Source organism: Cajanus cajan, chromosome 2, assembly GCF_000230855.2.
Source record: "Cajanus cajan strain Asha chromosome 2, NIPB_CcT2T_4, whole genome shotgun sequence".
Taxonomy (NCBI): Eukaryota; Viridiplantae; Streptophyta; class Magnoliopsida; order Fabales; family Fabaceae; genus Cajanus; species Cajanus cajan.
In genome coordinates this window covers 81,586,828-81,649,568 of record NC_138518.1, presented here as the reverse complement: position 1 = coordinate 81,649,568, position 62,741 = coordinate 81,586,828, and the positions used below count along the sequence as shown (strand labels likewise).

Genomic DNA, 62,741 nt, shown 5'->3' with positions numbered 1-62,741 from the left:
CCCTCCCTCAACCTCCCACTTCACATTCTCAACTCTCAAATCACATTTCCCTCTCTCAACTCAGTCTCACAACCCTTTTCTCCGTACTCCACCTCAAGGGCACGCAGCTTCTTTTCTTCTCAAGTGCACGCGGCTTTCCTTCTCCCTCCACGCACTCCACCTCCAGTAGGTTCACACTCAACATTTTCTTGTCTGGTTTTGCAGTTTTCCTTCTTCTTTTTGGGATTTTGGGGTGTTGTTATGGGTGCAATCACGCCAGGCGCGGTACCCTCGGCTGAAGCTGCGAAACGGCCCGTTCAAATTCCAGAACGGCCCGTTTTGGACTTTGGAACGCCCTGTTCCATGTCCAGAACGGCCCGTTTCGGTATTTGGAACCGACTGTTCCAATTCCAGAACGGCCCGTTTCGAATTTAAGAACGGCCGTTCTGATCTTGGAACAGCCCGTTCTGGCCAATTTTTTTTTCTGAAAACGCTTACTCGCGCCCGGCTTAATTTATTTTTTGCGCCCAGCGCAGTTGATTCCAGAGAGTCCTCCCTACTCTCTGCGCCCGGCGCAATTATGTTTTGCGCCCAGCGCACGCGCTTCCAGAGAATTTTCTGCACTCTCTGCGCCAGGCGCATGAACTCCTAAGCCCGGCGCAATTCCCCTCTGAAACCCATATTTTGGTTGTTTTCAGTTCCGTTTTAAATTCCATTTCCAGTCTAGGGCTAGTTTCCTTTTCGGTAAATTGCACTGGTCATCCTTATATATTTTTATGCTCATGTCTGTCTGCCTGGGATTTCTATTGTTTATTTTCTGCAGATGGCTTCTTCTAGCAAACGCCCGCGCCAAAGCAAATCTGGGCAAACTCCGCGCAAACCGACTCGGCCTTATTCTGATCTCTTCCTCACCGAGCGCAACGAGAAGCACTTTGAGTCAGTTAGTGCGAAGAAGTTCATTCTTGAGAGGAGAGTCGAGTTAGAGCCAGGTGAGGCCCCTGAGTTTCAGGCCGAGCTACGCCGACGCCGATGGGGAACGCTCGGTTCTTACCCACTCCCGGCCAACATAGCAGTAGTCAAGGAGTTCTACGCCAATGCCCTGCGATTGGAGGAGGGCATTGCGCCATTTGTTAGCTATGTTAGGGGTGTGCGAGTCCCCTATGACGCCCAGACGATTAATCAATTTTTGGGGACTGCGCTGAGGGATGATGAGGAGTCAGAGTATAGCAACTACACCATGGAGACGATGGACCCCGCTCTAGTAGAGGCTACTATCTGCGTACCTGGACGTGGGTTCCACAGGAACCGATCTCAGTTGCCTCTCCACGTGAAGCGCCGGGACCTTCTTCCAGTGGTCAGGATCTGGTCAGCCTTGGTGCATGCCAACATTCTCCCGTGCTCCCATGTATCTGACCTGCACTGGTCTCGGTCCATGCTCATGTATTGCATTATGACTCAGAGGACCGTGGACCTGGGCGGCATTATCTGTATGGAGATCGCCGGCTGCGCCAACTCCGCACCTGGCTCAGTGTTGAGATTTCCGTTGAAGTACTTTTTATTATAATTATAGATTAGGTTACTTCCCTCAACGGACTCAAACACGGCAAGTGTACCGGCCGTACAAGTAGTAAAAATATCGTATCCACAGGGATTAGAAGGTAAACTAAGCATTCATTGGCTACTTGTGACTTGAGAACAATCCCAATAAATATGAATATGAATTTAAGAACAAAACTACTGGAATTGTTAAAACACAAATGAATGAATTAGAAATGAAATGGGGTGAGAAATGGTAAAATGGACACTTGAAGTTGTGGGGGTTTGATTTCACCAAACAAACACTAGTGAATCCTATGTCTCTTGTTACAACCATTGTTCAGTCAACCATAAATTTACTCAGACCTAATTCCTTAGAGAAAGAGCCTAGGTGCAAAATATTGAATATCAATCCCTTGAGTACTCAATACCTCCACCCGCATTACCGGTTAGGGTTTTAAGACTACTAATGGGTCAAGCCCTATCCCTAGGTACAATTCCCACTAGGCATATGTTCATAACTAGTTTCAAGGATATTTCCCAATACTCAATGAAACCTTAAATCATGCAAAGGGTGATCAAGCCAAAGCAAGCATTAAGCATAGAATCATACACAACAAGGAATGAAACAAAACATATATATCATTAAACACAAAGGGATTACAATAGAGTCTGTTGGTTACATCAAAACCCCAATACAATGGATAGAACCTCTCAAAACAAAGAGGGGAAAACTAAAATAGAGATGGAAGAGGAAAGGAAGAACCGAAGGAATGATCCACCGTGGGAGGCTTCCGAAGCCTGAGAATCCCTCCTGCAGCGCTCCTGGAAGCGCCCCTGGGCGAATGAGGGAGAAAACCCTCGAAATTTTCCTTTTATGCAGCCTGAGGAGACAAATTAGGGTTATTGCGCCCGGCGCGTTACACTTCGCGCCCGGCGCGGGCTTCCCCTGATGCTCAATGTGCTCTCGGCCTTGAATTGCGCCCGGCGCAATTCTAAATTGCGCCCGGCGCGAGGTTTCCAAAGGCTGAGAGTACTCTATTTTATGCCCGCCCGGCGCGATTAACACGGCGCCTGGCGCGGTTGCCTGCTCTGCTCCTTAATTCTTTTGATTTCCACTCCTTTAGCCTTGTTATCCTCAATTCTCTACTTGAATACCTGCATATACAAAAGAAACCAAAATGAGAACAATTATATGCAATGATACAAAGAATGGAAGAATTTGATCATTAAATCTTGTATAAGTCTCATCCAAAAAGAGGTAAAATTGAGACTTAACAACTCCCCCAAACTTAGAACCTTGCTTGTCCTCAAGCAAAAGGTAATTAATCAAGCAGATAACAAGCAATGCATGTGTGTCAAATTCCTTATTCTTGGTTCACTTACAATTTCATTTCACAAGCATGAACCTTAAACGAATTTTCAGCCACAACTATTGCAATGGAACATGACAATGTGCAAACAAAAGTTTCAAAAGAGATCAAAGAACTGAGAAAAGCTAATGACTATCTATGAATGCATCCTCACTAGGAAAGTGTTTCTCTCATATGCACACTAGTGTATAGGGGTGAGTGTTTCTCTCATATCTACTACTCACGCCACAGGATTCAACTTTGCTCTTCGTTTCCAAATGAAACCAATGGTAATACACATGCAGGCACTTATCACAAGGGCTTTATTAGGGCAATTTAGGGTCAAGCATAGCGGTTTCATGGTTTTTCAAGGAATAAGGGTGCTATAGCTTAAGAGAGTACTTGAAATTTCTTCAATAATTTCTTTCTCCATACCCCAATGTATCATTTTAGCACATGCCCTCAACCAATTCCAGCCATTAGCCTTTATATGATGCATCTGTACACTTTTGCATCTTATTTCATTTTTTTTTTTTTTTTTTTTTTTTTTTTTTTCTGACCACATACTTCTTCTTTCTAAAATTTCTTCATTCTTCAACTCCCCCAAACTTATTTGATGTCATCAATATACTCTCTTAACCAAAACAAAGGTTTATGGTTAATTTTTCAAAGTTGGGATAAGTGGAAGGTTGAGTGTTTAAGCTTAGGAAGATATGGGTCAAAAGAAAAATAAATATGGCTTTTTGACTTAGATGGTTATCAAAATATAGAAATGCCTTGATCATGTAATTGCACTACACTAGCAAACCACCCGGGAAACTCAAGCAAAGTCTATCATGCAACATAAGTGTAGTTTCTCTCATCAGTATTTAGGCTCAGACCTCACTCGGTTGGCATCCACAGATTATCACACTCAACTCAGTCTATGATCAACATTGAAACCCGTATGCAACTAATCATGAACTAAAGCTCTAATATGACTTGAAAATGTCTAAAGTACACACACCATCAACATTAAGCAAACCTCAATCCAAAATTGATCACATACAAAACAAGTATTCAACAAGATTAAAAACCATGCTCTAGCAGGATATTCAAAAAGATGTACCAACCAGAGTAATCCAAAAACAATTAAAATACTGAAAATAACAACAGAAGAATAAATTGCAAACAGAGGTGAACTAAGGTGAGCTTCATCTATTTCCATCAAATTTGGTCATCTTCCTCAGTAAGTGCTCAACCGCATCTGCATCAGCAGCTCCACTTCCCACATTTAGAAGCCTGGTCCCCAGGCCAACCAGTATATGCCTGCAAGTCCTAGTAACCAGAAGTTGTGAAAGAGTATAATCATGAAGAACATGGTGAGCATTGTATACAATGATGACCATACAATTATATCAAAAATGAAGAACAACCTTAGACCAAAATTAACCACAAAGAAACATGCTTGAAAACAGAGAAATATAGGTTCAGGAGAGTGCTCGCGCCGGGCGCAGCACAAACTCGCGCCGGGCGCAATATCAGTAAAAGGCCAACGAGGTTCAAATTCTGATACCGAGCCGGGCGCAGCACAAACTCGCGCCGGGCGTGGTACTCTGAAATGGTCACATTTTGCCTAAATTTGCTTTGAAAGGAGCCTTGTAACCAACCAGAACCAGAATTACCTCATTTCTCACACTCCAAACAAAGTATAACCTATATTTACTCATTTCAAACATGATTCACACACTTAACAAATAACACAAACAATACATAACACAAACAACATATAACACAAAACATATTTACATATAAACAAACAAATCACAAATAGCTATAAATACTCAATTTGCCATTCTAATCCCCGGCAACGGCGCCAAAAACTTGTTGAGATTTCCGTTGAAGTACTTTTTATTATAATTATAGATTAGGTTACTTCCCTCAACGGACTCAAACACGGCAAGTGTACCGGCCGTACAAGTAGTAAAAATATCGTATCCACAGGGATTAGAAGGTAAACTAAGCATTCATTGGCTACTTGTGACTTGAGAACAATCCCAATAAATATGAATATGAATTTAAGAACAAAACTACTGGAATTGTTAAAACACAAATGAATGAATTAGAAATGAAATGGGGTGAGAAATGGTAAAATGGACACTTGAAGTTGTGGGGGTTTGATTTCACCAAACAAACACTAGTGAATCCTATGTCTCTTGTTACAACCATTGTTCAGTCAACCATAAATTTACTCAGACCTAATTCCTTAGAGAAAGAGCCTAGGTGCAAAATATTGAATATCAATCCCTTGAGTACTCAATACCTCCACCCGCATTACCGGTTAGGGTTTTAAGACTACTAATGGGTCAAGCCCTATCCCTAGGTACAATTCCCACTAGGCATATGTTCATAACTAGTTTCAAGGATATTTCCCAATACTCAATGAAACCTTAAATCATGCAAAGGGTGATCAAGTCAAAGCAAGCATTAAGCATAGAATCATACACAACAAGGAATGAAACAAAACATATATATCATTAAACACAAAGGGATTACAATAGAGTCTGTTGGTTACATCAAAACCCCAATACAATGGATAGAACCTCTCAAAACAAAGAGGGGAAAACTAAAATAGAGATGGAAGAGGAAAGGAAGAACCGAAGGAATGATCCACCGTGGGAGGCTTCCGAAGCCTGAGAATCCCTCCTGCAGCGCTCCTGGAAGCGCCCCTGGGCGAATGAGGGAGAAAACCCTCGAAATTTTCCTTTTATGCAGCCTGAGGAGACAAATTAGGGTTATTGCGCCCGGCGCGTTACACTTCGCGCCCGGCGCGGGCTTCCCCTGATGCTCAATGTGCTCTCGGCCTTGAATTGCGCCCGGCGCAATTCTAAATTGCGCCCGGCGCGAGGTTTCCAAAGGCTGAGAGTACTCTATTTTATGCCCGCCCGGCGCGATTAACACGGCGCTTGGCGCGGTTGCCTGCTCTGCTCCTTAATTCTTTTGATTTCCACTCCTTTAGCCTTGTTATCCTCAATTCTCTACTTGAATACCTGCATATACAAAAGAAACCAAAATGAGAACAATTATATGCAATGATACAAAGAATGGAAGAATTTGATCATTAAATCTTGTATAAGTCTCATCCAAAAAGAGGTAAAATTGAGACTTAACACTCAGCACTAGGACACCCATCCCTCATCACCCAGTTATGCCAGTTGGCAGGGGTGGATGTCCACTCGCCACCATTTGAGGGTCCTGGCAGGGCCATTGACAGCAGATACATCTCTGCCTACTGCCAGGACCGCGCGCCACCAGCAGCCCCTGCCCCCGAGCCTATTCATATTGCTGAACCCCAGGAGGACGTACCCATGGATGATGCTGCTGCCTCAGACCCTCCACTCACTATCCATCAGCGTTTTGACGCCTTGGAGGGTCGCATGGCCACATTCATGCAGCGCCAGGAGGACCGCCTGGATACTTTCATGCAGAGGCACGAGGGCCAGATGGCATCACTCCACCGTGGACAGACTTTCATGTTTGATGCCTTCAGGAGCTTCACACTCCACTCTGCCCCTGATTACCAGTTCCCCACCACCGCTGACTATCATGCTTACACGGGGTGGCCTGGGGACCAGGCTCCTTTCTTTGGGGGGGGGTGGAGCTTCCGAGGATGCTGGAGGTGCTGCTGAGGAGGGTGGAGCTGACCCCGGAGCTGCGGATGATGACCAGGCCCATGATGATGCAGATGGAGCTGGCCTTGGACCATTTTAGTTTTATTATTTGTTGTCATTTGATTTTTCTGTTTTTCAGTTGTAGTTATTTAACTGTCTTAGTCCCAGAACCTTATTTTATATATCCATTTCTTTTTGGTGATTACTTTGTTGGTTCTTTTTGTGAATATTCTGCTTTAGCATGGTTTTTGATCTTGTTGATACTTGCTTTGCTTGTGGTTGATTCTGGATTGTAGTTTGCTTGATGTTTATAGTGTTTGTACCCTGGACATTTTCAAGTCACATTAGATCTTTAGTTCATGACTAGTTGCATACGGGTTTCAATGTTGATCATAGAACTGAGCTGAGCTTGATAGTTTGTGGATGCATAGCCGGGTGAGGTTTGAGCCTAAACACTGATGAGTGAACTACGCTTAGGTTGCATGATAGACTTTGCTTGAGTTTCCCTGGTGGTTTGCTTATGTTATGCACTTATATGATCAAGGCATTCACACTTCCATATTTTGTCAACCATCTAAGCCAAAAAGCCATATCCATTTTCCACTTGACCCATACCTTCCTAAGCTTAAACACCATACCTTCCACTTGTCCCAAACCATGAAAAATTAACCATAACCCTTGCTTTGGTTAAGAGAGCAAACTGAAGACATCAAATAAGTTGGGGGAGTTGAAGAATGGGGAATTTTGGGAAGAAGAAGTATATGGTCAGCCATTACAAAAAAAAAAAAAAAAAAAAAAAAAAAAAAAAGAGAAAAACAAAGCAAAACAAAAACAAAAATATTAAGATGCAAAAATGTAAATATGCATCTCATAAAGGCTAATGGCTTGGATCAGGTAAAGGGCATGTGCCAAATTGTTATAATGGGGTATGGAGAGGGACATCATTGAAAAATCTTATTTGCTCTCTTAAGCTATAGCACCTTCAATCCTTGAAAAAACCATAAAACTGCTACCGCTTGACCCTGCTTGACCCAGATTGCCCTAATAAAGACCTTGTGATAAGTGTCTGCATTTGTTTTACCACTGGTTTCATTTGGAAACGAAGAGCAAAGTTGAATTATGTGGCGTGAGTAGTAGACTAGAGAGAAACACTCACCCTGATACACTAGTGTGCATAGAGAGAAACATTTTCCTAGTGAGGATGCATACACAGATAGTCATTACTCCTCTCAGCTCTTTGATCTCTTTTGAAACCTTTGTTTGCACCTTGTCACGTTCTATTGCAATAATTGTGATTGGAAATTCATCTGAGGTTCATGCTTGCGAAAAGAAGATACAAGTGAACTAGGATGTAGAAATTGACTCACTTGCATTACTTGTTATCTGCTAGATTAATTACCTTTTGCTTGAGGACAAGCAAGGTTCTAAGTTTGGGGGAGTTGTTAAGTCTCAATTTTACCTCTTTTTGATGAGACTTATTGAACAAATTCCACTCATCCTTTGAACCATTGCAATATAATTGTTCTCTTTTTGGTTCATTTTGTATGCAGATATAACTAACCCAAATTCATCTAACAATACCTTAATCCACCTCATTTTTTGTACAGGTATTGAGCTAGAGATTTGAGGATTGAAGATCTTTTGGATTGGAAACACAAGGAGCCAAGGAGCAGAGCAGAGTGTCTGCGCCGGGCGTAAGATGACGCTGCGCCGGGCTTGAGAAGAACAGAGCAGTGGACTTTTGGAAGTTGTACATGCGCCGGGCGCGAGACTCCACCACGCCGGGCGTGATCGAGGCAGAGAGTACCTCAATACTCTCTGGAACGAATTGCGCCGGGCTTAATAGAGAATTGCGCCGGGCTCGCTCTAAGGCAGAGAATGCTTAAAAGTCTCTGGAAGACTCTGCGCCGGGCGTAAAAAGTAATTGCGCCGGGCTTATAACGAGGCAGAAAGTGCTCAGAAGACTATGCGCCGGGCGCGACAACTTATGCGCCGGGCTCAGAACCCTAATCTGACCTCCCAGGCTCGTATTTGAAGCCATTTTCGAGGGTTTCTCCCTCATTCTCACATTGGGCGCCTCCAGGAGCTGCGGAAGGGATTCCCAGGGCTTGGGATCGTCCGTGTGCGGATCTTTCCTTCGGTTCTTCACTTCCTCTTCCATCTCTATTTTGTATTTGCCCTCTTTGTTGAGTGGTTTCACCCATTTTGTGGGGTTAGATGTAACCAACGTACTCTATTGTAATCTTTACGGTTTTAATGATATATATACATGTTGTTTTATTCTTTGTTGTGTTTGTTTCTATTCTTAATGCTTGCTTTGGATTGATCACCCTTTGCATGATTTAAGGTTCCATGGGTATTGGAAAATAACCTTTGAAACTAGTTCTGAAACATATGCCTAGTGGTGATTGTATCTAGGGATAGAGCTTGACCCATTAGTAGTCTTAAACCCTAGCCCGTAATGCGGGTGTAGGTATTGGGTACTCAAGGGATTGATATTCAATATCCGCACCTAGGCTCTTTCTCTAAGGGATTAGGTTTGAGTAAACTTATGGGTTGACTAAGCAATGAATTCAACAAGAGATTAAGGATACATTAGTGTTACGTTCGGTGAAATCTGACCCCCACAACCTCACAATATCACAATACCATTCCTTACCTTTTCCATTCACAAAACAATATTTATTTACAGCTTTCATTCCAATAGTCACAACTTTGCATTCACTGCACAAACTATGAAATTGGAATTATTCTTTAGTCACGAATAGTCAATAAATGCTTATATTACCTTCTAATCCCTGTGGATACGATATTTTTACTACTTGAACGGCCGGTATACTTGCCGTGTTTGAGACCGTTGATAGAATTAAACGAAATTTCAATTATAACAAAAGTACTTCAACGGAAATCTCAACAAGTTTTTGGCGCCGTTGCTGGGGATTAGAATGGCAATTTAGTATTTATAGCTATTTGTGATTTAATCCTTTACTGTTTTTGTTATTCTTTGTTAGCAATGAATTGTTGGAGCTAAATCCTTTACTTTTACTTTTATTTTCATTTTATGGTAGCAATGAATTGTTGAAGCTGACCTGGGCGCTCTAGTCCTCTACTTTCTCTTGTATGCTAGGTACTATGAACAAGATTGACCAATCCCTCTGAGCAATTGTTGAGCAATCATGAGATTGAGCACAAAGCAAGGAGGAACAAGAGCAACAGGAGGAGAAGGAGAGTAGAGCACTTCAAGTTGGTCACCGTCAGGCTCGAGACAGTAAACAAGCGCTTCCTGGGAGGCAACCCAGAGATCTGAACTGTGTTTTAGATTTTTGTTGCATGTTGTTCTGTGTTATAAGTGTTGTTTTGTATTATGTGTTGTGTTTTGTGTTATATGTTTTGTTGTATTATGTTGTTTGTGTTTGATATTATGTGTTAAGTGTGTGAATCATGCTTGAGTGGATAGATTTAAGTTGAATTTGTGAGGAGTGTGAGGAGTGAAAAATCTAGGTGAAAGCTTCAGAGTTAATCACGCCGGGCCTGTCTTATCCACGCCCAGCGCACCTACAGTAATGTGGTCTCTGTCAAGACACACGCCGGGCTCAATTTATTTTGCGCCCGGCCTAGACTTCATTGTAACACTGGAACGACCACGCCCGGCGCATTTATTGGCGTGCCGGGCGCATTAATAGTTAGGTGCTCCAGGGGTTAGCCAAGCCCGGCGCGCGTAGCGCATTAAATTCTGGCACGTTGTAACCCTAATTGCGCCGGGCGCAGAACGGCACCGCCCGGCATCATACCAGAAAGGGCAAACTTTGGGTTTTTACTGATTTGGCGCCCGGCGTGGGTAATTTCAAGCCCGGCGCGACCGCGCAGATGCCACCCACGTTTCACTTCCGTTTCCCCAACAACAACTCCCTTCCTAACAAATCCTCTCAACTCCCCCAACAACAACTCACTTCCCTCAACTCATCTTCCCTCTCCAGCCTCCCTCCCTCAACCTCCCACTTCACATTCTCAACTCTCAAATCACATTTCCCTCTCTCAACTCAGTCTCACAACCCTTTTCTCCGTACTCCACCTCAAGGGCACGCAGCTTCTTTTCTTCTCAAGTGCACGCGGCTTTCCTTCTCCCTCCACGCACTCCACCTCCAGTAGGTTCACACTCAACATTTTCTTGTCTGGTTTTGCAGTTTTCCTTCTTCTTTTTGGGATTTTGGGGTGTTGTTATGGGTGCAATCACGCCAGGCGCGGTACCCTCGGCTGAAGCTGCGAAACGGCCCGTTCAAATTCCAGAACGGCCCGTTTTGGACTTTGGAACGCCCTGTTCCATGTCCAGAACGGCCCGTTTCGGTATTTGGAACCGACTGTTCCAATTCCAGAACGGCCCGTTTCGAATTTAAGAACGGCCGTTCTGATCTTGGAACAGCCCGTTCTGGCCAATTTTTTTTCTGAAAACGCTTACTCGCGCCCGGCTTAATTTATTTTTTGCGCCCAGCGCAGTTGATTCCAGAGAGTCCTCCCTACTCTCTGCGCCCGGCGCAATTATGTTTTGCGCCCAGCGCACGCGCTTCCAGAGAATTTTCTGCACTCTCTGCGCCAGGCGCATGAACTCCTAAGCCCGGCGCAATTCCCCTCTGAAACCCATATTTTGGTTGTTTTCAGTTCCGTTTTAAATTCCATTTCCAGTCTAGGGCTAGTTTCCTTTTCGGTAAATTGCACTGGTCATCCTTATATATTTTTATGCTCATGTCTGTCTGCCTGGGATTTCTATTGTTTATTTTCTGCAGATGGCTTCTTCTAGCAAACGCCCGCGCCAAAGCAAATCTGGGCAAACTCCGCGCAAACCGACTCGGCCTTATTCTGATCTCTTCCTCACCGAGCGCAACGAGAAGCACTTTGAGTCAGTTAGTGCGAAGAAGTTCATTCTTGAGAGGAGAGTCGAGTTAGAGCCAGGTGAGGCCCCTGAGTTTCAGGCCGAGCTACGCCGACGCCGATGGGGAACGCTCGGTTCTTACCCACTCCCGGCCAACATAGCAGTAGTCAAGGAGTTCTACGCCAATGCCCTGCGATTGGAGGAGGGCATTGCGCCATTTGTTAGCTATGTTAGGGGTGTGCGAGTCCCCTATGACGCCCAGACGATTAATCAATTTTTGGGGACTGCGCTGAGGGATGATGAGGAGTCAGAGTATAGCAACTACACCATGGAGACGATGGACCCCGCTCTAGTAGAGGCTGCTATCTGCGTACCTGGACGTGGGTTCCACAGGAACCGATCTCAGTTGCCTCTCCACGTGAAGCGCCGGGACCTTCTTCCAGTGGTCAGGATCTGGTCAGCCTTGGTGCATGCCAACATTCTCCCGTGCTCCCATGTATCTGACCTGCACTGGTCTCGGTCCATGCTCATGTATTGCATTATGACTCAGAGGACCGTGGACCTGGGCGGCATTATCTGTATGGAGATCGCCGGCTGCGCCAACTCCGCACCTGGCTCAGCACTAGGACACCCATCCCTCATCACCCAGTTATGCCAGTTGGCAGGGGTGGATGTCCACTCGCCACCATTTGAGGGTCCTGGCAGGGCCATTGACAGCAGATACATCTCTGCCTACTGCCAGGACCGCGCGCCACCAGCAGCCCCTGCCCCCGAGCCTATTCATATTGCTGAACCCCAGGAGGACGTACCCATGGATGATGCTGCTGCCTCAGACCCTCCACTCACTATCCATCAGCGTTTTGACGCCTTGGAGGGTCGCATGGCCACATTCATGCAGCGCCAGGAGGACCGCCTGGATACTTTCATGCAGAGGCACGAGGGCCAGATGGCATCACTCCACCGTGGACAGACTTTCATGTTTGATGCCTTCAGGAGCTTCACACTCCACTCTGCCCCTGATTACCAGTTCCCCACCACCGCTGACTATCATGCTTACACGGGGTGGCCTGGGGACCAGGCTCCTTTCTTTGGGGGGGTGGAGCTTCCGAGGATGCTGGAGGTGCTGCTGAGGAGGGTGGAGCTGACCCCGGAGCTGCGGATGATGACCAGGCCCATGATGATGCAGATGGAGCTGGCCTTGGACCATTTTAGTTTTATTATTTGTTGTAATAAAGGAGGAAGAGAAAACTTCCTTATACATTATTTGTTGTGAGTAATCTGTTTAACAAAGAGATAAGATTATTAGTTACATGAGGATCAACCAGAGCATTCCGAGCAAAAGTTGAAGATCCAAATGAGAAACACATATTAGAGTTATGACCAACAAGGACAGGGTCTTGTAACAAAGGCAGAGTTGACAGTGTAATGAAAGAGGGTGTAGAAGATTTAGGTGAAGAAAAATTTGTGTTGGTTGGTGAGGAGGTTTTGAGATTGTTTGGAATTTGTGGGATGTTATGTGATTGGGAGGAACACCTAACCCGTTCACAAACACCAGTCGTGGTCCCTGAAGGAATTGATAGCATTGGAAACATTGCAAAACCTATGAGAACGAACGAACCTTCTGCAGGTAAAGAGTTATACACAAATCCGCAAAAAGACACATGCACTTGATCACAAAGCAATTTCTTGATAGAAAACATGTTAAGATTTGTTTATTTCATTTAGGTTTAATACATAGTAGCTTTTTGGAAAATTCAATCAGTTGCCTAAACTAAAATATAAAATAGAATTGTAACTAGGTTTTTTTGTCTTCTACAAATTTTTATAATTAGATTTTAGAGTTAATAACATTGTCATAGATAGTTATTTTTAGCAGTTTCAAATTGTTATAAACTAATGATCTAATTACAAAAATTATAGAAGATCAAAAACTCAATAGGGGCTCAGTTAAAATTTCTCATAAACTTAATAGAGCTATGATGTATTACACATTTTATTTATAATTTTTCCACAATTTTTCAGGACATTAATTTTATGTATTTTTTCAAATATAAAATAAATTAATCCAAGCATGCGATTGGAGAAAGACAAAGGTGTAGTTGCTTGAAGAGGTGGTTTAACGAGCTCCACATAGAATAAGGTGCACCATTTCACTCTATTTTTTTTAATCCCTTAACTCTCTTACTTTATAACATTCTTTTTAACTCTCAACTCTTGTCTTTTTTCCCCATCTGTATCCTAAAATCTTTTTCCGTAAATATTACTGTGTACAAATCCATCCTCACATTCATTTTATTGCCTACATTCTCAACCCCGTTAGTTGGAACAGAGAAGTTGCTTAAAATCATTTAGTATACCATCTTAACGCTTTAAAATGAAATTGATGTATCACCTAAGGTATTCGACAGAACCCAATGTTCCCATGAAGGTGAAAATGTTTTAGGTATCTTCATGATACCTGACAAGTTTGTAACATTCTCAGAAATAACGATTCCAAGAAACACGATTCTTAACAATGAAATTTTTTTTCTTCTAATTATCAAACACTCCCTTGAAAACAAATAATGAGACAGAAAGAGTACAATTTTACTTGAAAGAATTGATGTTACCTTAATCTATAAGAACAAGTTGGGAGACACTACACAAGTAAAGCTAGAGCTTATCATACCATGGCTTCCATAAGATTGCATTATATGACGTGTACTAGCAGCACTTTCATATAGATAAAAATATAAAAATCATATTGATACTCATTAGTGGCACACAAGTAACCACTATGCTGGTTTCGATCTTTAATGTATTTTAATTCTTTCACTCTTCTCTCCAATTCCCTTATCAGGTTTGGCAGTCAAGTAAAAGAAAACTGGAGTGTTCTGCAAACAGAACTTTCACAGCCGCAATAGAGGTCTGTAGCAACACAATTAAACCACCCAGCTTCGTACTGCCTGTCCATGGTACTTAAACATCCCAAACTTGGACAAAAATTATTTCATTATCCATCATGAGGCAAGCAAATATATGTTTTTCATACGGTCCATTTTTACCAAGAGGAAAAAAAAATGTTTGACACAGTTAGCTGAATATGTAGCCCCATCCCCCGGCAAAATAGAAAAAGACAAAAAGAGAAATCTGAATATGTTGAAAAGGCAAACTTCAATAAAATGGGATACCAATGAAACATTAATTCCAATAACATGTAAATGTTCAAATTACATGAGTAGGCTATATAGACGAAAGATCTTCATATATAGTCTTGATACCTGGCCTCTCAGAAACAGATCTTATGCATCCAATGGCTATTTCAAGGACCTCATTCATTCCCTTTTCAACGACTGAATTGCCCATTTCATGCACTAATGCAGCATCAAAACATTCTGAGCCTCTACCTTCTGAAACACACAACCTTACCCAATTTGTCAGATCAACACTTTCCTTCTCACCAGATATAACATCAGCAGCACACCTTCCTGTTAAAATTTCCAAAAGTATAACCCCAAAAGCATAAACATCTGATTTGAAGGAGGGCATTGGCTTCTTGGAAGCAGCAAGCTCTGGTGCACGATAACCCAAGATCCCAGCATCAAGAATTTGTTCAAATGTACCAGCCTGAGTCATAAGTTTGTGGAGGCAGTAATCAGCTACACGTGCATTCAAGTCACCTGTATCTAACAACACATTTGTTGCTTTGAGGTTCCCGTGAGGAACAGCACGATCAAAGTGGAGATAGTTCAGCCCACGTGCCACATCAACTGCTATTTTCAGCCTCAGAGCCCAGGTCAATGGTGGACCTTCTCGCTCTGGTCGATCTGAAATTTTTTATTTATAAGTTCAAAGTTCAAGAAATGCAGGATGACAAGCGTGATTCATAAACATTTAATAGTTGCACTAGCACCAGTGAATATTGCCATGCATTGGGATTAAGGCGCATGCAAGCTAACACAAGATGCAAATAATGTATTTATACTTGAATGGCAATGTTTTTAACGTGAAATTGGCGACCATTACATTTTAACAACCAATGCATAATTGAAATAATGCAACTCTACAATCATGGCGCGTGGAGTCCTGGGCAAGTAACTAGGTGTTATATTTAAGAAAAAAATTTAGTTTAGAATGACTGAGATTCTGCATTTTCGGCGGAGTTTGGTGCACATTCCGGAGAAACATGACCTATCGTAATTTTGTTATTGCTGGTCTCTTTTGTGTTTTTCATATCTCAAATGGTGGAATCAGACCAATTAGGTTATAAAATTTAAACCTCGTATAGAAATAAAGAAATTTATGTTTGGTGCTGTAGCATATGTATGGTACGGAGAAGCTGCTGTATCATATCATGCGCTTTTAGGCATTTCAATTTTTAAAAATCAATATATTTTTAAAATCAATTTTATCATAATAGAATCAAATTACCATATTCAAACTAACAATTTAAAATTTAAGAAATTTGAATTGATTTATCCAAATAAAATATTTTAAGTATGATAAAAATTGAGATCAAAATAATTCAAAATTTAAAATTTAAAATTCTTTAAATTTGTAAAATTTTTCATCCAAACACACCATTAGATTGATTAACTGTTGTAAATTAAACTTCTTGTTCCTGGCTAATTGTGTCAGATATTAACTGGTTTGGATTTATTTTATTATCCCCCTCTTTCCAACCCTATATTACTTCTTCATTGTTTCTGTCTCATTCTAAACCAAAAGAAAAAAAATGTTTGTCTTATTCTAATTATCATTTGAGTGGTTAACAGTCACATGTAATGAGACAGTTTAGTAGCAATGAAAGAAAGGAACATCAACATCTTACCATATAGAAAACTTGCAAGACTTCCCGGAGAGATGTAATCTGAAAGAATAAGCTTCTCATGCTGTGTAGGACCCCAGTAGTACCCTCTCAATCCGACAACATTGGGATGCCTGATGTTAGCAAATTTTTTAGCCTCTATGGAAAATTCTTTTCTCTGTTTTGCCACTCCTTCTCTTAGCCACTTCACTCTCAAAAAATAACCATTCTCCAGAGTTGCCTTGTAAGATGTACCATGACAGCTTCTCCCCAAAACTTCAGCTGGGGCTCTAGACAGCTCCTCAGGTGTCAATGTTATTGCATCATCAAGAAAATAGAGCTCTCCCTTCAATTTATCTGGTGATCTTGCATATAGTCTTGCATGATTTCCTACAGAAACTGAATCACTAGACCCTGGTGATGAAAAGTGGCTATTTTTTGATGGGGAGAACCCTATTACAGCTGCCCTGTTTTCATCAAGGCTGATAATCTCTGTTGATGATCCTTTCTGTGAGGTCACAGGATCCTCAGCCGACACAACCAAAGCACCACCCAAGTATTTTGCATAACCAGGGCCAGAGATCTGTGGTTGAGCGTGCTCACTCATATCCTTAGCAGTAGCATATTCCGATGGAGATCTTGATATTCGAATGTAGTATATGAAAAAGACAGCAAGCAGGACTAACATGAAGAGAACAGCAACCACGCATGACACTATGATTATCGCTTTACCAATAGGCTTCCTTTTGGAATTTTCATCTGGTTTATTGGTTGATCTAAAAGGACCATTTGGAAAATGCAACCTATCATTCCCAGGATAGAAAGAAGAACTAGGGAACTTCCTAAGATTTTCTGGGACAACTCCAGACAGATAATTGTTTGAAGCATTAAATTTTTTGAGCTCCTTTGGCATGTTAATTGGTAAAGGGCCTGTAAAATGATTTTCTGATATATCCAAGGAATCTAGGGAACTCATGTTAGCAATGGTAGTTGGAAGGGAACCTGAAAAATTATTTCCTGCAACGTTGAGCACTTTCAGGCCAGTTAGTGATCCAAACTCAGCAGGAAAATAACCATTAAACTGGTTATTAGAAAGATCAAGAATCTGAATATCAGAGGGACGAGGAGAGAATGATGATAAATTAATGTTGCCAGAAATCATATTATTTTCAAGATGGAGCTCTTGCAAAGTGAGCATTATCAGCAAATCATCTAGAAATTTTCCATCTAACTGGTTGGAACTAACATCGAGCATTTTAAGCTGTGGATATTGTGTTAAGACTCTTGGGAGGGATCTACTAAGAAAGTTATGGGAAAGATTCAGATAATTTAATCGCAAAAACTGAGGAGTTACCTCAGGGATGGATCCTGTCAAGTGATTCCTACTGAGATCAAGAAATTCAATATTCCCCCATTTCATCACCCTGGTTAAATTTCCTTCTAATTTGTTATTTGACAAATCAAGAACAGCACAACTTCCGGTCAGCAATGGCAGCTCACCAGTGAACTCATTGGATGAGAGATTAAGTGTGTGCAATGTTGTTGATGTAATTATACTTATTGGCCCTGAAAAACAATTTGAATATTTGATGAATAGCAATTCAAGCAAATGACTGATAAAAAGATATCAGATAGCACCAACTATTCCCCAAGAAAAATAATATATGATCTTTATTTAAAGAAGAAACAAAACTTGGAAGTTCCATTCCTACCTGATAGATTGTTGCCACTCAAATCCAGTTCAATCAAAACCAAAGAGTCTCCTTTAAGAGGACCAGAGGGTACAAATCCTGAAAATCTGTTGTTGCTGAGCTTAAGGACCATTAGTTCATAAACAAAATCAAATTCAGGCAATTCTCCAGATAATTGATTGTAACTGAGGTCCAACACCTTCAAGTATTCAAAACCTGGTTGATCACCTCCACTAACCAATGATCCAGTTAGCCGGTTGTAGCTTAGATTCAGATACTTAATACTTTCAGAAATTTGTGGCAGAAACGTATGCTGCTGAGAACTAGAACTCACTAGCATATTCTCACTAAAATCAACGTAGCTGGCACTTGAAAAAAGTATAAATTCATCATCTAAAGGACCATCAAACATATTCCCATGCAAGTCAAGCTTCTCCAGAGAAAAGATCAGCTCAAAACCTTTGGGAATTTTACCAGTGAAGCCATTATGAGATAAATTAAGTAATACAAGGTTAGTCAGCTTAGTCAATGATGCTGGCAGTTGTCCAGAAAATGAATTACGGCTCAAGTCCAAAGATTGGATTGAAGCCATTCCTGAAATAGAGTCAGGAATTGGGCCAGAGAAGTTATTTCCAGCCAATGACAGATTCTGCAAGCTAGTTAGTTTACCAATTGCCATTGGTAAGGATGAAAAAAAGAAATTATTGGATACATCCAGAAACTCGAGGCTTTTGAATTCAGCAATGTTGTCAGGAAGTTTTCCCGAGATAGAATTGTTGGATATAGAGAGTTTTACAAGCTTTGTGAGGCTTGAGAAAACACCCAAATTGGCATCAGCAGAAAGACAAAGGTTATCAAGGACAACACCAGCAACATTACCACCATTACAGAGTACTCCATTCCATGTAGATGGGCATCCATCAAAGTCAATGGATTCCTCGTTCCAGGAACTAAGGACATAACCTGTAGGGTCATGCTTGATGCCTTTCTTGAATTCCAGCAATGCTAAAGTGTCCTGTGAAGGAAGCTGACCCATAACGGAGAAGAAGGATAATAACACCACTAAAAGGCTAAATAGCTTCATATTTATGTATATAGTTCAACCTGAAGTGAATACTGAAAAGGAGCTTTGAAAGGGATAGCAACTAGCTCTCACCTTGCTAGAATATTAAAAGAGAGCACCAATCTAGAGTAGAAGCAAGCTCAAGCTCATAAAAGAAGAGTTAGGCACTCCTCAAACCATGCAATGTTAAGGACCTATTTATAGTATATAGTCAACACTAAAGAACCACACAGCCATTATTCAAAAGCCAAAACCGTGAATGACCCACCATTTCGGAAGTGAAGAAAGGTACAGTAATAATGGCAAATCCATAACCATATAGGAAAAACAAACTCCAAATGCTTCACATGATCAGCAACGTCTCTAGCTAAAAACAGTATAAACAAAATCACCAAATAAAGGAAAACCAGAAACTCCAAGAGATTGCTTGTCCTTCAAAAGGATCCAAAAATACCGTGAACCTTCATCAGAACCAACCATTAACTGCAGCAAGAAAGTAGGATAAACATTAATTAATTGAAACCAGCTAGTCATAATGAGTCACTTTCCAGAGATCAGACCAAGCAAAAAGAAAATTTTGTTACCAAAATCACTTCATTTAGCACAATGTAGCTCAGGAAGAAACGAGCACCGTCAAGTATCAAAACTTTGAAACAGATTTAAGAGCTTAGTAAAGTAGAACTATGGAAGTGGAGTACAGAACAACAACATTGTAGCTACAGCAAATGAAATGAGTATCCTAGTTGACGTCCACACAGCTATAAAGAGAAAGGACCCAAAAGTTTTTGGTCCTATAGAAGCCTTAATTGAAAATATTGATATCATTTTTAAGCGGAAAATAAAGCTTTAAATCTCTGAGAACAGTAAGTGACACTGAATTCACTATACTAATAAAAGAGAACAACGTTGTCCCTCTGAGTTATGGCTTTTAGTAGCATGTGCTAGGGAGGACTTTAAACAAAACCCGACATTGCATGATAGTTTGTGAAAGTTTACTTTTAAAACAAAGTTGACATTGATTTCATCCTTTTGAGGGTTTTTTAGTAAGATCAAATGCCAAAGAGAAAATAAAGAGGGAAAATAGGTTTTTACTTTTTAGTTTTAACCTTTTCCCTTTACTTTGGCGAGGATAACCTTTTCGGACGGATCACAGGATAGAGTGTTCATCATATGAACTGCACTTGAATATCTTTATATATTCATCATATATAACCAATATTTTCATAATTCCTATTTCATGTTTATCGGTTTTTTAGTTTGTTTTTAAGCTTGATTTAATTGTCATGCGTGAACAACATAATTGAAAGAGTATCATAAATCCAATGTTTCTCCTCTCCGCATCCACGCGGTATAAATATAACTAATTTTATTCATAAGTAATTAAGAATAAACAAACGTAATTGTATAAAATTATCGATAAATGATAATAATTTTAAGAGATTGTTGAAATGTCTAAAAGTTACAAGTGGTTAATAGTGAAAAGAGGTTATTGATAACAACACATGCTCGACTTTACATTACAAGTGATAAATATTATCATGAGATTATTAAAATGTTTAATAGTAGTTAACTTATCTTATAAGTAGATAATATTAGAAAAATTATATACAATGATATTCATTTATTTTTAATCACTTGTGAAGTAAAATTATTTACCACATTCAAAGTTTTGTAGGATAAAAATATGAAAGTGAGTAGAATAATTGAATAGGATGAGAGTTAAATATGATAAGAACATGATAAATTTTAATTATATGCAATGTTTGGTGCATATAAAAAAGTAAATAAGATAATATTATTATATCTACTTTTATATAATAAACACGGATCTTTATCTAATGTGAGAGGATTTTTCTCCAATTAAAGAGTTTTTAGAAATTTTTTTAACTTCTTATCTAATTCGTATTTTATTTATCATAATTATTTTATGAATTAAATTTTAATATGTTAAAATAAATTAATAAATAAAAATAATATTGTGTTACAATATAATTCATTTATCATAAATCTAAAATATAATTTATATGCTTACAAATATCTATTTATACAAATGTTAAATATAATTTATATATTCAAACATAATATTTATTTCTATAGATAATTTATTATAAATTTTAGTTACGTATAATAAATATTTAGCTTGTGCATTGTATAGACTAAGATATTAGTTACCAATAAAATAGGATATCAATTATATTCAAGTAACAAAATTTATATTTCATTAAATTACATATAATTTTTTTATAAAAAAAATTAATTGTTCAAAAATTTCAAATTAAAAAGATATAATTTTAACTATATTATTAAAAAAAATTATTCATGTTTTTTTTATATAAAAAAAATTATAAAAATAATTGTAATGAAGATTAAACCTAATGGTTGGGTAGAGAGAGAATGAAGTAATATAATTATATATAAGATAAAATGTTGAATGCAAAATTTATAATATATATATTATTACGATATAAAATAATATTATATTTATTATATATTTTTTGTTTATATAATAAAATATATATTATATAACATATATAGTGAAAGGAGGAAAAAGAAAAAGAAAAAGAAAAAAAATAGCATAATATATCATAGCTGTTACAAGAGTTTAATTTATAACTGCTATAACAATAAGTTCATCTTCTTTTCATATATATATTTTTAACCTATTATAGCCGGTTTTATTTGTCAGCACTATATATATATAATAAGTCCAAGTTAAAAATAAAAATAAAAATAATAAATAAATAAAAAAAAAAAACAGAATATTTGGTGTGCAGTCTTCAATGTATTATTCTACTTCATCAAATTTTCCTTCTAAATTTACATTCGCACTCTTTCTCACGCTTTCTTTCATTCTCAAGCTTAGTCTCATTCTCATTCCTCAGCCCAAATCAACGACCTCTTACTCTAACCATAATGTGGAATGGACATGACAAGAAGAAGATACGTGACTATGTTCACTCACACTATCATGAGAATCAAAGAAAAGGAAGTGGATTCTTGTAAAATCAATAAAGGAAGATCATGAAAATCAATGAAGAGGAAGAGAGTGGTTGTATAATCAAGAAAGAAAGATTGAGAGAAAATAATTGTGAATTTAGTTAATGAGTCTCTGACACCATTTGTGGCCAATTGTGATAATATTGTTAGCCATGTGCCTTCTTCTCATCAAACCATTTGAAATTTTAAAAATGAATAGAAGAAGGCTAGGAAGAAATTCAAGAAGGAAAGATTTTGTCAATGGTCAAGATGAGAGAAGGAAATAGGTAAAAATAAAATCCTTCAAATGCTCACACGTTTATTTCAAGACATTAATTATTAGTATATAATAAACAGAAGTTAATAGATCTCCACAGGGGAGATTTTTTTTTTTTAATTTAATTTTGATTCTTTGTTAATGTAATTCTTTTATGCTAATCATTTTAGATATGATTTTTATAATAATTATTGCAAAGCCTAATAATTTTTATTAGATAATAATTTAAATTAACTCTCTTTACAGTTACACTGCATAAATTACTATTTTTTTTTCATATTTCATTAATACCATCTCATTTTAAGTCATTAATGCCATCGTTTCATACTAATATACTCCGTATCCAGACAAGGAATAGTTAAAAGGTATTGTGATTAAGCAAAATGAATCATTTTTATACATGCATTAACGGAAATAACTAAAATAAAAAATTAAGCAGTTAACTTTGGTGCCAACAAATTCTGACATAAAATGATGAAAAACATATCACCACGTATCTATCTTCCTTATATTATATCTCATTCTCTCTTGTGGATTTCAAACTCATCTCTTTCAATTCCTTCATTCACCGCTATTTTTATTCTATTTTCTTTTTCCCTGTAATCTATCTTTACACACGCAATTATTAGTTTCTCTCTCTTTTGTTCGTTTTCTTTTCCTTCCCTCAGGTGAAGATTCGTTTAATGCAAACATTAGTCTATGAATTTATTTATTTATTGTTTTTATTTTTACTAAAACCCAGAAATCCAACATTTTCTGACAGTTTGACGAGCGTTTTTGTGTTCTTCTCCAATTTGTGGCAACCGAAGATATCTCACATTTTAAGGTTTGGTTGCTGAGAAAAGATTGTGATTCCAGTACCTTATTTTTTTAGATTTCATCACTTGAAAAATGAAAATGGAGGATACCCCCATTATTGTTTTTGTTTATTTATTATGAATGAATAATGCACGTAAATATTGCATGCATGCATACATCTAATGCTAGTTTACAAAAGTTCATTATTTAGCACACATACGGTATTATCATTTTGATGATGAAATACCTCCGCTCCCTTAAAGATTAATTAGACTATAATCTGAAATGGAGTTATTCTATTGATCATATAAACTATTCAAATGTTCTTTTTTAATTTATAACTTTTTTGGAGGGGAAAGGATTATTGTTGCAGAAAAGTCTTGTAATTATAGGATTTCATGGGGTTTTTGTTTTGTTAGTCTATGACCAGATATTTCTTTGTTACTTTTCAGGTAGTTTAGCTTGGCTGCTATTATTGGAGTTGCAGTTTGTTGAACGGTTGCTTGCTTCACTTCAAGGGTGGCAATGAGTGATAAGGAATTTGGGAGGCCTCTCTCAGGTATGCTATGATTCTTATGTATTTAACTGATTTACCCTTACTACCTTAAGGATAGGAATAAGTAAGGGTAAGACTGAAAAGTTAATATCAATACTTAATTGTTGATGTAGAATGACACTAGTTTAAAAAGACTAGAACTTATAGTGTTATTGAACTTTGAAGCTTCTTAACGAAAAAAAAAACATTTTTAATATATATAACTCACTTTGGATTGTTATCCATATTCTTTTAATGAAATGCTGACACAGAAGAAAGAAATACTTTACTTAGTTGGAATGATTGATCCTGCTATGGTATTTGAATGACTGCTGGGTCCTATGATGGCTTATGCATTCATACAGTTTTTGTCTGGTTTCTTTAGAAGTTATTGAAAAACTTCATGATCCCTGATGAGTGTTTTTCACCCTACCATTGAGGGAAGACTTAAAAGCAAGAAATTTTTTCCATCATTTCAATTAGGTTACATTTTTTTGTCATCATTGTCGCCTTTTTTATTGTTTTATTATTTTGGTGCATGTAAGTTCTTCTAGGATTTCAAATAATAAATGGAAACTGTCTCTATACCATGCTTTATTGGGGAATATTTGGTCTTGTCAATTGTTTGGACTCAGAGCTTGATTTTAAGCAAAGCATTTAAGATTCTTTAGAATTTCTATTAAATAGAAATAAAGGGAACCTATTTAATTAAATTGGCTAAGCCTCGGGCCTTATATCTTTTTATGCCCAGAGCCTACATATTGGCAATATATATTTATATGTTTATTAATTTTATCAACTGTATAACATTGCAAAAACATTTTCAAAATATATATCTTGAAAACCAAGGGCTAGGCCTGTTGGCTTTTCTAAAAGCTTTAATACAAATATGCCTTGCTTTTAGGTTAGGCCAGGCAGAAAAGAAAAATAGGCCATGTCTTATAATAATAGACTGGACTCAAGCTTTATATTTGTAAAACAGGCCAGGTCCATGTAAGGAAAATCTGATGTTGCTTATTTCCATGTCTAATTGTGAATGCAAAGTTATTTTCGTTTATTTTTCTTGTGAAGTTGAATGATTGGCAGGTCTCTTGCAGGTAAAAGAAGATTGAAGGATTTATTGCTTCAAAAAGATAATCAGTTTTGTGCTGATTGTAACGCTCCAGATCCTAAATGGGCGTAAGTGTATTCACCTTTGAACATGTTTATTTTTGTGTGGTTTACTTTCATGGTCACTGATTGCAATATTCAAATCTGGAGTCTGAGTGTTGAGTGTTTTCTGGGGAGGATTTATAAAGCATCTTTGTGATTAAGTTGTAGGAAAACTAGCTACATGAATTTTGCTATAATGAAAAATGTAGAATGCTTGTTACCTCTGTTGTGAATTCATTTTTCTAACTGTTTTTTCAGGTCGGCCAATATTGGAGTTTTTCTGTGCTTAAAATGCTGTGGTGTGCACAGAAGTCTTGGCTCTCATATATCCAAGGTATTCCTGGTTCAGTTTACTTAAGAAAGAATATTTTCATTTTACTAAGGAGTATTTAAACCGAGTTCCTTCTTAGCCTATATATGTGGCTAGTTATTTTTTGGAATGGATTCAACTTAATTTGATGAGAAAAGAATCAACCACTCATGAAATAGTCCGGCGAACTTTATTTTGTGTTTCAGTGCATTTATTTATTTATTTTTGCCGCATTTTTACTTCCTTATGTTGTATCTGTTTGCCGAGCAACCTCACTCTTAGATTCCACAGCCTGATGTGATACCTTGTGAAATTTTGACAAAAGAAAAACTAAAATAAGTGATCTGAGATTAGAAATGAAAACTTTGTGAATAAGGCTTTATTTTCAATGTACCATTTAGTTATCCTGTAATATTTCTGTAATCACAAGTCTTTCTGTAATTTTCATTGGTAAATGAATAAGACTGGTAGGAATGTAAAATAAGGTCTAATAGATAAATTATTACAAGGTATCTCTTCTGTTGTCTTATTATGAAATGTAAACTTTCAATTTAGTGTTGCTCCTCTGCCACTGGATTGTGTTATTCGAGTTTCTCTTGGTCTTTATTGTCAAATATACGTATTTTTCTTTACATGATTTAAAATAAAAATGTGGAAAACTAGGTCATTTTAATGCTGAATTTGTCAACTTCTATGTTAGATACAGGGTTGCAAGTGAATTTTTAAACCAACTACTTGAGTGCTAGCCACATGTTCTAGCAGTAATAAGTGAGTAGTGAGAAAGGAATCTCTGTAACTCTTAGCTAAGAAATAAACTTGCTATTTTGATGGCCACAGTCATTGAGTTGGAAGTTTTAAAAGATGTATGATCAACAAAATTGCTATTTATTTTTATCATATTATGCACTGATTTCTTTTCAATGAGTTGTGTCTATCAAGTTAATAGTGTGCTTAACTTATTTATGTTTGTCTTGTCATGCATTAAGAATCTTGTGACATTATATCTTTCAGGTTTTGTCTGTGACATTGGATGAATGGTCAGATGAGGAACTAGATGCAATGATGGAAGTTGGAGGAAATTCTTCTGCTAATTCAATTTATGAGGCTTATCTTCCACAAGGATTTACAAAACCTGGACCAGATGCCAGTCATGAGCAGCGTACAAAATTCATCCGGTTAGATATGTTTTCATTTACACTTTACATTGTACATCTACCATTCTTAGCATCATTGGTATTGTTTTATGAGTCTATTATATTTATGGTCACCACAAAGTGGATAAAACTCTAGGCTAATGATATGAACTTTTGTGCTCTCACTGCAATTTTTTTTTCTAGTTTTTTTTTTTTTTTACCATTTGGCTTTTCTGAGTAATTTATTTTCAAAAGTTTCTGTGCTTTTCTGCTACTCTTTTAATTGCAATCCATTGTCTTAGGTTGATCATTGACTAATCAGCTTGGCGTTGGGATATTGCTGATGGTAGCATCATCTATGATACCAATATGATCAATGTTAAGTTAAGAGTGGCATTTTAATTTTCGCAATTTTTACTGCAGATCAAAGTATGAGCGTCAAGAATTTTTGAAATCTAGTTTGCGCATTGTGTCGGGAACAGGCAATAATGTTCGATCAAATGTTTCCCAAGTAGGGACTGTGAATAGTTTACGAAGTACTAGTGATTCACAGAACACGGTAATTATATTTTATATTTTAGTTCCTTTGAATGGAGATGTATTTGTTTGTTGACCAAATGCTGTGTTAGCATATCAATGTGAACTATATTTCCAGTTAGTTAAATTGATGTTCTACCAGATGAAAGCCTTCTAATCAAGATAATTCTAATTTTGCTACTTTGTTAGTTAGTATATGCGACTAAGTAATTTTCATGGGTGGTTTCCTTGGATATTTGACTGATATTTATGGTTAAAATAGGAAGGAAAGCTTGGAACGTTGAAGGTGAAAGTGATCAAAGGCACGGATTTAGCTATCAGAGATATGTTGACAAGTGATCCATATGTTATCTTGAAACTTGGCCAACAGGTTGGTTCTTCTCATCAGCATATATTCTTGGGAAACTTTTTCTCTCTATTATTTTTAATTGAAGAGTAGTAATAGTAGATGCTGATAATTTTCTTTCTGAATTGATTTTGGTGATATTCCTTCAGACTGTTCAGACAACTGTGGTGAAGAGTAATTTGAATCCAGTCTGGAATGAGGAACTTATGCTGTCTGTTCCTCGGCAATTTGGACTATTGAATTTGGTAAGTTTGAATTTCATCTAGTCTTGTCAGAAAATGGAAACAAATTCCGGATCTATTCTACTATTATTTTTTGTTTTCAAGAAAGTTTACATTAAGGCAAAGCACGGTCTCTTTTAAGTCCAAAACCATCCACCAACCTCTTTAAGAATTTCTAATAGAATTACGGATGGTCTATCTCATCATGAGTTTAAGTTTGCATGATAAGATATAAAAGTACAGGGAAAATGCTTCAACCAAACCTTTAAAACCAAATCCATATAATATATACCTCAACCAAACCTTCTTTAATTCTTCCTTCTCTCATATTCTTTCTGTACATTGGAAATCAAATTTTATTCTTCAGCAACCATCTTCTAATGAGACAATAATTTGTAATCGATTCCAAGGGTTTTGTACAAAGGAAAAGTGAATTTTTTAGATTGAAATAAGAAAATCCCCACCTCATGGTATGCATTTTCTCCCATGCTAGGGAAAGAGGAAAAGTGCCATCTATTAGATGGAGCTAATAAAATATTTATATATAGCCTTAGAACTATAATTCTCAAGTAAGTTTTTAACATGTCTATTGTTGTTACTCTTCTCATTTTCCTGTCTCATTGCTTAAGTAGTTCTGGCATTTACCAGAATGTATTTGATTATGGCACTTTGTCCTAATGGAGGGCTACATTGCATTGCAGAATGTATTTGATTATGACATGTTTTCAGCTGATGATATAATGGGGGAAGCAGATATTGATCTTCAGCCTCTGATTTCATCTGCAATTTCATTTGGAGATGCTAGTATGTTTGATGATATGCAGATAGGAAAATGGCTGAAATCCCATAACAATGCGCTTATAGATGATAGCATAGTCAATATTGTTGATGGTAAGATTAAACAAGAGATGACCATCAAGCTCCAGAACGTCGAATCTGGAGAATTAGACTTAGAACTCGAGTGGCTACCTCTTGCTAAATAGGTAAATTACCGTTAATTAATCTTCCAATAGATAGCATACGTCCACCAGTAAAATTGAAATGATCATAATTGTACATAACTTTACAAGTTAATTTTATAACCGTGAGTTAAATTCTAATTTCATTTTTTAACACAACATTTTTTTCTCTTAAAAAAAATGATTATTTCTTGAAATTTAAGTTGCATTATCAAACATGTACTACAAGCCAATTAGATTTGGCCATTCATTTTATATGATTTTATCAACTAATGCTTTTCATTTACATTCCTTGTTGGATAACAGAAAAACTTTATCTGTAATATTGAACGAAGAATTCTTGGGTTGAATTGGGGAACACGAATTCAATCAATGGCGCATCAGAAAGAAAAAAAAAGAGTGCAAAGAAATTTTGGGATGGCATCATATATGTTGTTGTATATACTCCTTAAGTTTTGACCAAATGGGGTTGACATGCTGTGAGGGTAAAAGATGTAGTTGCAATGTTTTTAATATAATTTGTTTGGCGATTGGGTGGACAGCAAGATGATCCAAGTCAAGGATGATTTCAAGACTATTACTTTTAACTTTCATTCAAATTGTCGCAAAATTGATGATCCTAGGTTTCATGATCAATTTCAAATGATTGATGATTTTGATGCTATTATTTTTTTAAAAAGTAATGTTATGCTTCTTTTTTTAAAATTTTATATATAAAAGTTAGAATAATTATGTTAAATGAAAATGTAGTTTGTACAAGTTAAAATATTAGTTTTATAATATTTTATGAAAATATTAAATTATATATATATATATATATAATTAAGCTTACTATAAAAATGTTTCATCTATAAATCAACAAAAATATCAAGTGTTAGAATTGCTTTCGATAATATAGGTTTTGTGTAAAGACTGTTAATATAGACTTTGAAGGTTTATATATTAATAGTATAATAAACAATACTAACATTTGATGTATTGAAAATTTATACCAATATTTTATATTAACAAAATTGTTTGATAACATAATATATCATACTATTAACATAAAATTTATAATGTATATGCTAATAGTTTGATTTTCAATAGAGAAAAGTTTATAGTAACATAGGCTAACCCAATACTAAATTGATAGCAAAAAATATATATTTTTATAATATTTTATTTAATAAATAAAAATAAGAGTGGAAAATATTGTACGAAGATTTGTATTTGGTCTTTGTTGAAGCCGGTTGTTGAAAGTGATCACATTTTGTGTTTTGCGAAGCCATGGTGGACAACTTATAATTTATTACAAAATTTTATAATTTGAAAAAGAAAAACTAACACCACATATAATCTATTTATTTTTATCTCATATACATGCATTTTAAAAGTATATTTCAAAATCAAAGAGATAATTTCTTAATTGTGTTTTTAGTTTATTATAAATGCAGGTGATGGGGACACGAGCCTCACATTTGCACTAGTTATATTACACATTACACAACCCATGTTCCTTCTTCTTTCAAGAATGCACCAACATAAAACTGGATCATTCATTCAGTCTTTTTTCTTAAAGGATATACTCACCAACATGTTGATGAAAAGAAGCAGAAGAAGATGAAAAGTAAAATAAATAAAGAAATATATATATATATATATATATATCTACTAGTACTATAGCCTAATTTACATGCAACGTGGAATCATAGAGAAAGTGAGAAGCAATGTAAAACCGAACTACAATACTCATAACTCATAACTCATGCCTCAAGGATCGCGTACCACCAATTGCAGCTTGTTGTTATCCTCGTCATCGTTTTCGCCTCGATTTCCTTTCTCGCCGCAAAACGCTGCGTTTAGCTTCAGCTTTCGGTTTCGGTGCTTCAACAGGTATATGAACGCCGAGGCCACCAGAAGAGCCGCGCCGCCCGCGCCGCACACCACGCTCGCCACCGTCAGCGCCTTCCCGAGGCCGCCGTGGCCTGCGGCGGGGCGCCACCACGCGGGCGGCGAGGCGTCGCCGGAGTCCATGGCGCGCGGCAGCGCCACGTCCGAGGAGGAGGACATGGACGGCGAGGAGTTGGCGCTGTTGAAGAAGGAGCGCATCTCCGGCGAGGACCGCGGCCCCGCCGGCGAGAACGTCTGGAAGGTGAGGCCGTGGTCGGAGGGGCGGAGGTCCCTGGCGGAGGAGGCGGCGGCGAGAAAGAGCGCGGCGAAGACGGCGGAGAGAAGGGCCATGGCGATTGAAGATTGAAGAATTATCTGAAGTGAGAGTGGAAGAGGAAACGTATATAAAGAGAGAAGAAGTGTGACGCAGAATACGGTGTCGTTTTGGGAATTAGCGTCAAAGAAAAACAGTGTCTGTGTCGGAGGAACTCGCCGCTATCTCCTTTGTCTTTTTATTACTACTCTCACTCACCTTTTTTTCTTGTTACTTGGATAAAGCATTCTCCTGTAGTTTATAAAATAAAAAAAATCACTTTTTTTTATTTTTTTTAATAGAATAATTATTATCTAACTCGATAAATTTATTACTTTACTTACATGGTTTGTGATTTGATTTGATTCAGGTTTCTTTTGTTTGACAACCAATTCATTTTGGATTTTAGTAACAATGAGTAATTTTTTGAGGTGCACCAAAGATTACCAGCTGGACGAATATACTAAAATCAAGATTCAAAGTAAAAGTAAAATTAAGTATGTGCTTTTTCTTATATCATTCAAATTCATAGGAATTGTCTTGGCAATTAAAATGTTAGAATTTAGAAAGAATTTGCGCCAAAACCAGAATGAAAGTGGGAAACTACCAAGAAGATGAAAGACTAAAAAAGAGTAAAGGTAGAATGCGACAAGAAATTCCAAAGGAAAATTCCGAAGATGTTGCCGGGTTTTACTCCTGTTTTTGTCAAGAAAAGTCATAGAAGGATTAAGGAAGGAATAGTATAAAAGATAAGAAAAAAAGAAAAAGTAACAGGGCAAAGACATATTCGAATATGGATTAAAAAGATCAAATCCATGAACCGAAGATATATACACTACTCCTAGTTCAACAACGTTTGTTTCAGTGTCATCATAAACATTTTTCTTTTTTTTGCAGATTATATGCTTCATGTATAAAAGATGTCTAGGGCTTTATTCCACTCTTGACTTACCTACGCTTTCATGATTCATCATGGGTCGATCGGTGTTCTTGTAAATAACAAAAACAAATTGATCCATCATGATTCATCTCTTGTAACAATTGACATGAACGTATGAATTTTTACATGTGACCAAATAAAAAATAGTTTTCTCACTAACTAACGTAGCTCTTCGTAAAATCTTATGAAAGTTATAAACAATCGTAAATTGCATGTTAAAGAAATGGATTTTCGTTACCATTATTTTTATATGTTATACATTATTAAATAACGTGTCAAGAAATCATTGAATAATAATAATCCAACAAATTATACAAACAATACATCAAAATCAAATTAATTAATTTTGAATTAGATTTGTGTTTGAGGCACTATCAATTTTCCTTGTATATATATTATCATCACATCAAGCATTTTATACAGTCATTAAAAGAATTTAATACAACTATAGCTCGTTCCATTGAGATTTAACTTTTTCTAATAATGTGACCAAAGTTTTTTTTTTTTGTAAGTTTATTTAATTTGATGTTGGTCACACAATTACATCTGCATACTTTCACTCAATTTTTTTTTATATAAAATAACATCATTTTATTTACTTTCACATATTTATCATCTCTTTTCTTACATTAAAGCATTTAAATATCAAAATTGTAAGCACTTTAACACATAGTATTATTTTATGAGAGATTGAAGTTGGATCTTAACTTAATAGCATGAAATCACAACTAAATATATCACTTTATATCTCTGAGTGGCCGAATTCTATCTTGAAAAAACTTGGCCAAACATTTTCTTTATTTAAAATATAATCGTATGCTATTGTAAAAATAAATTACAAAATTAGTTTAAACATACCTTATTTGTTTAATATTAGATAAAAAAAATCATAATTAAAAATACTATATCCATATTATTTACATTGTTTACTTTTTTGATCATTATTTACAACTTTACTTTGGAATAACTTATACGAACTTATGTAATAAACTTACAAAAGTAACTTGTAATTTTCATAAATTAACTTTTTATATTATTTTAATAAATTTTATTTTTCTTATAAATTCTCATGTAACAATAACTCATTAAGGTTCTGTTAGGATGGTTTTTTAGCTATAAATTTCAAAATTTTCACAAAACTACAACTACTTACTAGCTAGTGTAGGAGAAACATTTAATCAAAAAAGTAAAAGAACATATTTTTTAATTTCTTCAAAAAATATTTAACATGTCAAAATATATCAACCTTTTCTTCAAACAACTTCTAAGTAGTGCTAAACTATGTATACAAATCATAAAATAAAAATTGAGAGTGGAGGAAAAGATTGTCACATACAAAAGAAATTGAATCTTATAATTATTAAACTTATTATTAATTTTTTTTAATTCGCTCATATATATTAAACATTATGATTATATATATTGTGTGTGAGAGTATCAACATTGGTTAGCATAACTTTTATATATAAATTAGTCACTACTTTTATTAGAGATACTCTATATTAATATCGTGGTTAAAAAATTTTTTTGCACAAGATTATTTTGAAAAAAATTTCTTTGACAAGAGAATTTTTAGAATTTTTTTTAATTTTTTTATATAATTTAATTTTTATGTATTATATTTGTTTATAAAATAAGTTTTTATTTTAAAATAAGTTATTCATATTTCAAATTAATATCATGTCACTATATAAAATATTTATCATAAATCTAATATTATTTTATATAATTAAAAATATCTACATATATAAATTTAAAATATAATTTATAGACTCAAGTTTAGTATTTATATGTATAATAATTATTATAAATTTTAGTTATATATAATAAATATTTAGTTTATGCAATATGTATATTATCCATGCTAAAATATTAATTTTATATGATTATGATTGAACTTATCTATTATATAAATTAAAAAAAAAAACACTTTCAAGCCGAATAATATTGTTATATTTAAATTGTAATTTTTAAAACTCAAATAAATTTATTCAAAATTCACTAAAATATTTGTTTATTAATTTAAGATTCATAATTGTATATTTGATCAAAATTAGTAGTAAATGTAATAGTTCGGTGTATGTTTATTAATTCAATAATGACACATCGATTCATAATATTTTTTTCGTGTTTTTCTTTTCTTTTTTTGCTTAGAAAACCGTGTCATTGGTATCAAGAAACAAACTTATAATTTACAAAAAAAAATAAAATAATAAAGCAAAGAACGAGACACAACACTCAAATATTCAATCATCATTGTTGGTTGTGTAACGATTACTCAAACATTGGAGCATCGTTTGGTTTTGTTATAATGCAGAAACCTATATTATATTTTATGGTATAATCCTCATTATATAACACATGGAAAGGCATAATTAAAGCTGCCATGCATTTTGTGTTTGATGATGTTTCCTTGTTTGTATGCATGGAGGGATACATCATACATGGGGTGGTCAATCAACCTCTTCTAAAGTGATGGATGTTGATATGAGAGAACAGAAACCCCTGCAAACTGAGGGAATGTTGGTGTTGATGATGATGACTATGCTTTTTATTTGCACTTGCACCTACTTTAAAGTGCAACCTACCATTCATTCACTTGGTTTGGCTTGCCTTTGAAATGTTGTTAGGGTTGAAAGGTAGCTGGACCATAAAATTTTGGTTGTTGAGGATATGCATGCAGAAGATAAAATTGTATTTGTGACTCAATTTTGTACAAATTTTTTTTTTTTTTTTTGTAAATAAGAGTGAGATAAGGAAAAGAAGAGAGAGAGAGAGAGAGAGAGAAAATTGTGAGATAAAATGAATAATTTGATGAGGAGAAAATAATAATAATAAAATTATATAAAAAATTGTATTGGGAATAATATATTTTGAAATAATATTGTATATGTACATTTTGTTAGCTCATCCACCAAAGTAGGTTCATGGGAGATGGATTGTATTCAACTTTTGCCTCATTTTGATATTTTTAGTACATCACCAAAATAGAGAACAAAGTGGGCCATATAAGTACAAGGCCGGCCCAACGTGAAGTAAAGTGGGCCATACACGCTTTAGTCTTTAAAAAATTACTTAATAAATAGTAAGTTTTTGTTTTTAAATGTATAATAATTACATGATAATAGGATTGATCTATTGGGAAATAGCTAGATTTTCCTTTTTAGGTAAGATGTGTTTTAAGTCTCATTTGATAAAATTTGGTTTAAGACCTTACATTTTAAAAATGATGATTTTGGTTTTATATTTATGTAATATGATTAATTTCTTCTTCGATATTTCATTTCCATCTTGTAAGATATGAAATCCATTAGACTTTAAAAAATATACAAACCAAAAACAACTATTTTAGGGGATAAACCCGATTTTGAAAAAATCTTGAAGAACCTAAAACATACTTTACTTCATTTTTTTTAAAATATAAAAAAAAAGTATTTTCTCAATTTGCTTTATAAATCAGAACAATGCTATTTTACTTTTTTTTGGACCAAAAAAAAAGTTAAAGAGACAATTTTCATCCAACGAGTTTGGAATAAAAAGCTATGAGCTAATGACATTTTTTTTTTGTTTGGTTTATGTAAATGTATCAAATTATTTTTTTAGTTGTGGTACGGTGTTACTTTTTTTAATTAGCTCAATGTTAAATTTAATCTATTATGGATAAAATGTGTTTTAGGTCCTTTCATTTTTCTGTTAACTGGATTTTAGTCTTTATATTTTAAATTTATGGATGAATTTTTATTTATTTTTTGTTAATTTGATTTTAGTCTTTATACTTTATACTTTAAAATTGATAAACTATTTTTTGTTCATCTTTTTAATTTATGAATAGAACTGCTTTTTTATGGATGCTCCATAAGGACCATAACTCATATTGGAGAATAGAATTTATTTTGTAACATTACTTACGTTCCCTTGATCATTGCACACAAATTTAAATCCCATTATTTGAACCTTGTTCGTTTATAGTAATATTAATCAAAATTAAATTTTCTTTTTAATTCCTGAATTGAGCCATGAACGCATCTTTATGTTTGTGTTGGGCTTTTGAGGCCCACTTTTAAAGACTTGCAGACCTAAAACTAAATGTTGAGAGTTAAGGATGTTGATTGTTCAAAATAAAAAGTGAATGCTATTCTCAATTTGTCATGGTCCTGTTGATTAGGCATAGGTCACATTAAAATGCTATGAGCATTATATGATTCGTTTCTATCTCTTTTCATTTAGTTTTACTTTAAAACAGATTATTACTAAATCTTAATAGCATAATGGTTAGTGATGGGAACCAAACTTGAGCTTAAAACATGTATACACTACTCAAAATCTCTTATCATTTAAGTTTTATTTTTTAAGATGATTCAACTAGTTTAGTTTAATTTATAATGAATTGAATGTAAATATAATAGATCGGACTAATTTATTAAATTAAATATTTTTTTGGGTTGGCATTAAGCTCGTATTGAATTATGACTCACTCATAAAAGATAAACAAAAGTGTATAAGGACATATTGAATAAGCAATCTTACATAAGCTTTTTTATAAAAACAAAGATATAATGTTTTCAAAATAAATCATCATCGAGAATATCATGTTAAACCTTAAGTATATTTAGATTTGATTTTTGTAAAAACCTAACATATTTTAATATATTTTTTTCTAAATTCAAAATAAGCCTTAAAGTATACATGTAGGCTAGGCTATGTTTTAATGTAGGACAAGGCAAATATAACATAAGCTAAACGAGGTCATATATTTTCAATTGAGGTAAGACCTAACAAAGTATTTGTTTGGTATTGTTTTGAAGCAGAATAATAAAAAAGTTGTTTTTGAAGAGAAGAGAATATTGTGTGGCGAACATCGAAGAAACACACAGAAAGAAAGGATCTGAGGGAATTGCGAATTGGTGTGGATAGGGAGGGTCCAGCGTAGTACCTGTGTACCCACAACACCACCAATTCAACTGCTGCAATTGCAAGGTTAATTTCCAATCTCTAAACCCTATTTTTCCTCATTTTCGAATTTCTTATTCTGTTTGTTGGTTTTCAATTATCTTCGAAAATCTCTTTGCTTTTGAGTGTTGAGTGGCTACACCTTTTAATCTTCCTTGATCAGAGAGAATTTTGTGTGCTTCTCTCATGGACGTATGCCTATAGCTTGATGTATGTTGAGCCATGCTAAATTTTTCGCGACTTCCTTTTTTTCTGGTGCTATCTTTTCTTCATTTTACATGTGGGTTACTTGGGATTCAAAGTCTGTTACGTAATGGGAAAGTTGGATATCACTTAAACATTGTGAACTTCACTTGAATACACCTATGATTGTTTGAAAAAATTTAGATCATAGTGCAAATTACATAGGTTCCTGAAGTACCCACTGTTTTTAATTTCAAATCTAATGACTCTTACTATTTTAAACCTGTGGAACCTAACTTGAATAACACTATGTTTGTTACTGTTAGAAATGGGAATGGACTAGGCCTAGCATAAATGCCATAGCTAACTCAAGGTGGGAAGATTGCCAAGTCAATATGAGGGCTACTTCTATGGGATCTAACACACACACCCATGACCCAGGCTAAATGTCTGGAGCATTAATTTTGCAGTACTAACCATCATTCCAACATAAATATTAGGATAGTACGTTACATTTTGTTGCAGTGTATAATAAATGTAAAAGTAAATGTTTTCTATGCTTCCATTTTGTTAACATGCACGATAAATGTAAATGAGTTTCTACAAGCTATAAGAATTTGACTTGGTGGTGTTGTGTTGGAACATGATGTGACCCACAAAACTAGTCAGCGATAATATTCACAGAATGATCTGAAGAATTTTGGTACTAACATTTAGATTTTAGAACATTGTTAAAATTGGTCAAAAGATGGATCTTTGATAAGAAACTGGATGCAGTATGATCCTCCGATCCCATTTGGATATTAAGATTATTTTTAATATATGTTTACTAAGATTTTCTAGTACTTAACTGAATTAATAACTTCTTGCAAGTTGCAATAAATTGCATGAGAACATAACCTGCCTATATGAAGACACATGGCTCACCGCTCACTGGAATACTAAATTCAGTTTGTGTAAATTTTGATTTGGATCCTCTGTCCACAAAGTGGTTGCATACTTTGCTTAATGGCTGTGTAGTATTGCCTAACATAATTTCCTTGTGATTTATATCAACCCTAAATTGATAGCATGTGCAAAGTACCCAAGATCAAATGATCAATATATTTCTAATTGTGTTCTACTTCCAGTTTGGATATGTGGCTAACAATAATAGGTGCATCATGAATTCTTTGAAAGCCTGAGAAAACAGATCTGTTGGATGTTCTTGTATCTTTTTATATTTTTTCCTTTATCTGATATTTTTTTATCTATAGTTAAGTTTCCTTTATATTTTAATTCCTTCTACTTATGCTAAAAGAGCTAATGAACAACTATAACACATAGTAGCAAATTTGTTATATTCTCTCAATCATTTTTTTTCTGTCTGTATCTCTTATTTGTGATCTCATCTCTATAGTCCATCCCATCTTTGATATATGCTTTTGTCTCTATTTCTGGCTTTATGGATATATTAACATATAGTATAGCTAATATATATATTCAGTTGAAGAACTGTACTGTTGGCTTCTGGTGTTTTAATTTTGATTGCTGTTTATACTGCTTTGTTTTATCTGTATAACATGTAGCTGAAATATTCCTAAGTTTTGTTAATAATCTCTGTTCTGGTTCCAGATTAGGACAGTGTTCCGTGCTTCAGGAAACATGACCTCTGCTCACGACCTTACTGGTATTTTACATGAACAAAATTCTTGATCCAATGTATTATATTACTGTCTGTAAATTTTCCATTTATAATGTGTACCTGCATATCCCAAGTTTACTTAACAACATACGGAGCAATATCATTGGTGTTTTTGTGTCTAATGGAATTATTAATGGAGAAATTTCTATTCAGGAGAAATTAGTAAAGTTGAAGAGAAAAAGATGAATAACTACAGTTGAGTGCAGTAAAATCTTCTTTAATGTTGTTTTTTATGTGTGATGAAATTATTCCTTTGTGAAAATCATAAGAAATGGTAAAAAAGAGTACCTTAAAGAAAAAAAATGATAATTTTCAGAAACAGAAAGTTAAGTTCTTATTTTTTTGGTGACAAGAAAGTTAAGCTCTTTATTTACATAAAACTCATGTTTCTTACTTTCTATAAACTTTTAAACTTGGGCTACAATTCATAGACAACTGCACTGGGGGTTACCTTTTCTGTATTGGTTGCCTTACGAAAATTACTATTTGTCATGAGATGAGATTGACCACTCAATATCATAGATCTTTAGCTCCCCATCTTTTGGGTTTGCCCAAGTAACTTTTAATCATGTAAGTCATTGAACTCATACTCTTTCACAGAAGCTGCATAAAATGATTTATGCCTCATCTTTTTCTTGTTTTGCAACTATGTTGTGTGTAATTGTGTTTGCTGGTTTTCTGAGGAGCATCTTTGTTTTAATGTGTTGCCTAGGGACTGCTATCAACATATCCTAGCTATTATATTTTTAGTTTTCACTCTTGGCTTCATATTACACTATCTTTAAATTTTCAAGTATCTTATTTTACTTCATTATTTTAACTTCAAAACTTATTTCAACATTTGTAAGTCTCGTACTCCTCTAATCCTGCAACCATTTTTGTTTTTAACCAACTCCTGCACTGGCTTCCCTTCTGACCTACAAAATATGTCAGTATATTGTTATTGCTTTGTTGTTCATTAGAGTAGAACCTTATAAAACTTTAACATGTAAAAGACTGAAAGTGAACTGTAAGTACCAAGAACTATGAATGTATTCATGTATTGTATGCTAAATGTCTATTTGATTTTTTCCTCTCTCTCTGCCTCGCTGGAGGGTGTGGATTGCAAAGGGATTTAGACTATATTAGTCTTTAGATATTATTCATATCCATCTACATATTGTTGTAATTACTCAACTTTCTTGTCTCTGCTTTATCCATTTCCCTGTTATTATTTTGTTTGTCTCATGGTATGGGATGAAAATATCAGTTACCCCTTAAAGTATTAGTTTGGTGTTTGTTTAATTTGTTCCTTCATTTCATCCCAAGCACAAATGTACTGTCTGAACTTATGTAGCAAAATGTTTATCCAGATAATGAAGATGATGGGCAGCAGCAGTCAGAATCCCAAATGCAGTCCCCATCTGCAAATGGAATTTCGGATCCAGGTATTAGTAACCAGATTGTCAATGTACAGTATGCAACACCTAGCCAGCTTGGAACTGGGCATGCAATGGTATGAACTTTAAGTTTCTTCGGTTTTCTTCTGATTTTTTCTTAAAATATCAAAATATGTTTCTTCAATGATTTGACACCATCAGTCCTTATTGAATTAGCGTTCTAATATTTAATAACTTCCAGAAATACTAAGGAATGTTTTATTGGATGCCATCCTCCATGTCTTGCCTGTTGTAGGTATAAGATAGACACACATTGCTGTTGTTTTGTCATTGAAGCAAATTGACTCTGAATATTAGCAAATCATGATGAAAAATTTCCCCAGGTTTATTCTTCCTCTAATTCATGAATAAATTGGCATTTTTACATTTTTTATTTTTTTATCCGTGAAGGTGGGCATTCCCCATGTTTCACAACAAGCTAATTTGAAAGTAGCTATTATATGAAAGGAGTGATGGATGGCATAAATTTATCGATCTTGTAATAGTTAATAACTGGATTTCTTAATTGGTACCTACTTTGGCATGCAAAGACTCGAGTCTTCTAGTCTGGCAAATAATAATAATAATGAGATTGCAATCTGAAAATTTTCTTATAAATAAGTATTCTTTATAAGTTGTGTTTGGTTAATTAAGGTTGTTTTTTAAGAAACCAGAGTTTTTTGTCGTTGGCTCATGGCTATTGAAGGTAAATGAATAATTTCCTGAGCAAGTACTGGTGCGTTGTTATTTAGATGTGATGTAATAGTTTGTTCAGAATAACTGTTTGCACCGGTATTGTTCTTGGTATTTAAATTTAGAATGTAAAATGTTTATGCATTTTACTGATTTATTCATGTTACTTTCATGTCTAATTGAAGGTACCAGCTGTATATCCATATCCAGATCCTTATTATAGAAGCATCTTTGCAACCTATGATACCCAAACTTATCCCCCACAAGCCTATAGTGGACAGCCAATGGTTTGCTCTAATTCTTCAATGTTGATTCTAGTAATATTGTGGTGGCTTCATGTGCCCTTTTCTGATCTTCCAATTATTGAACCGTTTCCTGTGCCAGGTCCATCTTCAGTTAATGGGAATTCAGCAAGCTGGTGTTCCTCTGCCAACTGATGCAGTTGAGGAGCCGGTGTTTGTCAATGCAAAGCAATATCGTGGTATATTAAGACGCAGACAATCCCGTGCAAAAGCTGAATCAGAAAAGAAAGTTACAAGGAATAGGAAGGTATGTCATTCTGTGCATCTTTTTTATGACACCAAAACTCGTGTTGCTATCGTTATAAGTTGCTTGCTTCGCTTCCACTCTGGAGGTACTTGTTCTCACAAGAAATCTTGCAGCCATACTTGCACGAATCTCGACACATTCATGCACTGAGAAGACCAAGAGGATGTGGTGGTCGGTTTCTGAATTCAAAGAAAGACGAGAATCAGCAAAATGATGTGGCATCAGCTGACAAATCACAATCCAATATCAATCTCAATTCTGATAAAAATGATCTTAATTCATCATCAGATAGGACATCCTAAAGCTACTGAAATGACAATAACTTAGACAGTGGGGATCTGTTGTATGTCACAAGTTCAATAATACCTGCCTTGGATATCCCACTGTTGCTTCATTCTGGCTTTGTACAATACTGTTGGTTATGTGTGGTAGGTCCGTTAGAATGTCGCATGATGCAGGTAAAATGTAAATTGAAGTATTTTATCAAATATTGGCCTTTGGTAGGGGAGAGATTTTATGCTGAGCATTTCTTTTGTATTTTGGTACTGTAGAGAGATTAGAGATTGTCCGAAGCCATGTTTAGTTTGGTTGGATCATGTTTATTTACCTTGCTAGAGACAGTTAGAAGGAGTTCAACCATGATTGGTGATGGATATTGCTAGTTGTTTATGTTCAATAGCTGATAAATAAGATTCACAGTTGTTTTAATTCACGGGTCACGAAATAAAAATGTTGCGTATTATTTATTATTTTATCTTCCTTTCTTTGTAACTGAAAAAAAAAATTAAAAAAATTGTTACTGCATTAACACGTTAAGCTCAATTAAATCACTATTTTATAAAACCTTTTAAAAAATTCATTTAAATAAATTAAATATTTTTATATGATGAATAACACATTATTATTATTATTATTATTATTATTATAAAAATCAGACAATAATAAAATTATTTTACTATCTTAAAAAGATAAACAGAATAAAAAATTAAAAAAGAAAATTAAAAAATAAGTATAAAGCAATTTCGCAACCATGATATTTTAGATAAATAATGTTTTAAAAATATATAATTTTTTTAGAAGTGTCATGCATTGTCATAGTATTAATAATATGTAATACTAGAAATGCCAACTTAATTTCTTAATAAATACACATAAAAATAGATATTAAAGACAATCGATTCAAATATTAGACATGAAAAATTAAAAAAAGAAATTGTTAAGAACAAAATAATAATGAATGGAAATACAGTTTATGAATAGTAATAACGAATAACTTTATCCAAGTATTTAATCTTATGAATGATTTGATGTTTCTACATCAATGTTTTAGGAAAGAGAAATCATAGGGAAAAATAATTGTGAATAAATTATGATATGAGTTGATGATTAACGACTTAAGATGTTTTGGTAATAACGATGTCTAGAGAATTAATGTGTTATCAATAATATTGCTAAACTAATTAAGTCATTAATTTAAATGCTTAGTTTGGTATTGATCTCTTAGTGACTATAATTGATGTATTAACATATGATTAGATGATTTCATAATTATTTTCTCTTGAGATGTGTTAGATGATGTTGTGTAATTGTTATCTTTAAACTATGAACATGTAACTCTTGTACTAGTTAATGTTGATAATTGAGTATGGTATGTTGAGTATGTAACTATGATATGTGAGATTTGAATGATGTGAACTAGCATTGACAAATTGGTATATTATTGTGTACGAATCCCAAGAGAATCATATAATGGGAAGTTTAAGTTGAGGCTTAGCAACGAGGTGAACATGTGATAATCAATTATGGATATATAGTTGTGGATGTGGTTGTGATGAAATGATGTGATATTGAGTATTGTGTGACATGTATCTTATGCATAATTATTGTTTTGGATGGGTATGATAGGAAATACGCTGTCAGAAAAAGTCTTACTTGCGTAAAAGTTTAAGAATACCATGACCTTTGGAATAACTAGGTTTGGAAGCCCTAATTTTACCCATTTGTATATCTCGATATGTCCTGGTATATCTCTTCCTAATGTAGAGTGCGATAAGGGTATGACCTGACATGATCTTCTAAGCTACTTTGTATGTTGTCGTATGGCAATGCACCACGGTGTGATTTTACTAGAACCACATACATGTATATTTTGTAGTTCATGTCCATTGCATCATGTGTGTAAAGTGGAACTGTGTGAGGAATCATTGATATTTTTGTGTTAGAATATGTTAGATTACTACCTATGTTGTACCTCGTTGTGATAAATTGTTAACACTATGTCTTGTTATTACTACATTCTTGTTGCCTCATTTTTGTTGTGTTTGATTATTTGATTATATTTTACGTTATGAACGAGAATGAGATATTTCTCACTCTTTGTTTCTTGTATCTATTTTGTATGTATGTTGTTGTAGGTGAGATTTATTATGATGTTGATGATACTAGTGATGATGCCTAAACCTTATGTTGGATTGTGCTATGATAAGATGTGATATCAGGGTGTAGTTAGAAATTGAATTTTCAGTTATTCACTTGTGTTTAGGACATGATGATGAATTCTTTGATGTTATTTATTTTTATTAGGAGCTCTTGTTGGAGTATCATTATGTTTTAGTTGTAATGTAATATCCCTCTTAAATACTTGTTTATATATTCAATTTACTTCTTTCTAGAAAAATTGTTTTAAAAATTTAAATTTTTGTGCTTATTATAACATGTATGGTAGACGGTGTCACAAAGATTTTTTTATTTTTTAACACTTATGTGTAAATATTTTAACATTATAAATAGTTAATTATTATTTGTATTTTTTTAAAATCTCTTTCTATCACATTATATGTCAATCCTATATTTTCTTTTTCTTTTTCTTTTCCCAAGTGTAAACTAACATGAAAATCTTCATTTATCAACTTATAAATTTTGGGAGGTTAAAAAATTTTAAATTAAATTTAAAAAAAAATAGGGGGGTGAGGGGACCATGACCCCTTTAGGCCCCCCCTCCCTCTACACCTAGTTGATATTGATAAATCTTGTCACAAGTTCATTTGGGGAGATAATGAAAATGACTTGGGATGTGATTTGTTTGCAAAAGAGTGTTATTATATGTTTGGGTACACACGTGTTTTGGTGCAAAAAAAATGTGAGTGTAAATTGATTTTCAAACACACACTAAAGTGGTTTTGGTTTGAGGAAGACTCAAGATGTCAATGGGAAAGATGATGGACATCACTAGTAGGACTTCCTAGAACACTAAACAAATCCAAAAATGTATCCAGGAAATAAAAAATGATACCTGGAGGTGGCTATCACTGAACAAACAATTCAGATACAGTTATACACAATGGCAAACGGACCCAGGTGGCTGTATAATGGATGGGGGAAGTCATGGATAAAAGGCAGGAAATCCAAGGGTCTATGCGTGAGATTGTTGGTGATTGGTAGAATATTTAATAGGTGTCTAATTTCTAAACTTCTAATGGCAATTAATGCGGGTATGGGTCGTGTATAGAGTCACAGAAAAGATGAAGGGGCTAAAGGAGGGTTTGGAATGTGTACATATACTGGTGGTCCATATTAGACTTGAGGGGTACAACACAAATTTTGATTGTCTAGTAATCTGGAATATGATATTTTCATATTACGATTAACTAAGTGGGATTTTTTGTAATATGAATTGCACTTCTAGTGCTATTAAATAAATAAAATATCCTTTGTTGTTTCCAAAAAAAAAAACTAAACAAAATGTCAAAAACTGCTTGAAAAATAAGGATATTCTTGGATGCTATAACTACATGTACAAAGAGGGGACAAATTAAATGATTTACATCGCAACAAGTCTACAAGATTTATTCTCATGTGCACAAACTCATTACATATTTCTTGTCTCTTTGAATGTGTAACACACATTTTATTATATAAATACTTATGTTTTATTAGTTTTAAACAATGTGAGATTTCATTCTTTTGAAATAATTCACAAATATATGACTTGGAGGCTTTGTCATACTCAAAGTTACTTGTGGGTGGATTCATGACAAGAAAATATAAATGTATTAATGATAAATTATCTAATCTATGCTATATATAAAGAGAATACCTCCATTTGATTTTCACATTTTTAGACATTAAACCCTTTTATTATACATTAATTTTTTTCCACCATCATATTTTTAAATATAAAATAGAAAAAATAAATACGTATACAAAAAGTTAATTATCATTTACTTTGTTAATAATAATTACCATCTTATTTTGCAACTACTTTTATTTAAGATTATTTTATTTTTTTAAATTACACATTATCTTACTTGATTTACATGATATTAATGACGTGCATGTACCTCGGGAGGCAAATCAAGTAGTGAATAGACTAGTGGATCATAATTCTAATTTGTCCATAGAATTTTATGTTTTTATATAGTTCCAAATTTTATTTGTAATGCACTTAATGTGGACCTTGCCTACATTAGATTTCCTAAAGGTTCTAATAAAAGGTTCCATTCATTAAAAAAAATTACACTATATATAACTAAAAAAAACTTTAAAAATATTCATTTAAATGAATTTAATATTTTTTACATGATAAAAAATGCACGATCAATATTATTATTACAAAAAAAAATAAGACAATAATATTTATAATTTTAAATAACAATCAAATATTGCAATGTTAAGTTTTGGAATATTAATTTAATGTTTTCATAATAATAAACAAAAAAATTTTAAAACTTAATAAGTATAATAAATAGTATTTCCTTTATAAAATGATTATAAAATTATATTCCAAATTTTCTAGATAAAATAGTGAGAGAAAAAATAATTTTAACAAGAATATAGTCACAGTGATGGAACATTAGAAAGACCAACAAAAGATTGATGGCTTTTAAAATCTTGGAGATTGAGAAAGGAAGACTAAATCCTTTACAATACATGTAAAATTGAAAGGGAAGCATAAAATAAGAAAATTGTCAAGAATAAGCTAAATTTCTTGATAATTATCTTTCTCTAGATTTTTCTTTCTATTTTTATTTAGTCTTCCTATTTCAATCTCTACGTTTCTACAAGACATCCTTAACATGATCTTTTAATTCGTTTTTAATTGATCTTCATAATCCTCTATCACCATAATCATTATAAATATTAACTTATTTTATATTCGTATATACAACATTTTATAATTTTTTTATTATCATCTATATGCATAATATTATTTTGCTATTTTAAAAAGATAACACCATAAAAAAAAAAGTAATAAAACAATTATTTCATTGTAAGTTGTTTGAGAAATATAAAAAGATATCAATGCAATTTTGTGTTTCACCTCATAGGTGGATGGCACTGTAAAGGATCTGCCATCATGCTTCACTCCAAAAAAAAATAAAAAAATAACACATCAAACTGAATCATAAGTATAATTAAACCCATATACCTAATGAAATTAGGATCATAAGGCTTAAGCATTCATAAGTCTCAAGCATAGAGTTGGGATTTTCCGATTAAAACAAAACACAACCATACAAGTCATATCAAGACAAAATCAAACCTTCTTGAATGCATCTTTGTCTTAAGTTTTCAACCAACCATCTCAATTTTCAAATAAAGAATCCATCTTGATGCATATGCATCTATTAAAATTCTCGGATCCAAGTCAACATAATAAAGGGGCACTACAAAGACCAACGTCACCAAACGTTCTTGAAAATTCAAGAACTTGATTTTAAATGCATCTTTTAGATTTTAGGGCTTTATCAAGCCATAAAAATACCAACCATCTCAATTTTCAAATAGGGACCAATATTAAAGGACTTCTCAATCGGGTTTTGCTTATATGGGCCTCTCCGACCATCTAGCCCAATCAATAGACATATACACGTATAACTTATTGTATTAAATAAAATTTAAAAGATAAATTAATTTACAAAATTATTTTTTTGTAAAAAAAAAATATTTTACAAAAGATCAAACCAAAACCAAGACCAAAGTTTTATTATTTTACAAGAATAAATTAATGATTCTGAATTGGAATGAAAATTAATAACTTTTTATAAAATTATAATTGAAACGCGTTTTTATTATTATATATATCTGAAATAAAAACATATTTAAGTAGTAAAATAATTGAAAAATGAATTAAAGGAAGAAATATTTAATTTTGACCTTTCAATTAAGATGAGGAACAAGAGGAAGAAAGTAGCAACACGTACCAAGAAAACAACAAGACAAGAATACATAGAAACAAAATTCATAAGAAATCCCATCCATTACGACATTACATTATCCTTTCTACAATTTAAACATAAGGTACCCAAATTATACTACTTCCGTTCCGGTCGCGTGACAAATCCAAGGAGACATTATTAATCTAGAAAAGCCAATAACTTTAACTTATTCATGTCACTTTATATTAATTTTATTTTAAATAAATATCTTGTAATTCAAATATTATTAAAAAAAACCCCGAATAAATTGCTTTCTATTTAATTAATCAATCAAATATATATTAAGTTGTGTCTTGATTTGATCAGTTTTTTTTTTCTTCCAAAATATATAATTAAAATACCAACATGAAGCTTGTAATTAATAGAATGATTTAGTCGGTCCCATTCTGAAATTTGAGCATGTTCTTTTTTAATTTTTCTGCTCTTGAATTATAATAAAAGGGTCTCTTTATTATAATTGAGGTTTCACAATTTTTAAATTTGTCAAAATAAGTATTTATGTTTTGCGTGTTGGAACAAAAGATGGTATAGGAGAAGAATAATGATATATCTTTCGAAACTCACCTTTTGAAACATATTCCAACCGTGTGTATTGGTTGTAAATTTAATTATTAATAAATATTTTATTTATATAAATTAACATGTGTATTTTTTATGGTTTTAGAAAATTTTCGACTACTTATTTCGGAAGTTGCATCTCTCATAGGAGAAAAAATAAGCATAAAATTTGAACATTAAAAAATTAATTTCCATACTTTTTAATAAAAAAAAATTAAATTTAAATATGTTTTTAGTAGCTTAAATTTAGAGTAAATTTATTTTTATTTCCTTAAATTTAAAATTATTATTTTTAATCTATATAATTTTAAAAATATTATTTTAATCTTTTATGTCACCAATAACATTAGATTTGATAAATAAATAAAAATGTTAAAAGAAATAGTTTTAATACAATACTTTTCTCAATATTATAATATAAAAAAAACACTATGTTAATTCATAATACTGATCAACTTATCCTAACGTTTAGTAGAATTTGATTCAATTTTTTTAAAATCCATAATTTGATTTAATTTAAACAGAAGTAACGTATATATTCTCTTTAATTCCTTGAAGACGAAGAAAAAAACACTTTCAACAGCAGAATTGATATGAAGATAAATTAATATATTTTTGTGTAGCAACCTTCAATTCACAATAGTATCTAACTCCTCCCTTGTTTTATCAGTTTAATAAATTCTTGCTGTCATAAAAGCTGGTGGCTAAGCAATTAAGGAAATAGAAACTTGATCTATTAAATGCTATAAATATTGAAAATTCTTTTTCAATTTCCATGCCATGTCTCAAGAATAAAATAAATAAATACGTATTTACGAGATGTATTTTTTATTAATCAAAACATTATTTTAATATTAACAAAAACTAATCTTAAGAAAACTAAGTGGATTCTCATATTTTAAAAAAGATCTTACAACCAGTATATTAATTAAGAGATTTGATTCTATAAATGTTGATTCTAGTTATGCATTGTGTAGTTTTACAAGTTAACAAAAGTGTAACAAAAGAAAAGATTTAGAGAAGGAAATAACTAAACAGAAATCCAAAGGATTTTAGAGATATGAACAATAGTCAGACAAAAAACATTGTTCTACTTACAAAAAACTACATTTGTAATCACACGTACGTTGTTCTAGTTACAAACAATTGCAGAACAAAAAAAACTTGAGACACTCCTCTTTAATTTCTGAAAGACGCATGAGAGATACACAGAAACTCAAAGGCCGAAAGAAAAGAGCGATTTTCCTTTTGTTTTTTAAGTCATTATGTTATCACTTGCTCACGAAATAAATTAGAGTATGTTTCAAAGAGAAATCTGAGAAGCTGCATCAAACTCTGATGGTGTGTTGATCACTGAATCAGGTGCTTTCTCATCTCTATTTTTTATTTTTGCAAAAACTCCACAATCTGGAGTAAAGTCACCAAAAATATTTTACTGTATCTGAGCTCATTCATGATACTACCAACTTTGCTTGAATAAGCCCAAAACTGAGTCTTTACTCTCCAATGAATGAATGGAATTTATGCAGTCTAAGTATGCTCCATCCCATGAATGATACTATTCATGCTTCACCAAGAACCACTAAAAAAAATGCAGTAATAGACATAAATAATTACTAAAAGTTAAAAATTTGTAACTACATGTTTATTTTACATTTATCCATAAACGATGTATCAGTCTATTAAGTGAATTATATAATAACGACTTTGTAAATTAATTTACTTACAACACACAATTTTAAGTATAATTATACTTAAGTTTTACTTACACTAAATATTTCTAGTCATAGGTAAAAATAATTTTTTGTTTTAGTTACAGTCATCGTAAGAACAAGATATATTTAGTGAACTAATGTTGGCACCAGTTTTGGAGTCACTTTCATAGACTTTAATGGAGAGGTATTTACATGTGTGGGGAAGATAGTGTGTCCAACCACATATAACAGAAAATGAGAACAAAAGTGTTTTGGTGAGTGGCAGAAACAATAACCAATAAGGGTTTTAGATTTGTCTTAGATGCCAAAATGTTTTTTTTTTTTTGAGTTTGGAGAACAATTTGGAATGACCCTTCTCGACATGATTCACAACTAAATGGCAGAACCAATGGGAGGCTTTGTTTCAATTTTATTCCATTTAAATGAATAATGTAAAAGATTAGGTGAAGACAGAAAGTAATAGTTGTTAGTAGAAGTTTTTAATTAATTGTAATTGAGGTATTTTTTATTAAAACTATAAAGATTTTATTAATTCTATGAGCAAGTTTTAACTGCGAGACGTGGCCAAACTAGATTGTGATTGAGGTATCTAATGGTCCAATTAATTAAGACACTAATGACATAGAAGAGAAATATTAGTCAATAAACTCTTGTGGTGATTGGTTTAAGATGCTTTGTAGCCCAAAAAATTCCTCTTAAGACAAGCATTCCACGTGGAATAAAATAATAGCAATTTAATCAAGAGCATTAGAGTGGGTTAATTCGACATGACTCACTTTTAGATGAGTTTAAAAAAAAAAGTTAACTTGGCTCAACTCACCACGGATTGGTGAATTAAACGAGTTGACTCACTTAAATTAAAAAAAAAATTAAGTAAAATAAAAATTATTGAACTTTATAAAAAATATATATTATGATCTTATATTTTAGAATTACAACTACGTTAACAAATAGGACAAATAAAATGTCAAAAAAAAATTAGATATCTTATCAATTTGTAAAACCAAAGTTGTTACATAAAATATTGACAAATAATATCAAATTGACTCTAATTATCATAATTCACAATTAATATGTATAAAATTTAATCAATAATATAAATGTATAATCACATAAATTAATATTTAAAAACATAAAATAAAAAATAAAAATAAAAATATATATATATATATATATAGGTGAGCCAACCCGACTTACCATGAGTTGGTTCGTGGTAAGTCAAGTTAAATTTTTCTTATAACTAAAATTGTCCAAAATTTTCTAATCCAATTCGACTAAAATTTGTGATGAGTCGAGTTTACTCACAAATTTTAACTCATTTTAACAGCTATACATAAACTTGATTATGATTATTCATATTAACTTTATGAGAACTTCATAAAAAAAAACACAAAGTTTTAGTTAAATTAACTGCTGAAACTTGTATAAAAATTCATAAAAAAATTATTTAATAAAAATTTATATTTAAATATTTTATTTTCACTTGTAATAAATATCAATCAAGTTAATATGGATTAATAAAAGCACACGTTACAACATAGAAGTCTAAGATAACACAGAAGAACAAGCAAAGAAGCACGTAGTTGTTTTTATAGTAAATTACATTACTTTTATCTTAATTTTTTTAAGATTCAATTTGGTAATTTAATTTTAAAAAAAATCAATTTAATCTTCCATGTTTATGAAATAACTCAAAGTGATTTTTTTATTAAGTCTATAATAATCAAAATGAAATTTTTTTTTTGGACCTGATCATTAATTTGAAACTTGATAGAAATGGTTATTGATGCAATAAAAGATAAAATTGAACTTATTAAAAAATATAACGAATCAAATCAAACATATTTGAAAAGATAATGAGAGAAAATAAAATTATAATTCAAGCTTTTAGCACAATTCCACAAAGTGGTATTAGAACTAGAATAATCTATAAAAAAATATTAAACGTATTTCAATCAATAATGAATAGGAAAATAAATAAACTCACATATAATTTTGTGAAGTTAATGTTTTATGTGACAACAACAAAAAATTTATTTGCTAAATCACTAATAAAACAACTACATCAAAATCAATCTAGAAAAAAAAAACTCCACATCCTAATAAATGATTAAAATTAGTTAGATAAAAAAATTTACATTCTAATTGTTTACTAAAATTAATTCACAAAAACAATATCGAAGGCTTTATAACCTTATTGGTTTGACATACTTTCTTCAGATGGAATTGGTTGTATTTGTTTTAATACAAGGATTGAATTTGACTTGTTAAAGTCAATCTTATTTATGTTCAATTTGATTCTTTATATTTTTAATTTAATTCAATTTCAGCTTTCTTATTTTAAATAGTTTTAATTTAGTCCTTTGACATATTAGAAATTATGTCAATATGGTAAACTCATTTTTTTAAAACATTAATCGTTAGAAACTTAGTAGAAACAACTATTTTGAGTTATTTTATAAATATCAACGTATAAATAACATTTCGTATTTTTTGTGAATTATTTTTAAAAAATAAATAATAAAATTATATAATAGTGGATGATTATTAAAAATGCATACGGTTACGAAATGGAATTTATAAATTATTTTATAATTTTATAAAAGGTAATTATAAAAGTAAAAGTGTCCAAAAATATGAACACTAAATAAACAATCCTCTTTATTAATGATATAGATAAAATATCAAATTAAAATTTTTTAAAATTAAAAATTATAATTATTATTTATCCTTATTTTTTTATAACAAATAACTATTTCATTTGCGTTTAATACTTGTAACGAGAATTTTTATTACATATAAACTAAAGATGATAAAAATATTCATAGCTGCAAATATCTATAAACGAAGTCATAACAAATATAAAATAAATGATAAAATGAGTACTTACAAGTTACAAATAATTTCCTCTAAAAAAAAAAAGTTACAAATAATTTAAATAGCCAGATTTATACTTCATTTAAACTATAAAGGTATTTATTATTGTTTATTCGTGTCAAATCCCTTAGATTTCCTTATTCAAATATAAGTATTTATTTTATTGTAAAATTATTTTACTTATTATTAATTAACAAGATTTTTTTTCACTTTTTTAGTTTTGTTCCATTTAAATAATTTTTAAAATGTTAAAATAATTAAAATTATTGTTACAGTATTTTAAAACTGTTTTTAAGTTATTATTGTTTTTTTATTATTATTAAGTAGCTATAGATACCTACCATTACCTACACAAGTACGGATATAAACACGAAACAAGTTTTTATTCGGTAGGGTGGATAACAAGGGACCACCACCTTTGTTTTCTTCATCACTCTTAATAATTTTATTTAACTTAAATAAATTTTCTCTCGTTAAATATACTAATAATTTATATGTAAAATTTGAATAATGTTAACTAATTTGTATTACTCAGGATAATATTGAATTTTCCAACATTATTAAGACTTGTCTTTAATATTGATTTTTTTTAACATATCCTATTATGTTTTTGTTTTTTTAAAAGTATTTAACAAATTTAAAACATTGAAGTGAAAATCTTACATTCACTAAATTGTATTTTTAATTTTTTTATTTTTATAAATTTATGATTTTGGTTCCTTTATTTTAAAATAAAATATTCAATCTTTCTAATTTTAGAAATATAATCCTTTAATTAAATTAATATCTAATAATTATTAAATTTTAAAATTTATTTATATTTAAGTGATATGATATTTAATAACATAATATTTAGAAATAAATAAATTAAAAAACATATAAATAATATACATAAATTAAATGATAATTATTAAACTCCAAGAGTGGTTCAGCGGTAGGGGTTGATTCACGCTTAAACAAAAGGTCAGGAGTTCGAATCCTGCTTTGTGTATTTGGATACTCTAGGAATGAAAAAAAAATATAAACATTAAAAATTCATGAATACTTAATATTATTTAAGTAATTTAATACGTAATAACAGTCATTAATGTATAATTAAAAAGTCATAAGACACTTAAATATAAATTAATGTCAATTCTTTTAATTCATTATTTCTAATTATATCTTTTTTTGTTGTATACATGTTAAACACTTTCGATTTAAAATTTTGAATCACTACAATGAGATCATTGGTGAAGATTTGAATAATATTAAAAAAAATTATGTTTCAAATTTTATTGTTCACAAATAATAATTAAATTACATTTATAAGTTACAATTTCTTTCAATCAAATATAATTTCAATATCATAGACGAAATTTAATTCTTTTTTATTTTTATATATGTATCACATCGATGTTCTTTAATCAGTAGACTGACAATAATTTCAACCACTAGACGAGTTACATTAATCCTGAATTATTTAAAGATTTAAATGAGTTTATAAAAAGATAGTATATGATTTTGTATGAGAAATGATTGTAAGAAAACCCATTTTTTATTTTAGATGAAAAAGTGAAGAGAAGAGAAAGATGAAGCATTTATGATTGATGAAAGGAAATTGTAATTGTAATGGAGGGGATAAAGAAGGCAATAATAGATATAGTAATAAATAAAGAGTGAAGGGTAAGTGGTTATTGGAAATAATTTTGTAGGTAGCGTTTGGCAAAGCAGGAAAAAGAAAACAAAAAAAATATCCTTGTGGGAAAAGAAAAGCGTTGTATGCTTGTAGCTGATTCGTTAACATGATGGATAGAAGATAGAGAAACGAGAAAGGAGAGAGATATATAACAAACACACCCTTAATCCTTACACCTTAAAACCCTTCACTACTGCGCCAAACCCAATCCTAAAACCTTATCTCTTCTTCTTCTTCAATGGATTCTCAAACCTCTCTTTACCAAATTGACCCCAACTCCGATACCGACTCTGAGAACGATGGCTTTGTTAGCGGCGAAGAGGGCTTCGAGGCCCAGCCCACCAGGCCCATTCTTGTTCACTCTCCTGTCGCCGTTGCCGTTGCCGTTGCTGACTCTTTCCTCGATTCTCCCTCCCAAGATGCTCTCAGGCCCATTGCCAAGGTCACTTACGACGACGACGCTTCCGCTGATGACTCCGACGACGTCGTTTCCGACAAAGCCCCTGACAAGGGGGATTTCAGCGATACTAACGAGGTTTTCGTCGAGGCTTCTGGCGGCGCTGACGATGCTGATGGTGATGGTGATGGTGATGGTGATGGTGGCGGTGTTGTGGATACTTTGCAGGTTAATTTGTTGGGGTCTGGGGTTGCTGTGGTTGGGGATGAGGTGGGGGTTGTGGAGTCTGAGATTAAAGGGTTGGAGGAGGCGGTGCCTTCTGGGGTGAGTCTGGATAATGGTTTTGATGCCATTCAGAAGGTGGATGAGGGTGTTCTTGATGGTCAATTGGGTGCTGAAGATGCTCTTGTGGGGGCTGGTGAGTCTGGTGAAAATGGAAATGGGTTGAAGAGTGACATTGTTGTTCCTCTTGAGGTAGGTGGAGCTTCGGAGGTTGTTGACCAAGATGGGGTAAAGATGGAGGTTGGTGGTGTTGAGAGGGAAATTGGGAGCAGTGTGGAGGTGGAGGAGGTTGCGCCTAATGGTGAGAGGGAGATTGATGGTTCCGTGTTTGATGGGAAAATTGGGAGCGGTGAGGAGGAGGGTGATAAGGAGGTGGAGGTTGGGCAAAATGGTGAGAGGGAGATTGGGAGCCGTGTGGAGGAGGAGGAGGATGAGGAAGTGGAGGATGTTGGTGGTTATGGTGACAGGGAGGTTAATGGTTCCTTGTCGGATGATAAGGGTGATGGAGTGGTGTTTGGGAGCACTGATGCTGCCAATAAGTTCTTGGAGGATTTGGAATTACAGCAACCGGGTGGTGCCGGTGGGAGTTCGCGGGATGATGAGAGGATTGATGGCCAGATTGTTACTGACTCGGAGGAAGAAGAGGAGACTGATGATGAAGGAGATGGCAAGGAGCTGTTTGATACTGCTACATTGGCAGCCCTTTTGAAGGCGGCCTCCGGGGCGGACCAGGACGGCGGCAGTATCACCATAACTTCCCAAGATGGGTCGAGGCTTTTCTCTGTTGAGCGCCCTGCTGGTTTGGGATCATCGCTCCAGTCAGGTAAAGCTGCCATGAGGCCAACTCGTCCTAGTCTTTTTGCTCCTTCCGTTAATAGAGCTAGTGCCATTACTGATAGCAATTTGAGTGAAGAGGAGAAAAAGAAACTGGAGAAATTGCAGGAGATTAGGATTAAATACTTGAGATTGGTTCATAGGCTGGGTTTTACCACAGAAGAATCAATAGCAGCACAGGTGCTGTACCGATTGTCACTTGTTGCAGGGAGGCAAAGTGGTCAAATGTTTAGCCTAGAGGCTGCCAAGGAGACTGCTTCCCAGCTTGAAGCTGAGGGAAGAGATGACTTTGATTTTTCAGTGAATATACTGGTTCTTGGGAAAGCAGGTGTGGGCAAGAGTGCTACCATAAATTCGATTTTCGGGGAGACGAAGACCAGCATTAATGCTTGTGGTCCTGCTACTACTGCTGTGAAAGAAATCGTTGGGGTGGTTGATGGAGTGAAGATAAGGATTTTTGACACACCTGGCCTCAAGTCTTCTGCATTTGAACAAAGTTTCAATGCAAAAGTCCTGTCTGTGGTGAAGAAACTGACTAAAAAGACTCCCCCTGATATTGTCCTCTATGTGGATCGCCTGGACCTGCAAACTAGAGATATGAATGATCTGCCAATGTTAAGATCAATTACTAGTGCCCTGGGTTCTTCAATATGGCGAAACGTTATAGTCACTCTGACCCATGCTGCCTCTGCTCCTCCAGATGGGCCATCAGGTGCCCCATTGAGCTATGATGTTTTTGTTGCTCAAAGATCTCATATAGTTCAGCAAGCAATTGGACAAGCTGTTGGGGACATACGCCTTATGAATCCAAGCTTAATGAATCCAGTTTCTCTTGTTGAAAACCATCCTTCTTGTAGAAAGAATAGAGATGGCCAGAAGGTGCTTCCTAATGGCCAAAGTTGGAGACCTCTCTTGCTGCTCTTATGCTACTCAATGAAGATGCTCTCTGATGCTGGGAATATTTCAAAAACCCAAGAATCATTTGACCACCGCAGGCTGTTTGGTTTTCGTCCTCGCTCCCCACCACTTCCATACTTGTTATCTTGGTTATTGCAGTCACGTACCTACCCAAAACTCCCTGCTGACCAAGGTGGGGCTGACAATGGTGATTCTGATATTGAAATGGCTGATTTATCTGATTCTGATCTTGATGATGATGAGGATGAATATGATCAGCTCCCACCATTTAAGCCTATGAAGAAAGCTCAGGTTGCTAAGCTTACCAGAGAACAGCAGAAAGCATATCTTGAGGAGTATGATTATCGTGTGAAACTACTGCAGAAAAAGCAATGGAGAGAGGAGTTGAGAAGGATGCGAGAGTTGAAGAAAAAAGGTAACAACAATAAAGTAATTGACTATGGTTACATGGAAGAAGATGATCAAGAGAATGGAAGTCCAGCTGCAGTGCCAGTTCCATTGCCTGATATGGCCCTGCCACCATCCTTTGACAGTGACAATCCAGCCTATAGATACCGTTTCTTGGAGCCAACTTCCCAGCTCCTAACCAGGCCAGTCTTGGACAACCATGGTTGGGACCATGATTGTGGTTATGATGGTGTAAACATTGAACACAGTCTAGGCATCATCAACAAATTCCCAGCAGCTGTTACTGTTCAGGTAACAAAGGATAAGAAAGACTTCAGCATCCACTTGGATTCCTCAGTTGCTGCAAAACTAGGAGAGAATGGGTCATCCATGGCAGGTTTTGACATTCAAAACATTGGAAAGCAGCTAGCTTACATTGTTAGAGGAGAGACAAAATTCAAAAATCTCAAGAGAAATAAAACTGCTGCTGGGGTGACTGTGACATTTTTGGGTGAAAATGTGTCTACTGGGCTGAAGGTCGAGGATCAGATTGCTGTGGGGAAACGTCTGGTATTGGTGGGTAGCACAGGGATGGTGAAGTCTCAAACTGATTCTGCTTATGGTGCCAATGTTGAAATACGGCTTAGAGAGGCGGATTTTCCGGTTGGGCAGGACCAGTCTTCACTGAGCCTTTCTCTGGTGAAGTGGAGAGGAGACCTTGCTTTGGGAGCCAATCTTCAGTCCCAAATTTCTCTTGGACGAAGTTATAAGATGGCAGTTCGTGCTGGATTGAACAACAAGCTCAGTGGACAGATTTCTGTGAGAACAAGTAGCTCAGACCAGCTTCAGATTGCCCTTGTTGCTATTCTTCCGATTGCCAAGGCTATCTACAAAAACTTCTGGCCTGGGGCTAGTGAGAATTACTCCATCTATTAAATTGTGTCTTTTGCTTGCGTTACTAGTTAAGGAAGTAGTGTTTACGATCATATCATGTTGCTTCTTTTCACGACCTTCCTATTAAATAATGAGTTTTTTTAGTTTCGTCTAGACTATTAAATCTCCTGCTATATTAGTGCTTTTATGTGCCTGAAAATTGTACTGAAATTGAGATGGAACCTACAGGGAATTGATTCATAATTGTTTTGTTAGCATCTATTTCAATAATGATGATGCCAGATTATGCTGTTATTCCTGATTTTATTCTACTTTGCTACTATAAGTCCTGTTTATGTGAATTTTGGAATCATGTCTGGGCAATGCTTCCTTCTCATCAAGCTAATTGATATCTAAGGGGAAAAAAGATACTGTAGTTGACGAGCCTGTAAAATGTAGGTGGGTCTCATCATAGTTGGGTCTAGCGTGTCAAAACTCAGGTATAGATAGTCAAGTTCCGTAATCTTTACCATTATAGACATTTTCAAATGCACGCAGTGCATAAAAAATGTTACAAGTTAGATTTTTCTTTGTGATAATTAACAATGCTTGTCTATTAACCATTTATTTTAGCATGATTTTGTTCTGCAAATGGACTGAAATGCGATTTGAGGTTTCCATACCAATTGAATTCGTTCAAGTAACATTATTGTATTGGATGCAAGTGTTAAATTTGAAGCTTCAGAGTTATCTATATATTATATATTCTGCGAATCAAAATGAAACGAATGCTGGAAGCGATGGTAGGGAGTTGTCATCTTAACAAGATTATCAGTTTCAAGAAAGACTCAGTATTTCCTGAATTATTCACATAGCTCTTTTCACTCGAGTTTTTTTATTTTATTTTATTTTATTTATATATATAACTCTCGAGTCTTTTATTACTCTAAAGATAAGACTAAAGACCATATGAGAAGTAGAGATGGAACCTGCTTGTTCTAAGATGCCCCACAACTCGATGCTTGCACCCACATAAATAGCATCATATTTTTCTTTCGTTGAGAACCTGACATCAATTATTTTAATACTCACTTGACACCCCATTGTAAAATAGTATATTTTCTTCTCTTATAATGTGACGTTTTATTGTGTGTAGAAGAGTTTAGAAAGATTGATGTCAAAGAAACTCCATATATGAAAGGGTGCACAGGGGTGGGTATACGGACCAGTCCGGCCCGTTTAAGGCCTGGTCCGTAAAACCCGCGTTTTATACAGGCTGGATAAGTCCGGTCTGTAAAATAAATGGACTTATTTTTTAAGTCCGTATCCGGCCCGCCAAAATCCGCGGATAACGGACCGGTCCGCGGGCCTAAATAATAGTTCAAAAAAATAATTTTTTAAAAATAAAAATACATAAAATTAGAAGAAAAAAATATTTTTTATTTATAAGCTAAATTTTATCATACTAAAATTTATCAATAGTTAAAATGGTTTAAAATATTAAATATTAAAATATTAAAATAAAAATAATTACAAATACTTAAATAATAATAGCAAACTTTCAATAATAAAAGCATCAAAATGTCATAAAAATCATTCAAATGACAAATATATACCAACTAAACATAATTTTAATGCCATAATAATTTTAAAAAATTAAATACACAACTTAATATTAAAATCATAATATTTAAAAATGTTAAATGTGAAATCCGCGGACTAGCCCGCGAGCCCGCGGATTAAATCCGCCAAGTCCGCGGACTTAACGGGCCGGGCTCAAAAATTAGACATAATCATACGGATTTGAAAAAAACGAGTCCGTTATCAGCGAAATCCGCGGGCTTACGGACCGGTCCGCGGACCCGGGTCCATCTACCCACCCCTAGGTGCAAGTCATCAAATATACTTGCATAGTCTATAAACGAGTTCGACATATGGCTCATTTACTTTTGTTCAATACTGGCATCATCAGATTTGAAACGTGTGAGAACTTGATTAATAAATTACACAGGCAATTTCAAACAAGATATGATTGTTTATTTCTCGTGTCTAACATTGTTTATCTTTTGTATAAAATTTAGTCAAACAATTAAATTTTAATATTGATTAATTATATTAACGGAAGTCATTTGGGTGTGAAGAAAGGTGAAAGGTAAAATAAAGTGTGGATATTAAAGCTTACTAGAGGCTAAAGTCGAGATCTTAAGAATACGGGTGAAAATAGTTTTCATCAAATAAAACTTAACTTGTATAGGTATGACATAAAGTTTTTTTTTGCCATGGTTTGTTTAGATAGGTTGGGAGGAGAGAAGTATCTGACAAAGAAGTAAGAGAATTCTTTTTTTTAGCCGTTTGGAAAAGTAGAGAAGAAAGAAAAAGAGCAGTGGAACCTATGGTAAAATATATATATATATATATATATATATATATATATATACTTCTCTTTTATTTCTTTCAATCTAATCACTCTAAAAAATTATCCATTTTTTTTACACATTCTTTCTTTTTTCTTTTCTATCATATTTCTTTCTTTTATATTTCTCTGTTTACCTAAACAAAATATTAATGTTTGAATTTAGTTCGTTGTATAGTATAAACTATCTTTTTAAGGACCTTAAAAGTTTCACTTGTCATAATATACTTAAATTTATTTCTTGTTAAATTTTTTTAGATAGATCTGGTCTATTGATAAATTGGTTAATCAACTAATAAGAAAATATTATATGTGAAAAATATCATAGACTATTAGGAGAAAGATAGAGCCTAATTCCGCCCTTAAAAAAATAGGGAGAGGAAGAAAGATAAATGAAAAAAAAAAATGAAAGTGTGCAATTAAGGAGTAACACTTTATTTATGATGTCCAAAAAATGGAGTCAATTATCAAATACATTTAAGGGGTAAAGAAGTTTAAATGGAAGAACAAAAGAGGCTTACAACCATTATATATTCTCATAGATGAACATTAAAGTTACTAAGACATGGGACATAAATTTAAATAGGTTGCTAAACATTATAACAATTGAGTCCGACTCATTTATATGACATAAGCATATTATTTAGGTTTATCTGACCTTCATGATAACTTAACTAAAACCTTATTTTGCTATATCTCTACGTAGGAGATAAATTTATTTTTATTGACTTTATTTCTTATGCCGATCAACTTGCTTAATATTAAAAAAAATATAAATAATTGTATGGTTAATATATATTAAAAATAATAATAGTATTATTAACAAACTATTGTTATTTATATTTACTTAAATAACTTGATTTGTTCGGCCTAAAAAAAATCATTTTATATAATAGACTTTTTTAAAAAGTGTTGCCAAATTTATTTATTAAAAAAATATCGAGCCTTTGTTAGTGGGCAATACGGCCCACTCCTAATATTGAAGGATGAAACTGAGTTCTATTAAACCTCGTAAACCCGTTTTTTACGCTCACATTCATTATTTTTAAACTCTATTATTGCACCCTTCATTTTTATTATTCTTTATTTTTTTACCTCATTTTCATTAGTTTTTAAACTCCATTTTTTACTTCATCTTCGTTAATTTTTCAAACTCTTTACATGTATTTTCATCTCCTCTTTTTTGTTTCTCTAACAAAAATAACTAAAAAAATTCTATAATTTCATCGACTATATTGAATACCATGTTTTCCAAGTAAAAATTGTGCGTAATACGCAATTCTTTTATCACATAACTCGATACATAATACACGGGTTTTCTCTCAAAATGAATGCTATGCATTGTCCTCCAACATTAGGGTCCTCAAAATTCAAAAGGGAACTGCAAGTGAATCTAGCCAGCAATCATTTAGAATTTGCCAAAACTGCGTGATTTTTGTTTTCTTGTTGGATCAAAGAAGACACCACCTTGTTATTGATCCTATGATTCTATTCTTATCATCAATAATGCTGCTTCAACAAATTTTCAAGTATGTAACAATTACCAAAACTTAGTACCGGTAAAACCATGTTTGGGATATCTATACTTAAATATAAACACGATTTCTTATTTTAGTGTACATATTATTTTTTGATAATTTTAACTTTTTTTTTTATAAGAATTATACGAATTGAATAATAATAATTAATAAAAGATGAAAAAAAATCTTTTTTATAAAACTCTCAATAATTACGTGTCATTTCCACTAATTTGTGTGTGTTAAAGAAAGAAACCACATATGTATGAAATACATTTTTTTTTCACAAGGAGTAATAATAATGTTTTTGACTTGAAAAGTTTAGATTTATAACCTTTTGTTGACATATGAATTGATACTGAGTGTAATGAACCTTGCATTATCCGATCATTATTATTCCTGTTATATTATATTATAGTCACAACATTCTGAAGATTATGAGGCAGAGAAAGGGGTGAAAATACTAGGCCACTGATATCATAGGTTTTTAATTTAATCAAAATAAGTTACTACTATTATAGGTGTAGAGTCACAGAGAAAGAGAGTAAAAGCCTCAATCCAATTTCTATGTATATTTAACATTTCTTACCATGCATGGATCCCTTTGAGAACATAGAGATTCAGGAAAGATGTAAAATGAAAGTAAAGACATTGTAGCTAGAGTGAGAAAGTTGGTGGGAGGGTCTTGTAAAGGAAAAGAGCCTTTGGTCCCCGCAGCCTCATGGACTTCAAGGGATATCCACCTCATTATTATTATTATTTTCTATTAACAAATGAATGTAATATAATATGGAAAAAATGTTTAGTGAAGCATCAAGGCCAAATATTTTAAGTAGACTATAAATTCTGGTGAAAAGTTTAACAAATTATGTGGGGGTTGGCACCTAACAAAATTTCAAATAAAGATGACAGTATTTTTAATAAATATCGTAGAGAATAATAATTTAATCCCTAAGTTTAAGATGTAGTGTAGATTGATGTTGGGAGGTGGTGTACCTTGTACTGGCATCTACGGTATTTGATCCCTTAACTGCGATGAGATGAGATGAGATGGTGTGTTTGAAAGCTGCAACCAAATGTTTGTCCATATCCTCTTGTCTCCTATCTCCCTTCATGCCTCTCTCTCTCATCAATGCACATCACATTCACATACATGGATGCATGCATCACAACACATCAACATTCACCTCATCAACTTATGTTATCCATCAATATATTTATTTTAGAAAAAACTTGAGCCCTTTTAACATGTTTCTAAACCTGTCTATGCTTTCCACATAAAATAATTATGTTATCCAACGGAT

General features: G+C 33.6%; 5 protein-coding genes and 1 non-coding gene across 6 annotated transcripts; 4 read left to right on the top strand and 2 right to left on the bottom strand.

The window, feature by feature from the left end:
* Positions 1-12,617: 12,617 nt before the first annotated feature.
* On the top strand, positions 12,618-14,372 carry LOC109796731 (uncharacterized). Its single transcript, XR_014431855.1, has 3 exons — positions 12,618-13,011; positions 13,407-13,524; positions 14,224-14,372. It is a non-coding gene; the product is annotated as an uncharacterized LOC109796731 (transcript).
* A 148-nt stretch (positions 14,373-14,520) lies between these two features.
* On the bottom strand, positions 14,521-19,817 carry LOC109802185 (LRR receptor-like serine/threonine-protein kinase GHR1). The gene is made up of 4 exons (XM_083069295.1): positions 19,509-19,817; positions 17,883-19,407; positions 16,195-17,736; positions 14,521-15,190 (listed from the first exon to the last, which is right to left on the bottom strand). The coding sequence occupies exons 2-4, from the start codon at positions 18,943-18,945 to the stop codon at positions 14,607-14,609; spliced, it is 3,189 nt and encodes a 1,062-aa protein (XP_082925421.1). The 5' UTR covers positions 18,946-19,407; positions 19,509-19,817; the 3' UTR covers positions 14,521-14,606.
* A 2,789-nt stretch (positions 19,818-22,606) lies between these two features.
* Positions 22,607-29,233, top strand: LOC109803381 (ADP-ribosylation factor GTPase-activating protein AGD12). The gene is made up of 11 exons (XM_029271824.2): positions 22,607-22,845; positions 22,941-23,003; positions 23,428-23,534; positions 24,608-24,689; positions 24,921-24,996; positions 25,984-26,147; positions 26,529-26,664; positions 26,905-27,012; positions 27,138-27,233; positions 27,911-28,192; positions 28,475-29,233. Exons 3-10 carry the CDS (start codon positions 23,501-23,503, stop codon positions 28,190-28,192), a joined length of 978 nt encoding a protein of 325 aa, XP_029127657.1. The 5' UTR covers positions 22,607-22,845; positions 22,941-23,003; positions 23,428-23,500; the 3' UTR covers positions 28,475-29,233.
* A 335-nt stretch (positions 29,234-29,568) lies between these two features.
* On the bottom strand, positions 29,569-30,570 carry LOC109800698 (uncharacterized). Its single transcript, XM_020361532.3, has one exon. It carries the CDS (start codon positions 30,389-30,391, stop codon positions 29,921-29,923), a length of 471 nt encoding a protein of 156 aa, XP_020217121.2. The 5' UTR covers positions 30,392-30,570; the 3' UTR covers positions 29,569-29,920.
* Positions 30,571-36,061: 5,491 nt separating this feature from the next.
* Positions 36,062-41,478, top strand: LOC109800210 (nuclear transcription factor Y subunit A-7). Its single transcript, XM_020360963.3, has 6 exons — positions 36,062-36,270; positions 38,041-38,095; positions 39,463-39,605; positions 40,407-40,508; positions 40,606-40,770; positions 40,884-41,478. Exons 2-6 carry the CDS (start codon positions 38,071-38,073, stop codon positions 41,070-41,072), a joined length of 624 nt encoding a protein of 207 aa, XP_020216552.1. The 5' UTR covers positions 36,062-36,270; positions 38,041-38,070; the 3' UTR covers positions 41,073-41,478.
* A 12,439-nt stretch (positions 41,479-53,917) lies between these two features.
* On the top strand, positions 53,918-57,822 carry TOC159 (translocon at the outer envelope membrane of chloroplasts 159). Its single transcript, XM_020368954.3, has one exon. The coding sequence runs from the start codon at positions 54,055-54,057 to the stop codon at positions 57,568-57,570; it is 3,516 nt and encodes a 1,171-aa protein (XP_020224543.1). The 5' UTR covers positions 53,918-54,054; the 3' UTR covers positions 57,571-57,822.
* The last annotated feature ends 4,919 nt before the right edge of the window (positions 57,823-62,741 follow it).

Bases quoted from the DNA above. Each gene is read 5' to 3' on its own strand.
- LOC109802185 (XM_083069295.1), bottom strand. From the start codon at position 18,945: ATGAAGCTATTTAGCCTTTTAGTGGTGTTATTATCCTTCTTCTCCGTT. The intron at 17,737-17,882 runs GTAGGAATGGAA...ATTGTTTTTCAG, and splicing joins GAGTGGCAACAATCTATCAG to GGCCAATAAGTATAATTACA. The intron at 15,191-16,194 runs GTAAGATGTTGA...AAAAAATTTCAG, and splicing joins TCTTGCAAGTTTTCTATATG to ATCGACCAGAGCGAGAAGGT.
- LOC109803381 (XM_029271824.2), top strand. From the start codon at position 23,501: ATGAGTGATAAGGAATTTGGGAGGCCTCTCTCAG. The intron at 24,690-24,920 runs GTAAGTGTATTC...CTGTTTTTTCAG, and splicing joins GCTCCAGATCCTAAATGGGC to GTCGGCCAATATTGGAGTTT. The intron at 26,148-26,528 runs GTTAGATATGTT...TTTTTACTGCAG, and splicing joins CAGCGTACAAAATTCATCCG to ATCAAAGTATGAGCGTCAAG.
- LOC109800698 (XM_020361532.3), bottom strand. From the start codon at position 30,391: ATGGCCCTTCTCTCCGCCGTCTTCGCCGCGCTCTTTCTCGCCGCCGCC.
- LOC109800210 (XM_020360963.3), top strand. From the start codon at position 38,071: ATGACCTCTGCTCACGACCTTACTG. The intron at 39,606-40,406 runs GTATGAACTTTA...GTCTAATTGAAG, and splicing joins TTGGAACTGGGCATGCAATG to GTACCAGCTGTATATCCATA. The intron at 40,509-40,605 runs GTTTGCTCTAAT...TTCCTGTGCCAG, and splicing joins CCTATAGTGGACAGCCAATG to GTCCATCTTCAGTTAATGGG.
- TOC159 (XM_020368954.3), top strand. From the start codon at position 54,055: ATGGATTCTCAAACCTCTCTTTACCAAATTGACCCCAACTCCGATACC.